Source organism: Nerophis ophidion, linkage group LG05 (genome assembly GCF_033978795.1).
Source record: "Nerophis ophidion isolate RoL-2023_Sa linkage group LG05, RoL_Noph_v1.0, whole genome shotgun sequence".
In the NCBI taxonomy this organism is placed as follows: Eukaryota; Metazoa; Chordata; class Actinopteri; order Syngnathiformes; family Syngnathidae; genus Nerophis; species Nerophis ophidion.
The window spans coordinates 16,761,360-16,822,307 of NC_084615.1; the positions used below are offsets into that span (position 1 = coordinate 16,761,360).

Here is a 60,948-nt window from a genome sequence, read left to right on the forward strand (position 1 = left end):
GACCCCTGTCCTAGAGGATGGGATATTGGGAAAGTTGTAAGTTCCCATCTTGGAAGTTCAAGCATAAAAGGTTTTGATCCAAAGGCAGCAAAAAACATGGCTGACGACATCACATGTTTAGTATTCATCTATATCACATGACCAATTATAACAAGACAATAATTTTTTCCACCTAAAATAAGGTAACCAGAGGGACAAGGGGTAGAAAATGGATTGCTGGATGATAAATGCTGACATATTGAGCAGGGTTCCCCAACCTTTTTAATGAAAGGCATGGTTTAATACAGGGGTCTCAAACTCAACTAACCTGGGGGCCACTGGATGCCGAGTCTGGGCCGCAAGGAAAGGTTACTTAAAAAATATATTTTTAAATGTCTTTAATATTATTTTCAACACAAAATAAAATCAAAATATAAATGAACAAAATGCGAATTAAGTAAATAAATCAGTCATAGGTAATAACAATAATAATTCGATTTCTCCAGTCAGTAACAATGCATACACATAATGACTGTGATGTTATGAGCTAGTGCAGTGGTTCTCAACATTTTACCAGTGATGTACCTCTTGTGAAAAATGTTTTAATTCCAGTACCCCCTAATCAGAGCAAAGCATTTTTGGTTGGAAAAAAAGAGATAAAGAAGTAAAATACAGCACTATGTCATCAGTTTCTGATTTATTAAATTGTATAACAGTGCAAAATATTGCTCATTTGTAGTGGTCTTTCTTGAACTATTTGGGAAAAAATATATATTAAAATAACTAAAAACTTATTGGAAAATAAACAAGTGGTTCAATTATAAATAAAGAGTTCCATACATAGAAGTAATCAACTTAAAGTGCCCTCTTTGGGGATTGTAATAGAAATCCATCTGGATTCATGGACTTCATTCTAAATATTTCTTCACAAAAAAAGAAATCTTTGCCATCAATATTTATGGAACATGTCCACAAAAAAATCTAGCTGTCAACACTGAATATTGCATTGTTGCATTTCTTTTCACAGTTTATGAACTTACATTCATATTTTGTTGAAATAATATTCAATAAATATATTTATAAAGGATTTTTGAATTGTTGCTATTTTTAGAATATTAAAAAAATATTTCACGTACCCCTTGGCATACCTTCAAGTACCCCCAGGGGTACGCGTACCCATTTGAGAACCACTGAGCTAGGGAATATAAGAACTCCACTACCCAGCATGCAACAGTAGTGACGACCATGTGCGGTAGCCCCAGTAAAGGTTGTAAGTCGCCATGTCGGCAGCTAGAATGTGGTTACAGTTGTGATCAAAATTATTCAATCTCCACACAATTTTGCTGTTTTAGAAAGTTGGACATTTATTCCGCATTTTGTTTATAGTCATATCAAATAAAGATGCATTAAAAATTGAATTACAACATTATATTTTGTAACATACCAGTGTCATTTCTCTTAATATCTCATTGACAAGATTTTTCAACCCCTTGAAGATCATAACTCTTAAGAACAGAATTTAAATAACGTATTTTCAATCAGGTGTTGAAAACACCTGTAGATGTGATTAGAACCATAACGAGCAACAATTAAACTGGTTGAAAAAGACTGTGAGGCTCAGCTTCTTGTAGATGGTCAATGGTGTATTTGCAACATGGTGAAGTCCAGGGAGTGGTCAAAGAAGTCAAGAAAGAAGGTAATTTCTCTTCATAAGAAAGGATATGGATATAAGAAAATAGCAAAGACATTACACATTCCAAGAGACACACTTGGGAGAATAATTTGCAAGTTTAAAGCTAAAGGCACAGTGGAAACACTACCTGGGTGTGGTAGAAAGAGGATGCTGTGTGTGTACAGTGGTGAAAACCCCCCGCGTAACAGCTGACGAACTACAACGGGACATTGCAGAGGGGGGAACGCAGGTTTCATCCTAGACAATAAGGTGCGCACTACGAGATGAAGGCCTCCATGCCAGAACTCCCAGGCACACCCCACTTCTGACTACCAGGCACAAGGAAAAATAGATTCCAGTATGCCAAAAATCATCTGGACAAACCCCAAAGGTTTTGGGAAACTGTTCTATGGAGTGATGAGACGGAACTGGAACTCTTTGGGCCTATGAATCAACATTATGTCTGGAGGAGAAAAAATGAAGCTTACAAAGAGAAGAACACCTTGCCTACTGTTAAGCATGGTGGGGGGTCAATCATGCTCTGGGGCTGTTTCTCTGCCTCAGGTACTGGGAATCTCCAGCGCGTTCAAGGCATTATGAATTCTATTTCCTAGTAGGATATATTAGCTGCAAATGTCATGAAGTCAGTGACGAAGCTGAGGCTTGGGAGACGTTGGAGCTTCCAACAGGACAACGATCCCTAGCATACCTCCAAATCAACATCAGAGTGCTTGCAGAAGAAGGGCTGGAAGACTCTGGAGTGGCCTTCACAGTCGCCAGACCTAAATCCTCTAGAAAAGCTGTGGTGGGACTTGAAGAAGGCAGTTGCAGCACGCAAGCCCAAGAATATGAATGAACTGGAGGCCTTTGCCCAAGAGGAATGGGCTAAAATACCTGTAGATGGTTGCAAGAAGCTTATGTATCACCTTTGAAGGATGTCATTACTGCCAAAGGGTGTTCTACTAAGTACTAAAGATGCATGGAACTAGGGGGTTGAATCATTTTGTCAATGAGATATTAAGAAAAATGTCAGTTTTTGGTATTTTGTAAAATACAGTGTTACAATTTAAGTTGCATTTGTCTATTTGACACATCTTTATTTGATATGACTACAAGCAAAATACGGGATAAATGTCCAACTTGCTAAAACACCAAAACTTGTGTGGGGGTTAGAGATGCGCGGTTTGCGGTCTCATCCGCGGAGTCCGGTTGACACGACAAAAAAATGGATTTTAATTAGATTCGGGCGGGTGGCGGTTGGACCATCCGGAAATATTTGATATACATGGTTCTGGGATCGGTATCCTTTGCCATTCAAAGAGCCATTTAAGACCCGTGTCATAAAGCGAAGAAGACAATAAGAAACGCCATTATTCTCTTGAATGACTGCCGGCAGTCACCCAGATAATAAGAGTTAGGGCGTGCTATGAAGCCATTGTTTTTGTCGCCTTCTACAACATGTACGATCTGCTTGTCAGTCCAGTAACATGTGTGTGGCTTATGCAGACACACGCACACGACTGCAAGGCATACTGGGTGACACAGAGTACACTAATGGTTGTGATATAAACAATTTTAACACTCTTAGTAATATGCGCCACGCTGTGAAGCCACACCGATTAAGAACGACGAACACATTTCGGGAGAACATCCTCACAGTAACACAACATAAACGCAACACGACAAATACCCAGAATCCTTTGTATTCATGACACTTCCTGACTATTTTATACACCCCGCCGTGCGTCGGTAAGGTGGGCGGGGTTGGGGGCGCGGGGGTGTAAAATATATTCAGGAGTTGTCACGGATACAAAGGATTCTGGGTATGTGTTGCGTTTAGGTTGTGTTACTGTGAGGATGTTCTCCCGAAATGTGTTTGTCAATCTTGTATTGTGTGGCTTCACAGCGTGGCGCATATTAGTAAGTGTTAAAGTTGTTTATATCACAACCATCAGTGTACTCTGTGTCACTCAGTATGCCTTTCAATCTCGTACGTGTGATTGCGGAAGCCGCACACAACATGTTGCCGGACCAACAATGGGTTCGTACTTGTTGTTGAAGGTGTCCAAGGCAATGGCTTCACTGCACGCCCATATTCTTGTCATCAGAATGAACGCTATTGGATAGTCGTGAGAACGTTAGCGGCTCCAATTGTCTTCATTACTCTTTGAAACAGGTTTAAATAGTTCTGTAAGTGGTAAAGGTGGCCGACCTCTGATGTATTTCAGCGGGCGGGTACGGTTCTGATAAAATGTTGGTTCGGGTGGCCGGTGGGTGGATGACGACTTTGGTGATGCGGTTGCGGATGATATAATTGCCTATCCGCGCATCTCTAGTGGGGGTTGAATAATTTTGATCACAACTGTATAAGCACGCTATGGCGTTTACAGTTACGGTAGCACAATTAGCCCCGAACGGGCTAACATCACGACTATTGTGTTACTCGTCCGATTTGCCCAGGGACTCTCTGTCGGAGTCTCAGCGATGAGGTCCAGTGCACCACAGTTGTGTATTGTCGCTCCGTCCTTCGGCGGCATGCTTCAGAAACTACCGGACCGCTCGTCTCCGCAACCCGGACTGTTAAAGCGGCGCCGTGGTAGAGAGCGAGAGATCACACATATGACAGCGAGAGTTCGAGAGCTCGAGAGAGAGAGCGAGCAGGCGTGCGAGCGAGGGTAGAAGAGTGTGTGCAGGTCTAGTGGAAAAGTGGCAAAACGTTCCTCTGCTTGCATCACGCAAGTGAAGTCAATGTTCCGCCCTCCAGAGCCACATACCACACCGTGATTGGTTGATTCCTTCAGCTCCGCACACAACGCCGTCAAGCGCCATTCAGAAAAAACTTGCGGGCCGCATCGACATTAAACTTTCATATTGAGGTGGGGGCCGCAGAATAACCTCTCGCGGGCCACAATTGGCTGCGTGTTTGAGACCCTTGCTATACAGCAGTGGTGTCAAACTCAAACGCAGAGCGGGCCAACATTTAAAACCGAACAAAGCGGCGGGCCAAGGTTGAACAAATTAACTTTTTAATAGGGACCCAAAAAAGTTTTGCATTGAATATTGAACAAGCAAGGCTTATATAACTTTATAATGACATGCAAACTCGAGTTTCAAATAATAATAATTAAAACAATTTCAATGGCGTATCAAATAAAAATCGAATGCCTCTTTTCTATTTGCCGCCTTCTCGGGTAAATATCAAAATAAACTTTTTTCACAGGCTGAAAAGAAATTTGAAAATAAAATAACAATAATGAATGAATCAAGCATTCAAGTCTTGAAGTAGCAAGAGAAAGTGCACAAATAAAACGTTAATTATTGCTCAGTTTGCTTAGCTGGTTTGCTTTAATACTAAATATGGAAAAAGCAACACTTATATAAGTTAACAGTGCACAATCTTAATAGTGGTGGTAGCGGAGGGTGTATATTGTAGCGTCCCGGAAGAGTTAATGCTGCAAGGGGTTCTGGGTATTTTGTTTATGTTGTGTTACGGTGTGGATGTTCTCCCGAATTTGTCATTCTTGTGTGGTGTGGGTCCACAGTGTGGCGCATATTTGTAACAGTGATAAAGGGGAACATTATCACAATTTCAAAAGGGTTAAAAACAATAAAAATCAGTTCCCAGTGGCTTGTATTTTTTGAAGTTTTTATCAAAATTTTACCGGTCCCGGAATATGCCTAAATAAAGCTTTAAAGTGCCTTATTTTCGCTATCTTCGAAACCATTATCCATTTCCCTGTGACGTCACACAGGGCTGCCAATACAAACAACATGGCGGTTACCACAGCAAGATATAGCGACATTAGCTCGGATTCAGACTCGGATTTCAGCGGCTTAAGCGATTCAACAGATTACGCATGTATTGAAACGGATGGTCGGAGTATGGAGGCAGATAGCGAAAACGAAATTGAATAAGAAATTGAAGCTATTGAGCGAATAGCTATTGACGCTACTCAGCCATAGCGTGGGTGTACCTAATGAAGTGGCCCATAGCATGGCTGCCTTATTAGCATCGCCGGTAAAATGTGCGGACCAAACGATCAGGACTTTCGCATCTTGTGACACTGGAGTAACTTAAATCCGTCCATTGGTAAGTGTTTGCTTCGCATTACATGTGGGTATCTAGTTTCAAATGTACATACAGCTAGCGTAAATAGCATGTTAGCATCGATTAGCGTAGCATGTTAGCATCGATTAGTTGGCAGTCATGCCGTGACCAAATATGTCTGATTAGCACATAAGTCAACAACATCAACAAAACTCACCATTGTGATTTTGTTGACTTAATCGTTGCAAATGCATCTGCAGGTTATCCATACATCTCTGTGCCATGTCTGTCTTAGCATCGCCGGTAAAATGTGCAGACACTCTGGCACATTCAATGGGGGTCTGGCGGAAGATTTCTTGCCAGTGGTGCTACTTGAATCCCTCCCTGTTAGTGTTGTTACACCCTCCAACAACACACCGACGAGGCATGATGTCTCTAAGTTTCCAAAAAATAGTCGAAAAAACGGAAAATAACAGGAGCTGAGACCCGGTGTTTGTAATGTGAAAATGAATATGGCGGGTGTGTTACCTCGGTGACGTCACGTTCTGACGTCATCGCTAAAAGACCGATAAACAGAAAGGCGTTTAATTCGCCAAAATTCACCCATTTAGAGTTCGGAAATCGGTTAAAAAAATACATGGTCTTTTTTCTGCAACATCAAGGTATATATTGACGCTTGCATAGGTTTGGTGATAATGTTCCCCTTTAAAGTTGTTTATACGGCCAACCTTAGTGTGACCTGTATGGTTGTTGACCAAGTATGCGTTTTATTCACTCATGTGAGTGTTTAAAACCCGCATATATTATGTGATTAGGCCAGCACGCTGTTTGTATGGGGTAAAAGCGGACGTGACGACAGGTTGTAGAGAACGCTTTAAGGCAGGGCCTTTAAGGCACGCCCCCAATATTGTACACCGGGTGGAAATCGGTTGAAATTCGGGAGAATGGTTTCCTCGGGAGATACTTCGGGAGTCTCCCGGGAAAATCGGGAGGGTTGGCAAGTATGAGTATTAGCGGTGAATGCGGCTGTACAATACCGGCGGGCCAGCATTAATGTTAATTTGATATTGCCTCAAGGGCCAAATTAATTTACATGGCGGGCCAGAGTTTGACACCCATGCTATACAGTATTGTACTTATGACACGACATCATGCATTGTCCTTCCAACATTTAGTCAAGCAGCTATTGCAAGGGATTTAAGGATTTCATCAGATTCTCTATTCTAGAGAATGTGGAGATATCACTGCAGGTAAGCCAGGATATTACGCACCTTGGGTCCCTCTTTCGAAAAACAAGGACGGGGCGAGGGTCACCACTGCTTTTCTACATGTTCCGAGTCCTTGACCTGTTTTAGACCATAAAAAACTACAGAAATCTCCCCCCTTTTTAATGATGTCCCTGTCGTCAGCCATGTTTTTGGTCTATGTTGGACTCTATGAGGCCAAGTGGGATATTTCCGAATACCCCTGAATGCAGCAATAACAGCCTTGAAAAAAATTGATAAATATACCTTCCTGGTATTTACTCACGTACCTCAACGTGTGCCTCAGTTGTGCGCTGTCATCTGCCGAAGTCAAAGAGTTGTACTGGAAAGGCGGCGCGGAGGCCAATGAGTCCACAGACATCGTCTTCCTCAGCACGGCGGTGAGACACAGCCGCCTAAATGTTTGTTGTTTCTGTTTACGTTTGGCAAATAAGCAGTGGGGGACATTCCAACAGGAGGTGTTGGGCCTGGACAGCAGCAGCCCGCTGTGGTCGGAGCTGTGTCCCTCCGCCAAAGGAGCCGTGCTGCTCTACCAGACCGTGACGCCCCACGCGTAAACGAAAGTGAAACCTCACTTAGATCACTTTTGATACCTCTGAGCTTTATTACTCCTCTTCAGGGTTTTTCCAGCTATGCAAAGTGCATTCATGATTCCAAATCTGTACAATTAAAATATATTTTTGGAATAAAAACTTCAAAAAAAAAACTGTAGTTTTGTTTGTTAACACTGATTGCATATTAGAGTCCTCCTGCATTGTATTTACCAGTATGCACTGTTGCCGTACGTGGCCTGGTCTTGATGAACTGTGTTCCACTGAAATGCAAGATAAGATCAAATTAATGAAGTAGATCAAATATTATAACAAACCCCGTTTCCATATGAGTTGGGAAATTGTGTTAGATGTAAATATAAACGGAATACAAGGATTTGCAAATCCTTTTCAACCCATATTCAGTTGAATGCACTACAAAGACAAGATATTTAATGTTCAAACTCATAAACTTTATTTTTTTTTTTGCAAATAATAATTAACTTAGAATTTAATGGTTGTAACACATGCCAAAGTAGTTGGGAAAGGGCATGTTCACCACTGTGTAACATCACCTTTTATTTTAACAACACTCAAAAAACATTTGGGAACTGAGGAAACTAATTGTTGAAACTTTGAAAGTGGAATTCTTTCCCATTCTTGTTTTATGTAGAGCTTCAGTCGTTCAACAGTCCGGGGTCTCCGCTGTCGTATTTTACGCTTCATAATGCGCCACACATTTTAGATGGGAGACAGGTCTGGACTGCAGGCGGGCCAGGAAAGTACCCGCACTCTTTTACTACGAAACCACGCTGTTGTAACACGTGCTGAATGTGGCTTGGCATTGTCTTGCTGAAATAAGCAGGGGCGTCCATGAAAAAGACGGCGTTTAGATGGCAGCATATGTTGCTCCAAAACCTGTATGTACCTTTTAGCATTAATGGTGCCTTCACAGATGTGTAAGTTACCCATGCCTTGGGCACTAATGCACCCCCATACCATCACAGATGCTGGCTTTTAAACTTTGCGTCAATAACAGTCTGGATGGTTCGCTTCCCCTTTGGTCCGGATAACACGATGTCAAATATTTTTAAAAACAATTTGAAATGTGGACTCGTCAGACCACAGAACACTTTTCCACTTTGCATCAGTCCATCTTAGATGATCTCGGGCCCAGAGAAGCTGGCAGCGTTTCTAAATGTTGTTAATAAATGGCTTTCGCTTTGCATAGCAGAGCTTTAACTTGCACTTACAAATGTAGCGACCAACTGTATTTAGTGACAGTGGTTTTCTGAAGTGTTCCTGAGCCCATGTGGTGATATCCTTTAGAGATTGATGTCGGTTTTTGATACAGGGATGGAAGGTCACGGTCATTCAATGTTGGTTTCCGGCCATGCCGCTCACGTGGAGTGATTTCTCCAGATTCTCTGAACCGTTTGATGATATTATGGACCGTAGATGTTGAAATCCCTACATTTCTTGCAATTGCACTTTGAGAAACTTTGTTCTTAAACTGTTTGACTATTTGCTCACGCAGTTGTGGACAAAGGGGTGTACCTCGTCCCATCCTTTCTTGTGAAAGACTGAGCATTTTTTGGGAAGCTGTTTTTATACCCAATCATGGCACCCACCTGTTCCCAATTTGCCTGCACACCTGTGGGATGTTCCAAATAAGTGTTTGATGAGCATTTCTCAACTTTATCAGTATTTATTGCCACCTTTCCCAACTTCTTTGTCACGTGTTGCTGGCATCAAATTCTAAAGTTAATGATTATTTGCACAAAAAACATGTTTATCAGTTTGAACATCAAATATGTTGTCTTTGTAGCATATTCAACTGAATATGGGTTGAAAATGATTTGCATTTCATTGTATTGTGTTTATATTTACATCAAACACAATTTCCCAACTCACATGGAAACGGGGTTTGTATGATGCTGAGTTGATATATACTCACACAAGTGGGCTGGTGGCTCCAAGGCTGCTGCATGTACGGCCTTGTGGCATTCCACCCTGACAAGACAAACATTATTTCACAACATCATGGACAGGAAGTGACACTAAAGCTGTGAATATTATCTCACACTAGGGTTGTCCAACTTGTCCCCATACCAATATTTTGGTACCGCTACCAGAATGTTTTTCCATACTTTTTTAAATAAAGGGGACCACAAAAATATGGCATTATTGTCTTTATTTGACATGAAACATATGTTTATTATTGTCATTTAGTCCTTAAATAAAATGTTGAACATACTAGACAACTTGTCTTTTAGTAGTAAGTAAACAAACAAAGACTCTTAATTAGTGAAGTGAAGTGAATTATATTTATATAGCGCTTTTCTCTAGTGACTCAAAGCGCTTTACATTGTGAAACCCAATATCTAAGTTACATTTAAACCAGTGTGGGTGGCACTGGGAGCAGGTGGGTAAAGTGTCTTGCCCAAGGACACAACGGCAGTGACTAGGACGGCGGAGCTGGAATTGAACCTGCAACCCTCAAGTTGCTGGCACGGCCGCTCTACCAACCGAGCTAAGTCATCCCTTTTTGCAAAATTCAACATATTTCATTCAAAATCATTTAAATCAAGGGAACATTTAATTTTGTTTTATATATTTATATTTAGTTTTGAGTTTTGTAATCCAACCACAACTTAGATTACTTGGAAGAAAAAAGGTACTATCTGGCAACAGATCCAGGCATATTTAAGAGGTAGAAGTCAAAAACTCTTACAAAATAAAAATAAAAAGTTGGTAAATATATCTCAGTCAAGGTGTGTTTTTTACCTCACTGTACACCTTCCCTTCCTCCTCTAAAAATTACTTTTTTTATGAAGCAAGCACCAGATATGATATCGAAAAAATAAACTTCAATTTCAACACATCAGTGACAATGACAGAGGTTTTGCTTTTTTCTGTGAAAAAAAACAACAAAATGACAGTGAGTGAATGTTTAGGGGCTGCAAACAGGATCTTGAATTCCACTGAAGTGAACGTTACTGTGAAATGATGTGCTTTGGAAGCAGTAATACCATCCATCCATTTTCTACCGCTTGTCCTGTTTGGGGTCGCGGGGGGTTGCTGAAGCCCATCTCAGCTGCATTCGGGCGGAAGGCGTTGCACACTCCGGACAAGTCGGCACCTCATGACAGGGCCAACACAGACAGACAGACAACATTCACACTCACATTAACACACTAGGGCCAATTTAGTGTTGCCAATCAACCCATCCCCAGGTGCATGTCCCTGGCGGTGGGAGGAATTCGAAGCACGCGGAGGGAACCCACACAGTCACGGGGAGAACATGCAAACTCCACACAAAAAGATCCCGAGCCCGGGATTGAACCAAGGAAAACTCAGGACCTTCGTATTGTGAGGCACATGCACTCACACCTGTTACACCGTGCTGGCCTGCAGTAATACCATCACCTATTAAAAATGATTGTATAGGAACATAGGCTGAATACTATATCAATGGTATCCAACATACTACAAGCAGTGCCTTTAACTGTCTAGCAAGGACCAAACAATTTGTTGCAAAGTGCCTTAAAAAAGAAGAAGAAAAAAAAAAAAGAGTATGACAAATAATTCACAAAAAATCAAACATGCGTGCACTGTGGCCAGTTCAAACATGAGGAACAAACCAACATTGTGTGGACCGTGTGGTCGAGGCATGTTTATCATATCACCAGGGGGAGAACCTCCCACCCAGACATCAAGCAGTTGTGACCAAGGAAGAGCAACTTGATGTATGCTCCTGAGTGGAAGGACTTGAGAGTTATTGGAGGGGGAGTTTTATGAGGAATGGGATCAGCCCGGGCTGAGCTACTCCAGTTTCCGCTGCAGCTTTTTCTGGAAGCAGACAGGCAAAATGGAAAGCACAGCGAGGACGCCAAGCACAGCCAGAGAGTTCCAGGACACGGCCTCCCCGGCTGTGATCAGTTTGTACAGTGTTGTACCTGCGTTGATAGCTACGAAAGATGGCGGCGCCACACCTAAAAAGGTCCCGATGAAGAAAACTCTTAAGGGCACATTGATGACTGGAGAGGTGATGTTGATAAACCAGTTGGGAAGGAACGGCGTTATCCTCAAGAAAATGATGTAATTGATTAAATGATCTCTGTGTTTGTCAACCTGGTGGGACCACTTTTGGGCTTTTTCTGTGAGATATTTGTAGACCATGGGTCGGCCTACCAAGTAGGACAGCATGTAGCAAAAGGAAGCCCCCAAACCAGAGCACAGGCAGACTAAGAAAAGAGCTAGGGGGAATGGGTAAAGATATCCAGACAGGATGCTGAGGAAAATGGATCCAGGTATTGCAAAGGTCTGTAGGAAAACATATGTTGCAAAGTAGGCCAGCAACACCTGGCTGTAGTAAGTGTCTTTGTATTTGGATAACACGGTTCCCAACGCTTTAGCATCATCCATGTCTTTCGGGATCTTGATTTTCTCCATTTCATCATCGGGAAGCTCCGGGAAGTTCCTATAGACCAGATACATAACTGAGGCTGAGCAGGTGAAAACAGCCAGTAGAATGAGGAGAGACATACGTGCTGAGCCTCCAGCAGCAGGGCAACTGTCGTTCAGTGCAGTGGAGTCCTTAGCATTAGCGACCAGTTCCTCCTTCGACACAGCCGAGCCGTCAATGTTCCGTTTATCCCCTCGTTTTGTAGCCATTTTCTTTTATAAAGCACTCGCCGCTTTTACGGCGAGTGCTTTATAATTAGTATGCAGTAACATTTTGTGTCATTTATACACCTTGTATTTTGTACACATTATGAAGGACAAACTGTAAAAATGCATTATTAATCCATGTGTTCATTTCCTGTTAATATCTGCTTATCTTCTGTTTGAACATGTTCTATCTACACTTCTGTTAAAATGTAATAATCACTTATTCTTCTCTTCTTTGATACTTGACATTAGTTTTGGATGATACCACACTATTAGGTATCGATGCGATACCAAGTGGTTACATGATCATACATTGGTCATATTTAAAGTCATCATGTGTCCATAAACATAATATACATTTAAAAAAAGGAAAAAAGATTTTGTGCCGATAAAAAATATAGTAGCATCGACTAGATACGCTCCTGTATGTTATGATCCGCCACCCGGATCATATATGGTTTTGGGTTTAGAGTCTTTTTGCGTTCCCTGATTATTTTTGGACTCTTCCGATCCCTGGTTTGTGCACTTCCTTGTTTTGTCTGGTTACCTTGGTTTCACAATTGTCCCACCTGCTATTGTATTTACGCACACCTGGCTTTCATTGATTGCTTGAGTATTTAAGCCTGCCTTCTACCTCAGTTCTGTCTGGATGGTTTGTTTGCTACACGCAACATTCTCGTTGGTATATCTTTGATGTATTTTCTAGTGCTAAGTCTCATCTTAGCTTCTCGTGCGCTCGGCACGTTACTTTGGACTCTGCTTAGTTTTAGCTTAGCTTACTGTGCGTTTGGCACGCCCTTTCTTTGCCTGTTTTGCACTAGTGTTCTTTTATTTTTGTATTAAATCAAGTCTTACCTGCAATTCCTGCCTGTCTTGGTCCTCGTGCATCCTTGGGGTGACTACGCGCATCCAAAATGCGTTACCAACGCGTCACTGTACTTGGTATCATTACAGTGGATTTTAGGTCTAGATCCACCCGTGGCGTTTGTTTACATTGTGACGCCACACATTTAGGTATGGCTCTGATACCAAGTAGTTACAGGGTCATACATTGGTCATATTCAAAGTCCTCATGTGTCCAGGGACATATTTACTGACTTTATATACATAATACATATTTTTATAAAACAAAAGATTTTGTGATGCCAAAAAATTATGGATGTAATCATAGTAATATTGACTAAATACGCCCCTGTACTTGGTATCATTACAGTGGATGTCAGGTGTAGATCCACCAATGGCATTTGTTTACATCAGTGAGCTATTGTATCCTCCTATGGTGTGTAGTGAAGCATGTTTAGCTATTTCTTGTCCTCCAGTGATAATACTACTTGTAAGAAACGTATTTTATTTGTCGCCATGGAGGCAAGGATTAGTAGTTTAGAAGTAGCTAAAGCAGCTCTTCCTGAGGGTGTTTCAGTGTTATAACTTCAAATTTATCTTGACTTTTTACACCAAAATGCATCCATTCTCCCTTTTCTGTCTACACACTGCGTTTGCTTGTAAGTAATGATAAATGATAAATGGGTTGTACTTGTATAGCGCTTTTCTACCTTCAAGGTACTCAAAGCGCTTTGACACTACTTCCACATTTACCCATTCACACACACATTCACACACTGATGGAGAGAGCTGCCATGCAAGGCGCCAACCAGCACCCATCAGGAGCAAGGGTGAAGTGTCTTGCTCAGGACACAACGGACGTGACGAGGTTGGTTCTAGGTGGGATTTGAACCAGTGACCCTCGGGTTGCGCACGGCCACTCTCCCACTGCGCCACGCCGTCCCTAAGTACTCTGTGTGTGTGCGCTACCGAACATGCTCCTCTGCTCGTAAAACCAGCAACGTCACGACGTAATGGTGGACTTTTTAGAGGCGGTATAGTACCGAATATGATTGATTAGTATGGCGGTACTACACTAGTAGCGGTGTAGCGTACAACCCTGTGTGATATGTACCGTTTGAGCCACTCCAGTAAGGTTGTAAAGGTCCATGCGGGTGGGGTCTTTTCTTCTGCAGGTATTTCTTCTTCTTCTCTGCTTTGGGGACAGGAGGCAGTAGCCGGCGGGCCTGGTCTTTGTACTCCTGCAGCAGCGCCCCCGCCGCTTCCTGAGGCAGCTCCACGTACTGTAGCTCGTCCAAAAGGTGGCTGTGCTGCTCCGGAAGACTGCAGCTCACTGGACATCAAAATCGAATGATGTTTTGTTTGTTTTTTTCCCCCATTTGTGTCAAACAGCCTTATTTTATATCATTCTTTCCCTCCTGGTAACAAGTCGCACCTTGGAGTTTGAGCAGAGCGATCTCAGGGATCCGACCCCAGACCTGCTGGTGTTCCCACAGCCGTCTTTTCCATTCGGCTGCTGAAGGAAATACCACCACCACCAAGCGGTGGCTGAAGTCGGTGAACAGCTGCAGCTTGTAACGTTGTGCGGAAAAGAGGATGTTGCACTAGGACAAAAGTGGGAATTAGAATATTATCAGAGGCACTAAGAAGTTTTATCAAATCAAACGTTACTTTTTTATAGTACTAGCGCACAAAGGCTGACTTTTTTGTCCTTTCAGTAAATGCTCGCTATATTTTAGCCATCATTTTTGTTGTTACTCCAGAGGTGTCCAAAGTGTGGCCCGGGGGCCATTTGGGACCCGCAGCTAACTTTTTAACAGCCCGCAGCCAATTCTAAAAATACTATTAAAAATAAACATTAAAAAGTGTTATAGAAGAGCAAACAAGTGAAATGTAAAAAGAAAAAGTTTATTTCTCTTTAAAACTGTCATTGCTCTAAAAACTAATAATGTATAAAAATCAATGTTGTTATGAATTATTGACCAATTCAAGGCTAAACTTACTTCACATCAAATATTTCACTTTTAAATATTTTTGGAGGAAAATATATTGCATATTTTTTGTTGTTTGACACAAGAAAACAAAGTGGGGTTTTTTTGACAAAAATGGCATAAATTAAATAAACAAAAATAATAATAATAACATTTAAATAAAATTGTATAATTGATCTATAGGGCTGAAGTTGATCAAGAGATTTAAGCAGTGAAAGTAAAAAAAAAAAAAAAGATATATCACTTACTTTTAAAATTTATGAGTGGATCCCCAAGAATTTTAGGAGGATTTTTTTTTTTTAACTGTCATTGCTCAAAAAATAATAACGTATCAAAATCAATGTTGTTATGAATTATTGACCAATTCAAGGCTAACCTTACTTCACATCAAATATTCCACTTTGAAATATTATTGGAGGAAAACATTGCATATTTTGTGTGTTTGACATAAGAAAACAAAGGGCTTTTTTGACAAAAATTGTATAAATTAAAAAACAAAAATATTATTAATAAAATTTTAATAAAATGGTATAATTGATGGACAGATCTGAAGTTTATCTAATGATTTAAGTATTGAAAGTAAAAAAGATAAAAATAATATATGACTTTATTTTTAGTATATATATTTTTTAAACCGTCATTGCTCAAAAAATAATAATGTATCAAAATCAATGTTGTTATGAATTATTGACAAATTCAAGGCTCACCTTACTTCACATCAAATATTCCACTTTGAAATATTTTTAGAGGAAAACATTGCATATTTTGTGTGTTTGACATAAGAAAACCAAAGGTTTTTTTGACAAAAATGGCATAAATTAAATAAACAAAAAATATAATAATACAATTGTATTATTGATGTATAGAGGTGAAGTTGATCAAGAGATTTAAGTAGTGAAAGTAAAAAAAATAAAAGATAATATATGACTTACTTTTAAAATTTATGAGTGGATGCCCGAGAATTTTAGTAGGATTTTTTTTTTTAAACTGTCATTGCTCAAAAAATAATAATGTAACAAAATCCATGTTGTTATGAATTATTGACCAATAATTCAAGGTTAACCTTACTTCACATCAAATAATCCACTTTGAAATATTTTTTGAGGAAAACATTGCATAGTTTGTGTGTTAGACAAAAGAAAACCAAGGTTTTTTTTGGACAAAAATGGCATAAATTAAATAAACTAAAATAATATTAATACGATTTAAATAAAATTGTATAATGGATGTAAAAAGCTGAGGTTGATCAAGAGATTTAAGCAGTGAAAGTAAAAAAAATAAAATAATATATGACTTACTTTTAACATTTATGAGTGGATCCCCCAGAATTTTAGTAAGATTTTCTTTTTTAAACTGTCATTGCTCAAAAAATAATAACGTATCAAAATCAATGTTGTTATGAAATATTGATCAATTCAAGGCTAACCTTACTTCACATCAAATAATCCACTTTGAAATATTTTTGGAGGAAAACATTGCATATTTTGTGTGTTTGACATAAGAAAACAAAGGGTGTTTTTCAGACAAAAAAGGCATGAAAATACAAGATAAAAATAAAAACTATAATTGATGGATAAAGTTGAAGTTGAAGTTGATCTAGAGATTTAAGCATTGAAAGTAACTAGTGTGTTAAAAAAGTTATTTTTAACACTTAGGAGTGGATCCCCGAGAATTTTAGTAGGATTTTTTTTTTTTAAACCTGTCATTGCTAAAAAAAAAAAAAAATAGTACGAATCAAAATCAATGTTGTTATGTATTGTTGACCTTGTTAAGGCTCCAATTATTTTCTAGAAAAGCATCCCACTTTGAAATATTTTTGGAAGAAAAAATTAACAACAAAATATTGCATATATTGAGTGTGTGCCATAAAAAACAATGTTTTAGTCAATTTTTTTATGAAAAAAAGGGAATAAAACTTTAGTTTTATAGAACTTTAACCACCAGCAGACAAAGGCTGACTTTTTTGTCCTTTCAGTAAATGCTTGCTATATTTTAGCCATCATTTTTGTTGTTACTCCAGAGGTGTCCAAAGTGTCAACATGTGAAATGTAACGAGAAAAAGTTGCCATGTAGGCTGTTTTTTTTCTCTTTAAAACTGCCATTGCTCCGAAAATAATAATGTATCAAAATCAATGTTGTTATGAATTATTGACCAATTCAAGGCTAACCTTACTTCACATCAAATATTCCACTTTGAAATATTTTTTGAGGAAAATATATTGCATATTTTTTGGTGTTTGACACAAGAAAACAAAGTGGGTTTTTTTTTTGGACAAAAATGGCATAAAATAAAAAAACAAAAATAACAATAATAAAATAAAAATAAAAACGTATTATTATTGCATAGCGCTGAAGTTGATCAAGGGATTTAAGCATTGAAAGTAAAAAAAAAATATATATATATATATATATATATATATATATATGTATATATATATATACATATATATACATACACACACTGTAAATATATACTGTATATATATAAACATAGTATAGACAGCTATATATACATATACACACTGTATATATACTGTACATATATACATATACACATACATATATATACATACATACATATATATATATATATATATATATATATATATATATATATATATATATATATATATATATATATATATATATCTGCACAAGTCCTGAAAAATTGTGCGAGTCCGCCTTTGTAGTCCGTGTCGACACCGCAGTCGATAAGTTTATTATTTTTCTCTATCTTCTTGTTATGTGACTTTCATCCTCCACTGTTGCCATTTCTAATATAAAGTAGTGTAAAGTTCTTACTTATATCTGTCAGTAAACTCACCATGAAAGTACTAAAACATACCGGTGTAGTGAGTTCACTTTATTCACCCAAGGAACTTTAGTTCTTAGAGAGTTCCGTTCGGACGCTTTTTCCCTTGACAAATAGTTTGCATGTTGGTTTGGTGGCCCCCCCCAACCTATTTTCTTCCCTATGAGCACATTTCAATGCATCAGTGTTTACCAGTGAGAAGGTTACCTGGTCCAGGATGTAGTTGCCTGGCGTGTTGGCGGCTCTTTGGATTAATTCGGTCAGACACTGAGCGGCCTGCTGCAGCTGCCGCTCCCTCGCTCCCTGTCCCTGAAAAACCACCGGGAGGGTTTGCCTGACGTGGACGAGGCGAGTAGTGACCGTGATGTGTTTACTGACCATCATGCATGCCAGCAACTCCTCGGTGCTCAGCAGCCTGTAGCGCTTTTCCGGATGCTGTCGCACGTGAGCTTTGGCCCAGTGGCTCTTTCCCGCGGCGGGGAGACCCACCATCAACACCACCTAAGACGTGACGAGAGACTTTGCCTTCAAAAACAATCATCCATATATTGTGGCTTTACCTCACTCTGCGCTCTGGAGTTGGGCCCCAATGTGCTGCGGAGCCTCAGCCCAGCAGGGAGCGCCACCAGCGGGGTGAAGCCAGGGGGGCTGCAGTACCACGCCGGGGCTGCGGGGTCCAGCAAGAAGCGGACCGCACAGTTCTTACACAGGACGTGAGGGAACAGAGCGCGGCCTAAAAGCTCAGAGGCCTCGAGGGAAAAGGCCACACCCAGGAAACGCCCGTTTTTATGGAAGGAGAGCTGGACACTTCCGTTGGTGGAGAAAGACTGTGGGCAGAGTTCACGGCGGATTAGTGGACTCTCGCTTCTGGCGAATAAATGATTGTAAAAAGTCAGTCACAGCGTAACAGCCGATGATGTCTCCCTCGGAGAACGTCTCCCCGTAGTCTTCTTCTTGCCCGCTGGTCACTTTTCTGGCCCCTGCATCGTATGCAAAGGAGAAGGCCTCTTCACCTGGTGGGGGTACACAAAGGTATTTACTGTATAGCGGTAATTTTTTAATTGTCGCCAACTATGGGACAACAAAGTCGAAAATTGAGCAACTTGAGCAGAAGCTGTGTTTTTAATACATTTGGCAACATGAAAAAAACGTCTTCATGTTATTATGGAGAGCTGTGTTAAGAATTTCAAGGGGGGAAAAATAGTGTTTTGCAGTAAAAAAAATAATATGTCAATACTTTCCAGAAGCACTGTATAATATCAAATCTGTGTTGTGATAATTTCCCATTTTTTTATAATTTAAGCAATTATTTTTTCCCACTATAACTCATATACAAACCCCGTTTCCATAAGAGTTGGGAAATTGTGTTAGATGTAAATATAAACGGAATACAATGATTTGCAAATCCTTTTCAAGCCATATTCAGTTGAATGCACTACAAAGACAAGATATTTGATGTTCAAACTCATAAACTTTATTTTTTTTTTTGCAAATAATAATTTACTTAGAATTTCATGGCTGCAACACACGCCAAAGTAGTTGGGAAAGGGCATGTTCATAACTGTGTTACATCACCTTTTCTTTTAACAACACTCAATAAAGGTTTGGGAACTGAGGGGACACATTTTTTAAGCTTTTCAGGAGGAATTCTTTTCCATTCTTGTTTTATGTACAGCTTAAATTGTTCAACAGTCTGGGGTCTCCAATGTGGTATTTTAGGCTTCATAAAGTGCCACACATTTTTAATGGGAGACAGGTCTGGACTACAGGTAGGTCAGTCTTTTACTATGAAGCCACGCTGTTGTAACACATGGCTTGGTATTGTCCTGCTGAAATAAGAAAGGGCTTCCATGATAACGTTGCTTAGATGGCAACATATATTGCTCCAAAAGCTGTATGTACCTTTCAGCATTAATGCTGCCTTCACAGATGTGTAAGTTACCCATGCCCTGGGCACTAATACACCCCCATACCATCACACATGATGCCTTTTCAACTTTGCGCCTAGAACAACCCGGATGGTTCTTTTCCTCTTTGGTCAGGAGGACACGACGTCCATAGTTTTCAAAAACAATTTGAAATGTGGACTCGTCAGGCCACAGAATACTTTTCCACTTTGGGTCAGTCCGTCTTCGGTGAGCTCGGGCCACCTCGGGCCAGCTCGAGTTTCTGGGTGTTGTTGATAAATGGCTGTGGCTTTGCATAGTAGAGTTTTAACTTGCACTTACAGATGTAGCGACCAACTGTAGTTACTGACAGTGGTTTTCTTCAGTGTTCCTGAGCCCATGTGGTGATATCCTTTACACACCGACATGGCTTTTTGATGCAGTACCGCCTGAGGGATCCAAGGTGCGTAATATCATGGCTTACGTGCAGTGATCGCTCCACATTCTCTGAACATTTTGATGATAATACGGAGCGTATATGGTGAAACCCCTTAATTCCTTGCAATAGCTCGTTGAGAAATGTTGTTCTTAAACAATTTGCTCAGGCATTTGCTGACAAATGTGGTGACCCTCGCCCCGTCCTTGTCATGGAAGCTGCTTTTATACCCAATCATGATACCCACCTGTTCCCAATTAGTCTGTTCACTTATGGTCTTTGATGAGCATTCCTCAACTTTCTCGTTTTTTTTGCCACGTGTGCCAGCTTTTTCGAAACATGCTGCAGGCATCAAAATTCAAATGAGCTAATATTTGCAAAAACAAGAAAGTTTCTCAGTGTTAACGTTAAATATGTTGTCTTTGCAGTCTATTCAACTGAATATAAGTCGAAAAGGATTTGCAAGTCATTGTATTCTCTCTTTATTTGCCAATTACACAACGTGACAACTTCACTGCTTTTGGGGTTTGGGTTTTGTATTAGAATCCTAAACGTGCAAAGAAGACATCTCACCGAGCAGCAGTGATGTCTGGCTCAAGGACCAGCCTACTCGCATGCCGTAAGACTCGCTGCCTTCAAGGCCGCCCTCCACGGTGTTGCTCGACAAGGTCCTCTCCAGCCTGGCCTCGAAGCCCACCCTGCCCTGGGACACCCCGTGGGTGAGCCTGCAGCCGGACCACAGCAGGGGGAATCTGTCCCAGAACCGCGGCTGACCACAGACTCCATCTTGGCTGATGTGGAAGTGCAGGTGGCTGTCATCTAAGGTGGAAATAAACAGCTATTAAAGGCCTACGGAAATGAGATTTTCTTATTTAAACGGGGATAGCAGGTCCATTCTATGTGTCATACTTGATCATTTTGCGATATTGCCATATATTTGCTGAAAGGATTTAGTAGAGAACATCGACGATAAAGTAAGCAACTTTTGGTCGCTAATAAAAAAGCCTTGCCTGTACCGGAAGTAGCAGACGATGTGCGTGTGACGTCACGGGTTGTGGAGCTCCTCACATCCTCAAATTGTTTACAATCATGGCCACCAGCAGCGAGAGCGATTCGGACCGAGAAAGCGACAATTTCCCCATTAATTTGAGCGAGGATGAAAGATTCGTGGATGAGGAAAGTGAGAGTGAAAGACTAGGAAAAAAAAATTAAAATAAAAAAATAACTAGACGGCAGAGCGATTCAGTTGTTATTAGACAAATTTACTAGGATAAGTCTGGAAAATCCCTTATCTGCTTATTGTGTTACTAGTGTTTTAGTGAGATTATGTGGTCATACCTGTACAACCGGAAGGTCGGAGGGGTGTGGCCACGGGAGTGGTGACCGCAAATGTCTCTGAGGGAAGCCATGTTTCTCAACGAGCCTTGATTGATTGATACTTTTATTAGTAGATTGCATAGTTCAGTACATATTCCGTACAATTGACCACTAAATGGTAACACCCGAATAAGTTTTTCAACTTGTTTAAGTCGGGGTCCACGTTAATCAAATCATTGTAAAGGCGAAGGCAGCCGATGCTTACTCCACATTGGAAGCATCCGACGGTCGGGGGCGGCCGGTGGGAGGAGGCAGGAGAGCCTGCAGCTGCCTCTTTGACAGGTGCACGAGGAACAACGCAAGCTCTCCGCTCATATCTACGGTACAGCCGACTTATTACCACCATTTTCTCACTGAAACCTGCCGGTTGACATGTGGTAGAGAACCATGTTCGCTTGACCGCTCTGTTCCATAGTAAAGCTTCACCGTCATCTTTCGGGAATGTAAACAAGGAAACACCGGCTGTGTTTGTGTTGCTAAAGGCGGCCGCAATACACCGCTTCCCACCTACATCTTTCTTCTTTGACGTCTCCATTATTATTTGAACAAATTGCAAAATATTCAGCAACACAGATGTCCATTATACTGTGGAATTATGTGATGAAAAGAGACGACTTATAGCTGTAAACGGGGCTGGACCAAAATGTCCTCTACAATGCGTGATGTCACACGCACGCGTCATCATACCGCGACATTTTAGCATGGTACTTCCGCGCGAAAATTTAAATTGCAATTTAGTAAACTATAAAGGCCGTATTGGCATGTGTCACAATGTTAATATTTCCTCATTGATAGATAAACTATCAGACCAGTAGTGGGTTTCAGTAGGCCTTTAAACGGGCACAAAAACAAGGTTAGAGTCTTGAAATACTCACAGGAATCTAACTTGACTGCATCTTCAACTTCCTGCTGCGTCATGTCTCTCTCCAGGGGAGCTTGTGGTGCTTTGGCTCTGGTTAATGGAGAGACTACGTCACTGACATATTGTGTGATGCTTGAAATCAGGGTTTGGTAACCATTGTTATTGGTGGGCCGCTAAAAAATGTGTTTGTCCGCTGTGGTTCGTTTGGGCTGTAGTTGTACTTTTCCACCACTTTTCTATCATTTCCACCACTTTTCTATCATTTCCAAGCTTTCACAGGCCATGTAAAATGACATGAGCCCTCTAACATAATAGTGTGAGAGTCCAGTCCATAGTGGATCTAACATAATAGTGTGAGAGTCCAGTCCATAGTGGATCTAACATAATAGTGTGAGAGTCCAGTCCATAGTGGATCTAACATAATAGTGTGAGAGTCCAGTCCATAGTGGATCTAACATAATAGTGTGAGAGTCCAGTCCATAGTGGATCTAACATAATAGTGAGAGTCCAGTCCATAGTGGATCTAACATAGTGTGAGAGTCCAGTCCATTGTAGATCTAACATAATAGTGTGAGAGTCCAGTCCATAGTGGATCTAACATAATAGTGAGAGTCCAGTCCATAGTGGATCTAACATAGTGTGAGAGTCCAGTCCATTGTAGATCTAACATAATAGTGGGAGTCCAGTCCATAATGAATCTAACATAATAGTGAGAGAGTCCAGTCCATACTGGATCTAACATAATAGTGTGAGAGTCGAGTCAATAGTGGATCTAACATAATAGTGTGAGAGTCCAGTCCATAGTGGATCTAACATAATAGTGGGAGTCCAGTCCATAGTGGATCTAACATAATAGTGTGAGAGTCGAGTCAATAATGGATCTAACATAAGAGTAACAGTCCAGTCCATAGTGAATCTAACATAACAGTGTGAAGGTCCAGTCCATAGTGGATCTAACATAATAGTGTGAGAGTCCAGTCCATAGTGGATCAAACATAATAGTGTGAAGGTCCAGTCCACAGTGGATCTAACATAATAGTGGGAGTCCAGTCCATAGTGGATCTAACATAATAGTGTGAGAGTCGAGTCAATAGTGGATCTAACATAAGAGTGTGACAGTCCAGTCCATAGTGGATCTAACATAACAGTGTGAAGGTCCAGTCCATAGTGGATCTAACATAATAGTGTGAGAGTCCAGTCCATAGTGGATCTAACATAATAGTGGGAGTCCAGTCCATAGTGGATCTAACATAATAGTGTGAGAGTCCAGTCCATAGTGGATCTAACATAACAGTGTGAAGGTCCAGTCCATAGTGGATCTAACATAATAGTGTGAGAGTCCAGTCCATAGTGGATCTAACATAATAGTGTGAGAGTCCAGTCCATAGTGGATCTAACATAATAGTGTGAGAGTCCAGTCCATAGTGGATCTAACATAATAGTGTGAGAGTCCAGTCCATAGTGGATCTAACATAATAGTGAGAGTCCAGTCCATAGTGGATCTAACATAGTGTGAGAGTCCAGTCCATTGTAGATCTAACATAATAGTGTGAGAGTCCAGTCCATAGTGGATCTAACATAATAGTGAGAGTCCAGTCCATAGTGGATCTAACATAGTGTGAGAGTCCAGTCCATTGTAGATCTAACATAATAGTGGGAGTCCAGTCCATAATGAATCTAACATAATAGTGAGAGAGTCCAGTCCATACTGGATCTAACATAATAGTGTGAGAGTCGAGTCAATAGTGGATCTAATTTAAGAGTTTGAGAGTCCAGTCCACAGTGGATCTAACATAATAGTGTGAGACTCCAGTCCATAGTGGATCTAACATAATAGTGTGAGAGTCCAGTCCATAGTGGATCTAACATAATAGTGGGAGTCCAGTCCATAGTGGATCTAACATAATAGTGTGAGAGTCGAGTCAATAATGGATCTAACATAAGAGTAACAGTCCAGTCCATAGTGAATCTAACATAACAGTGTGAAGGTCCAGTCCATAGTGGATCTAACATAATAGTGTGAGAGTCCAGTCCATAGTGGATCAAACATAATAGTGTGAAGGTCCAGTCCACAGTGGATCTAACATAATAGTGGGAGTCCAGTCCATAGTGGATCTAACATAATAGTGTGAGAGTCGAGTCAATAGTGGATCTAACATAAGAGTGTGACAGTCCAGTCCATAGTGGATCTAACATAACAGTGTGAAGGTCCAGTCCATAGTGGATCTAACATAATAGTGTGAGAGTCCAGTCCATAGTGGATCTAACATAATAGTGGGAGTCCAGTCCATAGTGGATCTAACATAATAGTGTGAGAGTCCAGTCCATAGTGGATCTAACATAACAGTGTGAAGGTCCAGTCCATAGTGGATCTAACATAATAGTGTGAGAGTCCAGTCCATAGTGGATCTAACATAACAGTGTGAAGGTCCAGTCCATAGTGGATCTAACATAATAGTGTGAGTGTCCAGTCCATAGTGGATATAACATAATAGTGTGAGTGTCCAGTCCATAGTGCAGGGGTGTCAAACTCAAATACAGAGCGGGGCCAAAATTCAAAACTGAACAAAGCCGCGGGCCGAGGTTGAACAAATTAACCCTTTAATAGGGACCCAAACAAGTTTTGCATTGAATATTGACCAAGCAAGGCCTATATAACTTTATAATGACATGCACAATCCAGTTTCAAATAATAATAATAAAAAAATATCAAATTAAATAAAAACACAAATGTAATGCCTTTTTTCGGCGGCAGGTTTGAGTTGGGGCGGGGTTTGGTGGTAGCGGGGGTGTATATTGTAGCATCCCGGAAGAGTTAGTGATGCAAGGGGTTCTGGGTATTTGTCCGGTTGTGTTTAAGTTGTGTTACGGTGCGGATGTTCTCCCGAAATGTGTTTGTCATTCTTGTTTGCTGTGGGTTCACAGTGTGGCGCACATTTGTAACAGTGTTAACCTTGTTTATACGGCCACCCTCAGTGTGACCATAATGTATGGCTGTTGACCAAGTATGCCTTGCATACACTTGTGTGTGTGTATGAGCCGCATATATTATGTGAGTGGGCCGGCACGCTGTTTTTATGGAAGAAAAGCGGACGTGGCGACATGTAGAGAACTCCAAAAGCAGTGCTTTTACGGCCCGCCCCCAATATTATTGTCCGGGTGGATATCGGGAGGGGCACTGAACTTCGGGAGTCTCGCGGGAAAATTGGGAGGGTTGACGAGTATGAGTATTAGCGGTGAATGTGGTGTTAAAGCGGCGGGCCAGCTCTAATGTTAATTTGATATCGCCTCAAGGGCCAAATGAAATTACACGGCGGGCCAAATTTGGCCCGCGGGCCAGAGTTTGACAGCCATGCCATAGTGGATCTGAGATAATAGTGTTTTTATGTTACTCTTCTTCTGTTATATTTTTGGGAAAGTAAATAAAAACATAATTGTATCTTTAATTAGGATGATGATATATGGTGATGTCCATTACCTTTTATATCGTATCTCCTCTTTAAACTCGTAGAAAGCCCGGCCTCTGTCCTCCAGCTCGCTCCTCTCGGCTCCGGCCTCTCCCTTGCCGCCCGGCAGCTGCTCACAATCGGCTAGTGGACTCTGTGAGCCGCCCTCGGCGTCCGGCTGTGTCGTGGAGTCGGAACACTCTCTGGAGGTTTGTTGTGGAAGTAAAGAGGACAGGGACGCCACCGCTTGTATATTATTTGATACAACCGTCGTTTCGTCGACTTGTCCCGGTGCGTCTAGTCCCGGTGTGTCTGGTCTCGGTGCGTCTAGTCTCGGTGCGTCTAGTCCCGGTGTGTCTAGTCCCGGTGTGGGTGGCGGCTGGTACTGGTCCAGGGACGACCAGAGTCTGCCTACCAGCTCTGCCTTCAGCCCTTTACACTCCAGACCCGCTTCTTTGAGCTTCGATCGCAGTTCCGCGACTTTCAGCTTCTTAATGTCCGCGAGCTTCATGGTTACGTTTTTTTTTACGAAGTTGTGCTTTTTAATGCTCGCCTTCGTGACAAAAAGACGGGAAAAAGTGAGGAAAAAGTGCGGTTTAACACAGCAAAACAAACAGTTCAATATGGAGCCCTGCTCTCTGATTGGTTGACGCAACTTGACACGCCTTCGCTTTTCTTCTTCGTTGGTGTTATTGGCGGGTGGCAACTATGACTTCAAATGCACACGCCGCCCCTGCTGTATCGGAAGAGCCAACGTCGTCGATTAGTTTTTGATGTTCCACGACGTCCACAGTTTCTAAAATACAATTTGAAATGTGGACTCGTCAGACCATGGAACACTTTGCATCAGTCCATCTTAGATCAATCAATGTTTATTTATATAGCCCTAAAGGCGTACTGAAACCCACTACCACTGACCACACAGTCTGATAGTTTATATATCAATGATGAAATCTTAAAGGCCTAATGAAATGAGATGTTCTTATTTAAACGGGGATAGCAGGTCCATTCTATGTGTCATACTTGATCATTTCGCAATATTGCCATATTTTTCCTGAAAGAATTTAGTAGAGAACATCGACGATAAAGTTCACAACTTTTGGTCGCTAATAAAAAAGCCTTGCCTGTACCGGAAGTAGCAGACGATGTGCGCGTGACATCACGGGTTGTGGAGCTCCTCACATCTGAACATTGTTTACAATCGTGGCCACCAACAGCTAGAGCGATTCGGACCGAGAAAGCGACAATTTCCCCATTCATTTGAGCGAGGATGAAAGATTCGTGGATGAGGAAAGTGAGAGTGAAGAACTAGAAGAAGAAGAAAAGACGAGGGTAGTGGGACAATTCAGATGTTATTAGATGCATTTACTAGGATAATTCTGGAAAATCCCTTATCTGCTTATTGTGTTACTAGTGTTTTAGTGAGATTATAAAGTCATACCTGAAAGTCGGAGGAGTGTGGTGACCGCCAGTGTCTCTAAAGGAAACCACGGAGGAGCCAAGAAAGTCACAGCTGCCTATTGACAGCTGCAGGAGGAACAACACAATCTCCTCTCATGTTTACGGTAAGAGCCGACAACTTATTACCAAAATTTTCTCACCGAAACCTGCCGGTTGACATGTGGTAGAGAAACATGTTCGCTTGACTGCTCTCTTCCATATTAAAGTTTCACAACAAACAAAGAAACACCGGCTGTGTTTGTGTTGCGACAGCTAGCTACAACTGACAGAGAGAGGTCAGCACAGTGCAAAGACTTTCTGCACGGTCAGTTGCTACAGAGCTCCAAACTTTACATGACCTTCCAATTAGCCCACGTACAGTACGCAGAGAGCTTCACGGAATGGGTTTCCATGGCCGAGCAGCTGTATATAACCCGTACATCATCAAGTCCAATGCGAAGCGTGGGATGCAGTGGTGTAAAGGACATCACCACTGGACTCTAGAGCGGTGGAGACGACTTCTATGGAGTGATGAATCACACTTTTCCATCCCGCAATCTGATGGACCAGTCTGGGTTTGGAGGTTGCCAGGAGAACGCTAGATTTCGGACTGCATTGTGCCGAGTGTGAAATTTAGTGGAGGAATTATGGTGTGGGGTTGTTTTTCAGGAGTTGGGCTTGGCCCCTTAGTTGCAGTGAAAGTAACTTTGAATGCTCCAGGATGCCAACACATTTTGGACAATTCCATGCTCTCAATTTTGTGGGAACAGTTTGGAGGGGGCCCCTTCCTCTTCCAACATGATTGTGCACCAGTGTACAAAGCAAGGTCCATAAAGACATGGATGACAGAGTCTGGTGTGGATGAACTTGACTGGCCTGCACAGAGACCTGACCTGAACCCGATAGAACACCTTTGGGATGAATTAGAACGGAGACTGAGAGCCAGGCCTTCTCCACCAACATCAGTGTGGGACCTGGAAGAATGGTGGAAAATTCCTATAAACCCACTCTGCAACCTTGTGGACAGCCTTCCCAGGAAGCTGTAATAGCTGCAAAAGGTCACATTGAATCCTATAGGTTAGGAATGGGATGGCACTTCAAAGTCATATGTGAGTCAAGGCAGGTATAGTGTGTGTATGTCAAGCTGTCCTGCACATATTTAACATTCATTTATTATTTTTGACATTTGCATACATATATGTGTTTATTTATTTCATATATTTGAAAAAGAAAGACCCTATATGTACAGAAATAAAGACACAGTATTTTATTTGACAAAAACAGTGCATTACCAGGACATACAAGAGGTAGAAAGTAAAGACGTGGTTATAAAAAACATTCTGGAAATGACTATTTACACAACGTGAAACTCTTTCCTTCAGATTTGTCGCTCCGCTGTGAGTGTGTCGTTACGACTGCCAGGCGACAACTTTGTGTCATTTGCCCGTTAAAAAACTCTGCAAAGTTGATGCCGTGATCCACAAAGACCTCAAATATCCATCTCTGATCAGGATCCTGGCGATTAGTGAGCTCTTGGCGTCATTCGCACTCACAGCATCATGTCAACATGTACATCTTCACCGGGCAGAGACAAGCTCGTGTTGACCTCACACCACACAACTTGAGGAGTGAGTGGGAGGTGACGTCATGAGGGGTTAGTGGGAGGAGTGAGTGGGAGGTGACGTCATGAGGGGTTAGTGCAGGGGTCGGGAACCTTTTTGGCTAAGAGAGCCATGAAAGCCAAATATTTCAAAATGTATTTCCGTGAGAGCCATATCATATTTTTTTAACACTGAATACAACTAAATGTGTGCATTTTTAAGTGAGACCAACATTTTTAGAGTATAATAAGTCTCTTATTCTTTTTAACAACATTGTTATTCTGAAGCTAACCAATAATAAATCAAATGTCATGTCTGTTGATCATGTTTTTGTTTGGCCATGTGCTGTTTGTCCTTTGGACTCTTTAAGTTCCTGTGTTTTCCACTCCCTTGTCTTGTTTCCTTGGTTACTCATTTTGTCCACCTGTCTCTGGTGGACAAAATGCCCGCTCACCTGCTTCCCGAGCACTAATCAGAGGCAGTATTTAAGCTCGTCTTTGCCAGTCAGTCGCCCTGGCATCAATGTGATCTTTTCTTGCTCTGTGCTGACTTGTTTCATGCCTTGCCATAGTTTCGTGCTTCATGCCATGCCAAGTAAGTTTTGTTTGATTTATGTTCATAGTCTGTTTACGCGTTAGCTTTGTTCCTTAGCCCAAGTTGTGCCTCCACTGTGAGCGATTTTTGTTTGTATCTTTTTTTAGTTTAAGTTAAATCATGTTTTTACCTAAATGCCATGTCCCGAGTAGTCCGTCTGCCTTCCTGGGAGAACGACCCTGCAGCAAGCTGCGACCCCCCCATTGTGACATAAAATACTTCTTACCATTAATACGACTTCTTGAACAGGTGCGGTAGAAAACAGATGGATGGATTTAAATGCATGAGAATGTTTTATATTATGCACGTTATTTTTAACACTGTGATTACCAGCGAAATTATTCATAATTATCGCGTTAAGCAATGTCAGCTAAGATTTACCTGAGAGCCAGATGCATTCATCAAAAGAGCCACATCTGGCTCTAGAGCCATAGGTTTCCTGCCCCTGGGTTAGTGGGAGGAGTTAGTGGGAGGTGACGTCATGAGGAGTGAGTGGGAGATGATGTCATGCTCACATAGTGAGCCTGTTTAAAGTCCCTCTCAACACATGCTTCACAACACATGCTTGACAACAAAAGCATCTTCAGTGCTATGTAATAATAATAATAATAATAATAATAATAGCATCTTTCTCCCGGTCTGGGACACAAACATGGTGTGCAAAGTCATACCGGACACAGTCAGTGAGTTTAGTGGTGCAGGATTAAATACATCTGGAATCATTTTCAATTATTACCATTTTTCCACCTTCATATGTAAATCCTCACTATTTGTCTGGAGGGCAGTACCTCATTTCATCCAGCAGATGGTGCTGTTTCTCATTCTGTCCTAATATTACTTCTTTTGATATGAATCAGGGGTGTCCAAACCAGACTATATATATATATATATATATATATATATATATATATATATATATATATATATATATATATACATATATATATATATATATATATATATATATATATATATATATATATGACTACTTCATCTCTACAGAACTGTTTCATGACGGGTTCCCTCAATCATCAGGAGATTTTAATGGAAGCATTCACATACAATGGTTTGTATAGGGCACAGAGTGGGTGGGTACAGGCAGGCGTAGGGGCGTGGTGTTTGGCTCATGTGTTACCAAGGAGGTGTTTCCGTCTGTGGCGGCATGTTGAAATGATTTCACTGCGCTTGTTGAGGGATGACCGGTCTGGATGATATATAATAAACAGTTGCTCTTTTAAGCATAGGTTGCATCTTTTATTACCACTGTGTGTGCTGGATGCAATAATTTGTCATGTTATTGAATATTCAACATTCCCTCAATCATCAGGAGATGATTGAGGGAACTCCTCATGAAACAGTTCCGTAGAGATGAAGTAGTCTTGTGATTTTTCCCACACATACATATTGCGCTCTACCACGGTATTGAGCACGATATATATATATATATATATATATATATATATATATATATATTTTTTTTTTTTTTTTTTTTTTTTTTCTACCACTTATTCCTTTTGGGGTCGCGGGGGGTGCTGGAGCTTATCTCAGCTACAATCGGGCGGAAGGCAGCGTACACACTGGACAAGTCGCTACCTCATCGCAGGGCCAACATGTATAGACAGACAACATTCACACTCAAATTCACACAATAGGGACCATTTAGTGTTGCCAATCAACCTATCCCCAGGTGCATGTTTTTTGGAGGTGGGAGGAGCCTATGCCCAGGTGCATGCCTTTGGAGGTGGGAGGAAGCCGGAGTACCCGGAAGGAACCCACACAGTCACGGGGAAGACATGCAAACTTCACACAGAAAGCTCTTGAGCCAGGGATTGAACTCGGGACCTTCGTATTGTGAGGCACATGCACTAACCCATGTCCCACCGTGCTGCCCCCATGTTCCACCGTGCTGCCCTATAATGGATATATAATAAATTATTAACATAATTGGTTATTAAGAGTGTGAAATTTCAACTTCCACCTTGTTTACTTTGCAACCTCCTTAAGGTTTTCAAATCATTCAGAAATATCCTGCAGCTAAAATGCGCCACACGCGGAAAAGTGCGGGAAGTGTTTAGAATTGTTCCCATCATGCATTGTAGTGGCTTTAAATGGGCCTAATTTTGAATTATGTATCATGACTTGGACTATCGTTATCACATCAACAAAGTTCAGTGATCAGGTCGCGCTATGTGTGACCACGTGTGGATTTTTTGCTGCACTATGACTAGGGAAGGTTGTTTGGATTGGGTCGTATAGGTGAACGCTGTGCTGTGTACACTTAAAAGTAGCATTTATCACGTTGTTTGGACACCCCTCATCTAAATATTTAAATTCCCCTTTAAATCCTCAAATTGCTGTTTATGAAAACTTCCTCAATAATATTGTGACTTTCTGCACTAAAACTAGATGGTTATGTTGCTGCATGCCACTGGAATGTGAACTAATCATGCCAGCAGTGCAAAGTCAGTGTGTGGGTGTCTCTATTCACATCAAACATGTATATATTTATATATAAATATATACATATATATAAGACAAATATTTAGGCGTCAGACCATGATGGTGGGTGTTTCCGGGGGGTACGGTGTGCCCTCAGATCCAGCGTCCCTGAGCAGCAGCTCCTTATCCCGCAGGAGACACGGCCCACTATGCGAGTGGTAAAGACGCAAGAAGGCCAGGACGGACTGGACCGACCACAGCAGGGTCACACACCACAGGGACACCTGAATGCGGACATGGGGAAACACAAAATAAATAAAAATCAGCCTCATTACAGAGATGTCTAATCCTTTGGGATTCAGTTCTGGATTAACTTTGGGATAGGGGAAAGACTTTAGGGGAATTTGGGACACAGCTTAGGACTCGAACTGGGTCAACATTGAAGTTGGTGCCTTTCTATTTCATTGAGATGCCGTTTAAGTGGTAAACACCACCTTGTGCACCACGCATAAACCAAATAATACAAAACCCCAAAAGCAGTGAAGTTGTCACTTTGTGTAAATTGTAAATAATAAGAGAATACAACAAATCCTTTTCAACTTATATTCAATTGAATAGACTGCAAAGACAAGATATGTCATGTTCACGCTGGTAAACTTTGTTATTTTTCGCAAATATGAGCTCATTTGGAACTTGATGCCTGCAACATGTCTCAAAAAAGCTGGCACAAGTGGCAAAAAAGAGTGAGAAAGTTAAGGAAAGCTCGTCAAAGACTTATTTGGAACATCCCACAGGTGAATAGGCTAATTGGGAACAGGTGGGTGCCATGATTGGGTATAAAAGCAGCTTCCGTGACAAGGACGGAGGGTCACCACTTTTGTCAACACATTCCTGAGCAAATTGTCAAAGAACAACATTTCTCACCCAGCTTTTGCAAGGAATTTAGGGATTTCACCATCTACGGTCCGTAATATCATCATAAAGTTCAAGGAAGCTTGAGAAATCACTGCATGTAAGCCGTGATATTACGCACCTCGGATCCCTCAGGATGTACTGCATCTAAAAGCCACATCGGTGTGTATAGGATATCACCACATGGGCTCAGGAAGACCTCGGAAAACCACTGTCAGTAACCACGGTTGGTCGCTACATCTTTAAGTGCGAGTTAAAACTCTCCTATGCAAAGCCACAGCCATTTATCAACAACACCCAGAAACGCCGCCGGCTTTGCTGGGCCCAAGCTCGTCTAAGATGGACTGATTCAACATTTTGAGCAAAGAACCACCATTAAATGTTATGTAGACCAGTAGGAAGTGCATTTAGAAAAAATATATATTAATATGACTCCTTTTTTGCGCCCCATAATCTGGTGCAACTTTTGTATGAAAAAAGACCTGACTAGACCCGCTCATCGGCAGTGTCATCAAAAAGCCACATCAGTGTGTAAAGGATATCACCACATGGGCTCGGGAACACTTCGGAAAACCACTGTCAGTAACTACAGTTGGTCGCTACATCTGTAAGTGCGAGTTAAAACTCTCCTATGCAAAGCCACAGCCATTTTTCAACAACACCCAGAAATGCCGCTGGCTTCGCTGGGCCCGAGGTCATCTAAGATGGACTGATGCAACATTTTGAGCAAAGAACCACCACTACATGTTATATAGACCAGTAGAAAGTGCATCTAGAAAAAATATATATTAATATGACTGCTTTTTTGCGTCCTATAATCTGGTGCACCTTTTGTATGAAAAAATACCTGACTAAACCCCTTCATCCGCGATGTCATCAAAAAGCCACATCGGCGTGTAAAGGATATCACTAAATGAACTCGGGAAGACCTCGGAAAACTACTGTCAGTAACTACAGTTTGTCGCAACATCTGTTGGTGCGAGTTAAATCTCTACTATGCAAAGCCACAGCCATTTATCAACAACACCCAGAAACGCCGCCGGCTTCGCTGGGCCCGAGGTCATCTAAGATGGACTGATGCAACATTATGAGCAAAGAACCACCATTACATGTTATGTAGACCACAAGGAAGTGCATATAGAACAAATATAGGTGCCATGATTGGGTATAAAAGCAGCTTCCGTGACAAGGCAGGGCGAGGGTCACCACTTTTGTCAACAAATGCCTAAGCAAAATTGTCAAAGAACAACATTTCTCAACCAGCTTTTGCAAATAATTTCCGGAATTCACCATCTACGCTCCGCCATGTCATCAAAAAGTTCAGACGATCTGGAGAAATCACTTCACTTAAGTTGTGATATTACGCACCTTGGATCCCTCAGGCGGTACTGCATCAAAAAGCCACATCGGTGTGTAAAGGATATCACCACATGAACTCGGGAAGACCTTGAAAAACCACTGTCAGTAACTACAGTTGGTCGCTACATCTTTAAGTGCGAGTTAAAACTCTACTATGCAAAGCCACAGCCATTTATCAACAACACCCAGAAACGCCGCCGGCTTCGCTGGGCCCGAGGTCATTTAAGATGGACTGATGCAACATTTTGAGCAAAGAACCACCAGTTATGCAGACCACAACGAAGTGCATTTAGAAAAAATATGGGTGCCATGATTGGGTATAAAAGCAGCTTTTGTGACAAGGCAGGGCGAGGGTCACCACTTTTGTCAACAAATGCCTGAGCAAATTGTCAAAGAACAACATTTCTAAAGCAGCTATTGCAAGGAACTTAGGGATTTCACCATCTACTCTTCATCATATCATCAAAAAGTTCAGAGAATCTGGAGAAATCACTGCACGTAAGCCGTGATATTACGCACCTTGGATCCCTTAGGCGGTGCTGCATCAAAAAGCCACATCGGTGTGTAGAGGATATCACCACATGGGCTGAGGAACACTTTGGAAAACCACTGTCAGTAACTGCAGTTGGTCGCTACATCTCTAAGTGCGAGTTAAAACTCTACTATGCAAAGCCACAGCCATTTATCAACAACACCCAGAAACGCCGCCGGCTTCGCTGGGCCCAAGCTCGTCTAAGATGGACTGATTCAACATTTTGAGCAAAGAACCACCATTAAATGTTATGTAGACCAGTAGGAAGTGCATTTAGAAAAATATATATTAATATGACTCCTTTTTTGCGCCCTATAATCTGGTGCACCTTTTGTATGAAAAAAGACCTGACTAGACCCGCTCATCGAAAGTGTCATCAAAAAGCCACATCGGTGTGTAAAGGATATCACCACATGGGCTCGGGAACACTTCGGAAAACCACTGTCAGTAACTACAGTTGGTTGCTACATCTGTAAGTGCGAGTTAAAACTCTCCTATGCAAAGCCACAGCCATTTATCAACAACACCCAGAAACGCCGCCGACTTCGCTGGGCCCGAGGTCATCTAAGGACTGATGCAACATTTTGAGCAAAGAACCACCGTAAAGAACATGACCCCTTCAACATGAACCCAGATTTAATCTTTTTAGTGTGTGTGTGTGTGTGTGTGTGTGTGTTACCTGTGCCAAGCTGAGGTGTGTGTAGAAGGACGAGGTGTCCACATCCAGGTGAAGCGGCACAGACTGGGAAGCTGCACAGCTAAATATCAACACAAGCAGACGACTGATTTAGTTGGCTAAGAAGTTGACAACAATAACAACAAATCCAAAAAAAAGACACACTGGCTGACCTGAAGGGTCGTGTGTTGTTGTCGGTCAGTGTGTCGCACCAGGAGGCCAGCCCTAGGGACAAGATGACGCTGGCACCGGCCGACAGGAAGAACAAGCACACGCTCAGCAGCACCGTCAGGAAGGATGAAAACAAAGTACTGCGTGGAGGAAACACATAAACATGACACTTTTTTCCATCAAGTAACAACTACAAACCCCGTTTCCATATGAGTTGGGAAATTGTGTTAGATGTAAATATAAACGGAATACAATGATTTGCGAATCCTTTTCAACCCATATTCAGTTGAATATGCTACAAAGACAACATATTTGATGTTCAAACTGATAAACAAATAATATTTACTTTAGAATTTGATGCCAGCAACACGTGACAAAGAAGTTTGGAAAGGTGGCAATAAATACTGATAAAGTTGAGGAATGCTCATCAAACTCTTATTTGGAACATCCCACAGGTGTGCAGGCTAATTGGGAACAGGTGGGTGCCATGATTGGGTATAAAAGCAGCTTCCATGAAATGTTAAGTAATTCACAAACAAGGATGGGGCGAGGGTCACCACTTTGTCAGCAAATTGTCGAACAGTTTTAGAACAACATTTCTCAACGAGCCATTGCAAGGAATTTAGGGATTTTACCATCTACGGTCCGTAAAATCATCAAAAAGTTCAGAGAATCTGGAGAAATCACTGCACGTAAGCGATGATGTTACGGACTTTTGATCCCTCAGGCGGTACTGCATGAAAAACCGACATCAGTGTGTAAAGGATATCACCACACGGGCTCAGGAACACTTCAGAAAACCACTGTCAGTAACTACAGTTGGCCGCTACATCTGTAAGTGCAAGTTAAAACTCTACTATGCAAAGCCAAACCCATTTATTAACAATATCCTGAAACGCCGCCGGCTTGGCTAGGCCCGAGCTCACTTAAGAAGGACTGATGCAAAGTGGAAAGGTGTTCTGTGGTCTGACGAGTCCACATTTCAAATTATATTTGGAAACAGAGGACGTGGTGTCCTCCAGAACAAAGAGGAAAATAACCATCAGGATTGTTATAGGCGCACAGTTCAAAAGCCAGCATGTGTGATGGTATGGGGGTGTATTAGTGCCCAAGGCATGGGTAACTTACACATCTGTGAAGGCACCATTAATGCTAAAAGGTCAATACAGGTTTTGGAGCAACATATGTTGTCATCCAAGCATGGACGCCCCTGCTTATTTCAGCAAGACAACCCCAAGCCACGTGTTCCAACCGCGTGGTTTCATAGTAAAAGCGTGCAGGTACTTTCCCAGCCCGCCTGCACTCCAGACCTTGTCGTGGAAATTTCTTAAAGACGATCCTTTAGTGACAAACAGCTTTAAAATTATTTATTAAAGTAACAAACAAATAATAACAAGCTTTGCAAAGCGAGACCAAACCAGAACAACACATCTGTTCGTTCCAGTTTGTTCTAACTCTTTTAGAATATGTCATGACAATTATATATTCTCAGAAGTCCCAGCCTCCATGCTCATTAACATACAGTATCCCAGTAAAAGAATGCCCAAGGTCCTGTGAAGAGTAGGGGGTGTCGTTTGCCCAGAAAGGTGGGGGGTCACTCAGGAAATGGGACCAATTTAGCCCGGAGGGGGTCAGGATTAGATAACACATATGCCCGGTCAACTAAAGTCCACATGTCACATCCAAGACAGAGAGGACAGAGAGCTTGATCAAGATTAGATGTTTCTTGCAAATTGTCACACTCCTGAGCCTAATAAACAACTTTTGGTACCCAGTTCAAAGAACATCATCTATTTAAACGAGTATAAGTAATTTTGCTCTCACAACCTGTCTCCCATGGAGAATGTATGACGCATTATGAAGCGTAAAATACGACAGCGGAGACCCCGGACTGTTGAACGACTGAATCTCTACATAAAACAAGAATGGGAAAGAATTCCACTTTCAAAGCTTTAACAATTAGTTTCCTCAGTTCCCAAACGTTTATTGAGTGTTGTTTTACAGTACAAGTGATTCAACTCTCTATCCACTCAAAGAATCACTATAGTGCGTTTGTGGGAAGGAAATGCTACGTTCTGGGTACTTATTTTATTTTTATTTTTGTTTTTCCCCCCAACATTGTAACATATCGAAGTGTAAAGTGGAGACTCGTGTTTATCCAGCTGACTTGTGCTGTTTTGCCTGTAGAGCAGGGGTCGGGAACATTTTTGGCTGAGAGAGCCATACAAGCCAAATATTTTTTAAAGTATTTCCGTGAGAGCCATATAATATATATTTTTTTAACAGTGAATACAACTATATGCGTGCATTTTTAAGAAAAAACAACATTTTTTGAGTATAAGTCTGATGTTCTTTTTAATAACATTGTTATTCTGTGCCATCTCCGGGGAGGAGACCCTGCCCCAAGTGGAGGAGTTCAAGTACCTAGGAGTCCTGTTCACGAGTGAGGGAAGAGTGGATCGTGAGATCGACAGGCGGATCGGTGCGGCGTCTTCAGTAATGCGGACGTTGTACCGATCCGTTGTGGTGAAGAAGGAGCTGAGCCGGAAGGCAAAGCTCTCAATTTACCGGTCGATCTACGTTCCCATCCTCACCTATGGTCATGAGCTTTGGGTCATGACCGAAAGGACAAGATCACGGGTACAAGCGGCCGAAATGAGTTTCCTCCGCTGGGTGGCGGGGCTCTCCCTTAGAGATAGGGTGAGAAGCTCTGCCATCCGGGAGGAGCTCAAAGTAAAGCCCCTGCTGCTCCACATCGAGAGGAGCCAGATGAGGTGGTTCGGGCATCTGGTCAGGATGCCACCCGAATGCCTCCCTAGGGAGGTGTTTAGGGCACGTCCAACCGGTAGGAGGCCACGGGGAAGACCCAGGACACGTTGTCTCTCGGCTGGCCTGGGAACGCCTCAGGATCCCCCGGGAAGAGCTAGACGAAGTGGCTGGGGAAAGGGAAGTCTGGGTTTCCCTGCTTAGGCTGTTGCCCCCGCGACCCGACCTCGGATAAGCGGAAGAAGATGGATGGATGGATGGATGTTATTCTGAGGCTAACAGAAAATTTAAAAAATTACTTCTTACCATTAATGCGACTTCTTAAACAGGTGCGGTAGAAACCGGACGGATGGATAAAAATGCATGAGAATGTTTTATATTTTGAACGTTATTTTTGACACTGTGATTACCAACGGAATTATTCATTACTTATCGTGTTAAGCAACGTCAGCTAAGATTTATCTGAGAGCCAGATGCAGTCATCAAAAGAGCCACATCTGGCTCTAGAGCCATAGGTTCCCTACCCCTGCTGTAGAGCAGTGGTCCCTAACCTTTTTGTATCCGCGGACCGTTCAACGCTTAATAATTTGTCCCGCGGCCCGGGGGGGAATCCATTTTTTTTTTTTTTCTTTGTCATGAAAAAGGGACGTTTTTGTCGTGAAAAAGGGAGGTTTAAGTCTATATTGTGTTTTTTATGTAAATTTAATATTTTTTTTATTTTTTTTTTAAATAAAAATTAATTTTAAAAAATTCTGCGGCCCGGTACCAATCGGGCCGCGGCCGGTGGTTGGGGACCACTGCTGTAGAGCAGTGGTCCCCATAAATACATTTTTTTAAAATGTATTTATTTATTTTTCTTGTCATGAAAAAGGGACGTTTTTGTCATGAAAAAGGAATTTTTTTGTGGTTGGTGCACTAATTGCAAGCGTGTATTGTGTTGTTTTATGTTGATATAATAAATTTAAAAAAAATTAATTAAATTTTTTTATTTTTATTTTTTTTTAATAAAAATGAATAAAAAATTCTTCTGCAGCCCGGTACCAACCGGGCCACGGCCCGGTGGTTGGGGACCACTGCTGTAGAGCAGTGGTCCCCATAAATACATTTTTTTTAAATGTATTTATTTATTTTTCTTGTCATGAAAAAGGGACGTTTTTGTCATGAAAAAGGAATTTTTTGTGGTTGGTGCACTACTTGCAAGCGTGTATTGTGTTTTTTTATGTTGATATAATAAATAAATAAATAATTAATTATTATTATTATTTTATTTTTTTATAAAAATGAATAAAAAATTATTCTGCAGCCCGGTACCAACCGGGCCACGGCCCGGTGGTTGGGGACCACTGCTGCAGAGGATGGTTTCTGTTAATCACTGCTTTGGTGCTTGGTGAGGATTGACCTATCAACTACCACTCAAAAGAAAAGGTGATGTAACACAGTGGTGAACATGCCCTTTCCCAACTACTTTGGCACATGTTGCAGCCATGAAATTCTAAGTTAATTATTATTTGCAAAAAAAAAATAAAGGGTATGAGTTTCAACATCAAATATGTTGTCTTTGTAGTGCATTCAACTGAATATGGGTTGAAAATGATTTGCTAATCACTGTATTCCGTTTATATTTACATCTAACACAATTTCCCAACTCATATGGAAACGGGGTTTGTAAATTCCTAAAAGAAGCAAACTTCATGAAAGTTTTTTGTGAGCAACAAGTATGTGCTGCAATCACAAACAAATAAGAGTTGTAGAAATGATTGGAAAGTCAAGACAGCCATGACATCATGTACACTTCTGTAGATACTTTCTAAATTTTCAAAGAGAAAGTGAAAGTAAGATTGTGTCATCAACACATTCTTACTCGTCATGACGTCCGTGCAGGTAGAAGAGGCTCCTCCAGCCCTGCGCCGCCCCGTACAGGACCGTGAAAATGCCCACGAAAGTAACGAACTGGCAGGCGGCGGGCGGGCCCCACTGCTGCACCCGCAGGTGGTGGACCACATCCCCCGTCTCCGCCGCCTCCGGGCCGGCCTCGGTGCTCCAGTAGCCACCGGAGAAGAGCGCGCAGCGGCCCTTGAAGGCGGAGCCGTTGAGCGCCATGGGCACCACCAGCAGCAGCCCCGCCGCCATGGAGAGGGCGTGGGCGGCGCAGTGAGCCAGCAACAGCCGCCGGTGAAGCTCCATGTCCCGGCGGGGGTCCAAGCAGTGACGTCGTCAAGTGAAAAGAAAATTTAAAGAAAAAGTCAGCACATGTCTGAGAAATGTAAACAGTAAACACCTTCTTTTTCTTATCTTGCTCTTTAAAGCGCGGAGGCAAGACGGGCGGAAGTGTTACACAACGTGCCCAGTCAAAGATAGGAAATGAGTGCGAGAGGTCTCACTCTGCTGCAGCACGAATAATAACAGCGGTCTTTTTTTTTTGTTCTTTTTTTTTTATTTTTATAATTAAACTGTAATATTATTAGGTAATACGATCTCCGAGTGGTCCCTGAAGTATACACGAAAACATAAACGTAAACATGCAACATTGACATGCAAGCAAAGAAATATTAATGTAACCGAGGGTTCGATCCTCTGTGTTTGTTACTTTGTCGTTTCAAACAGAATAGCTCCATCAATCCATCCATTTCATACCGCTTGTCCTTTTTTGGGGTCGTACATAAACCCTTGGTTACATTATTTTGTATTTGCTTAATTAAATGTTGCATTATATTAATACAAGTTCATAAAATTCAAATAATTAAACAAAAAAACAGCCAAAACAACAACAAAAACAAAGGAAATAAAGTGGTCCTCGTGTAAAACTGGAGCCTCCGTGTTTGTTATTTTGTCGTTTTATACAGTATAGCTCCATCCATCCATCCATCCATTTTCTACCGCTTGTCCCTTTTTGGGGTCGTATATAAACCCTCGGTTACATTATTATTTCTTTGCTTGCATGTAAATGTTGCATTATAGGAATAAAGGTTCATAAAATTCAAATAAATAAACAAACAAAACAGCCAAAACAACAAAACAAAGGAAATAAATAAAATTAAAAAAAAAAATATATATATATATATATATATACGACCCCAAAAAAAGACAAGCGGTAGAAAATGGATGAATGGATGGATGGCGCTATACTGTATAAAACGACAAAATAACAAACATGGAGGCTCCAGTTTTACACGAGGACCACTTTATTTCCTTTGTTTTTGTTGTTGTTTTGGCTGTTTTGTTTGTTTATTTATTTATTTATTTGAATTTTATGAACCTTTATTTATATAATGCAACATTTAAATGCAAGCAAAATAAATAATAATGTAACCGAGGGTTTGTATACAACCCCAAAAAGGGACAAGCGGTAGTAAATGGATGGATGGATGGAGCTATACTATATAAAACGACAAAATAACAAACACGGAGGCTCCAGTTTTACACAAAGACCACTTTATTTCCTTTGTTTTTGCTGTTTTTTTTGCTCTTTATTTATTTATTTGAATTTTATGAACCTTTGTTTATATAATGCAACATTTACATACAAGCAAATACAAAATAATGTAACCGAGAGTTTATATACGACCCCAAAAAGGGACAAGCGGTAGAAAATGGATGGATGGATGGATGGATGGAGCTATACTGTATAAAACGACAAAATAACAAACACGAAGGCTCCAGTTTTATACGAGGACCACTTTATTTCCTTTGTTTTTGTTGTTGTTTTGGCTGTTGTTTTGGCTGTTTTTTTTTTTATTTTACATACAAGCAAATACAAAATAATGTAACCGAGGGTTTATATACGACCCCAAAAAGGGACAAGCGGTAGAAAAATGGATGGATGGATGGAGCTGGAATGTATAAAACGACAAAATAACAAAGACGGAGGCTCCAGTTTTACACGAGGACCACTTTATTTCCTTTGTTTTTGTTGTTGTTGTTTTTGCTGTTTTTTGTTTATTTCTTTCTTTTAATTTTATGAACCTTTATTTATGAATTTCAACATTTACAAACAGTTGAGAAATAATATTTGCATTATATTTTAAATACTTTGAATCGACAACCCCCCGGCGCTGATTTTGTACTGTTTTTGTACTTACTTTATTTCGTAAATTTTCCAAACTCCGCTGCACCTTCAACGTGTCACCACTTCCGCTCTTCGTGCCTTCAAAATAACAGCTCAAGGCGTATACTGTATAACAGCTTATAACAGGAACGTAACCCCACAAAAAGGAACGTCCATAAACATAGTGTAGCTGATTGTCCTGAGTTTGCATATTCTGTGTACCCTGAACTGTTGATTACAATAGGTTACGTTAAGTTCCTGTTATAAGTTGTTATGCAATATATGCCTTGAGCTCGTATTTTGAAGACGCTAAGAGCGGAAGTGGTGACACGTTGTGGTGGAGCGGAGTTTCGAAAACAAAGGAAAAAAATTGGTCCTCGTGTAAAACTGTAGCCTCCATGCTCGTTATTTTGTAGTTTTATACAGTATAGGCGACATATATCAACCCTCAGCTGCATTTTAAACGTAATTTGTACACGTTTGTATTCAGAACACTGCTCCATCACAACTGTCACCACTTCCGCTCCACCCGCCTTCAAAGTAAGAGCTCAAGGCATATACTGCATAACAGCTTTTATGGACTTGCCTCTTTGTGGTGTTACGTTCCTCTTCCTGTTCATTTGACCATGAATTGATTAACGTGGACACTGACTTTAACAAGTTGAAAAACTTATTCGGGTGTTACCATTTAGTGGTCAATTGTACGGAATATGTACTGACCTGTGCAATCTACTAATACAAGTTTCAATTAATCCATCACAACTGTCACCACTTCCGCTCTTAGCGCTTTCAAAACAAGAGCTCAAGGCATATACTGTATTACAATTTATGACAGGAACTTAGAGAAGAGGCAATTCTATAAAAATTTAGTTACAATAATAATCAAAGATAGTACAGAAACAGTACAAAACAGCGCCAGGGCATTATTAGTCGTCGCCTGTTAGATTTTAGACTTGACTTTTGTACATTCTGGGTAATTGTTGCTTGTTTAAACCTTACTAATGTGTGTCTAGTCCACTATTACACGGAGCCGCTCCAAATGTTTCCTCTCATCCAAACCAGAACGGCGGAATTATTCCACATTCTTTCTTTTTGGAGCTGAGTGAGATATCATCTGTGTACACACGATCTTTGGTACAGTTCACTCTGGCTGTGTGCCAGTCTTATCCCTTTACTAGGTCAGGAGAATGTGCATTTATTATTATTTTAATATAAATTTACTAGGTCAGGAGAATGTGCATTTATTATTATTTTAATCTAAATTCTATGTCGACGGACTGGTCCTGTCCACAATACGATGCAACACATTATTAGTTTTACTCAATACTCTATGTGTCAAACAATGCGATACACATTTATTAAAAATACTCTCAGTATAATTACATCAACTGTTGCGTTATGACGAACATTGTTATTGTGACATGTAAAATAATTCGGCAAAGTGATCAAAATGCCGAAACCCGGGATCGAACCAGGGACCTTTAGATCTTCAGTCTAACGCTCTCCCAACTGAGCTATTTCGGCGGGTGAGAAAGTCCCGGTACATTTGCCATATTTAAAAAAGCTGTGATCTGCCTGATCTACATTTCTACTGTGGTAATTTCATAACAGAATAATAATAACTTATATAAGATGTTTTACTTTATTTTATGTATGTAACTTATTTATTGGTACACAGGCTTATCAGAATGCCGAAACCTGGGATCATATCAAGTGTCTTTATGCAATCGTCTCTGGCCCATCCATCCATCGATCTCCTTCCGCTTATCCGAGGTGGGGTCGCGGGGGCAGCAGTCTAAGCAGAGAAGCTCTGACTTCCCTATCCCCAGCCTCTTTATCCAGCTCTTCCCGGTGGACAGAGGTGGGTAGAGTATCCAGAAATTGTACTCAAGTAAGAGTACTGTTACTTTAGAGATTTATTACTCAAGTAAAAGTAAGGAGTAGTCACCGAAATATTTACTTGAGTAAAAGTAAAAAGTATGTTGTGAAAAAAATACTCAAGTATTGAGTAATTGATGAGTAACCTGATTGTTTAATGATTACGGCAACAAATAATGCACAAAAACATAAAAATAGCAATGAGCAAATTCCTCCAAACACGAGGAGTTGAGTTTATACCAAAATGGATACATAGATGATACAGCAGAGGATTGGGAGAATGTCATGTGGTCAGATGAAACCAAAATAGAAATTTTTGGTATAAACTCAACTTGTCTGATTGGAGGAAAACTCAACTCGTCGTGTTTGGAGGAAGAAGAATACTGAGTTGCATCCCAAGAACACCGTACGTACTGTGAAGCATGGGGGTGGAAACATCATGCTTTGGGGCTCTTTTTCTGCTAAGGGGACATGACGATTGATCCGTGTTAAGGAAAGAATGAATGGGGTCATGTATCGTGAGATTTTGAGCCAAAACCTCCTTCCATCAGTGAGAGCTTTGAATGGTTGACCAAATACTTATTTTCCACCATAATTTACAAATAAATTCTTTAAAATTCCTACAATGTGAATTCCTGGGGGTTTTTTTTCACATTCTGTCTCTCACAGTTGAAGTGTACCTATGATGAAAATTACAGACCTCTGTCATCATTTTAAGTGGGAGAACTTGCACAATCGCTGGCTGACTAAATACGTGTTTGCCCCACTGTATATATATACATATACATACATACATTTATATATACAGTATATAATTTATATTTATCTATTTTGCCGTTTTTGTTGACATGTTAAAGGTGTTTTAATGAATATAAATGCATGTTCAACATATCAATTCCTATCTTTCATGAAGACAAGAATATAAGTTGGTGTATTACCTGATTCTGATGACTTGCATTGATTGGAATCAGACAGTATTGCTGATAACGTCCACGTTTTCAAATGGAGGAGAAAAAAAGTTCCTCTTTTCTGTCTAATACCACATGAAAATCGTTGTTTTTTGGCATCTTATTTGTCCAGCTTCCATATTCGTTTTTATATATTTTACAAGAAATACATTGGCTGCAAACTCAGTAGTTTGCTGGTTTGTTTGCGCTGGCTTTCGGAGACTCTTATTTTGTTAGCGCAGGCGCGATGGAGCTGCACTTTTAATGTGAAGACAGGAACTGTGCGATCAGTCTTTAGGCTTATGACGGGAAGTACGGTTGAAATAAAAAGTGTCTTTTTTCCTTTACACTTTTGATTGATTGATTGAAACTTTTATTATTAGATTGCACAGTACAGTACATATTCCGTACAGTTGACCACTAAATGGTAACACCCCAATAAGTTTTTCAATTTGTTTAAGTCGGGTCATGTGACCGCTTGGCTCTGTTTGATTGGTCCAACGTCACCAGTGACTGCATGTGATTGGTGAAACGCAGGCATGCGTAGATTCTACTTTGAAGCTCTGTCATTAACCAAAACAAACAGTAACAGATCGATAAAAAAAAGTAGCGAGTAGCGAGCTGAATGTAAATAAATGGAGCGGAGTAAAAGTAGCTTTTCTTCTCTATAAATATACTCAAGTAAAAGTAAAAGTATGTTGCATAAAAACTACTCTTGGAAGTACAATTTATCCCAAAAGTTACTCAAGTAGATGTAACGGAGTAAATGTAGCGCGTTACTACCCACCTCTGACGGTGGATCCCGAGGCGTTCCCAGACCAGCCGGGAGACATAGTCTTCCCCAACGTGGACGTGCCCTAAAGACCTCCCTAGGTTTATTGAAGGCCTATTACATGGTTTTCATCCACTTTCACAAAAAATCATAACATAAACAAAAAGGTACACATACAGCCTACTACAATATATGTATTAAAAAAGACATTCAAAGTAATTCAACAAGTTTTATATACAGTATAAGTAGTGTGTAATGTAACATTTTCTTTGTAAATATGTATATTTTTATTTAGTTTTTGTGCATTTCTTTTATTTACTGTAGATATCCTACTGGATGTTGTGAATATATATATATATATATAGGTTGTATTTTGTTTTATTTGTTGTATGTGTGATAAAAAAGGCAACTTTACTATTTTTCTTTTCTCTTTGCAGGCAGTACTGTACATGGTTTTAGGGTGGAAACCATCCATTTTTCTACCGGCTGTTCCATTCGGGATCGCGGGGGTGGCCACCCATCCAAATTATCAGAATCAGGTGTCCTAATCACTTGGCCCAGCCACAGGTGTATCAAATAAAGCAGTTAGGCATGGAGACTGTTTCTACAAACATCGCTTTCAGTGATTTCCAGCGTGGAACTGTCACAGGATGCCACCTGTGCAACAAATCCAGTCGTGAAATTTCCTCGCTCCTAAATATTCCAAAGTCAACTGTCGGCTTTATGGTAAGAAATTGGAAGAGTTTGGGAACAACAGCAACTCAGCCACAAAGTGGTTCCACGTAAACTGACGGAGAGGGGTCAGCAGAGGAATTATGATGTGGGTGGGGTTGTTTTTCAGGAGTTGGGCTTGGCTCCTTAGTTCCTGTGAAAGGAACTTTGATTGCTCCAGGATACCAAAACATTATTGACAATTCCGTGCTCCCAAACTTGTGGGAACAGTTTGGAGCGGGCCCCTTCCTTTTCCAACATGACTGTGCACCAGTGCATAATGCAAGGTCCATAAAGACGTGGATGACAGAGTCTGGGGTGGATTAACTTGACTGGCCTGCTCAGAGTCTTGACCTGAACCCGATAGAACACCTTTGGGATGAATTAAAACGGACACTGAGAGCCAGGCCTTCTCCACCAACATCAGTGTGTGACCTGGAAGAATGGTGAAACATTCCTATGAATACACTCTGCAACCTTGTGGACAGCCTTCCCAGAAGAGTTGAAGCTGTAATAGCTGCAAAAGGTGGACCCACATGATATTGAACCCTATGGGTTAGGAATGGGAAGGCACTTCTAGTTCATATGTGAGTCAAGATGGCAAATTACTTTTGGCAATATAGTGTATATATATTTAAGACAGACACAGGTGGTGCCTCCACGGCTACATACAAAGTGTGTATAGCGTGTGTGTGCTTGTTGCCGCGGGGAACAGGTGTAGCCCATGAGGCAGCAAGCACCTCTGCCTCACAGTAGGGGGCGATATATTGTCTACTTGCCTCAGCAGTACTCTGACTTGCCAAGTGGGGGTGCTCAAGTTAGCAGACACTTGTCTCTCCAGCGGAAGCCAGTCTTTTTTTTTTTAACTGTATTTGTAGCAAACAGGCACTACCTGTGTCCGCCTCAGGAGGCACCACCTGCATCCGCCCTAGGAGGTGCCACCTGTGTCTTCCTCAGGAGGCGCTAACTGCGTCTGCCTCAAGAGGTGCCACCTGTGTCTGCTTAAAGAGGCACCACCTGTGTCTGCCTCAGGAGGCACTACCTGTATCTGCCTCAAAAGGCACCACCTGCATCCGCCTCAGGAGGCGCCACCTGCGTCCGCCTCAGGAGGCACCACCTGTGTCTGCTTCACGTCTCGTCTGCGGTATTAATTTGATCAGGAAACACAGAATTTCTGCGATTTTGACCATGAAAGTGATGAAAATATACAAAAACCACACCAAAATTCCATTAAAAGTATATAAATAGTCAAACTTGTTTTATTTTATTACTTCGTTTCTGAAAATATCATGATTAAGCCTTTTAACTCCAACACATTTGTGACCGAATCCGTCTTCGCAGCTTTATTTGAAGGCGCTCTGAGGAGGAGGGGGGGTGACATTGCGACGACAACGTCATTTTTAACGCCACAATGGCTTCTGGGTAGAAAGCGGTCAACAGTCGGTCGGCGGTGACGTCATGTTCCTGAAATTGATTCGTTCAAAAGATTCGTTCACCGAATCACTCCTGCAGCAGCAGTTCTGTGGGCCAGAGGGCGACAGACGTGAATCGCTCTCTGCAAAAACAAATATTAAATTAAGAAACCCTTAAAAAATGCCAACATAAAAACTAAATGTTCTGTAGCAAAGAAAATGTAAACTTATATATGCAAACAAAAAGAAAATAAATACCTTCAAAAATAAAACTAATGAATTAATGTCGTTGTGGCTTGTGCCCTTTGAGACACTTGTGATTTAGGGCAATATAAATTAACTTTGATTGATTGATTGATTGAAGAGCCAGAAATGCCAACATAAAAACTAAATATTCTGTCGGCTATGTTTAAAAATATATCAAAGAAAATATCAACTTAAATGTGCAAACAAAAAGAAAATAAATCGATAGGCTACCTTAAATAAAACAAAACAAATATTAAACCAAGTGCCAGAAATGCCAACATAAAATCAAAAATTTCTGTAGCTTACATTTAAAAATATAAAAATGGAAATATTAACTTAAATATGCAATAAATATGTTAAGTGTTGAGATAATGGGGACGGGGCGCGTGTGTGTGTTTGTTTTCATGTGGCTTGAGTCAACATTAGCCGTTAGCTTGGAGAATGAATGGAGAACGGATGCCAATGGCATGAAACATATATATATATATATATATATATATATATATATATATATATATATATATATATATATATATATATATATATATCCCCGCAACGGGATAAATAAAAGTGGGAAATTAAAAAAAATGCTTGCAATCAACAGTTAAATAAATAGGCCTGGTTTGTTTAGTGCAAAAACAAATATAAAAATTAAGAAACCTTTAACAAAGGCCAAAATAAAAACTCAATGTTCTGTAGCAAAGAAAATGTAAACTTAAAACAAATACCTTCAAAATAAAACAAATAAATTAAGAGCCAGAAATGCCAACATAAAAACTAAATGTTCTGTAGCCTACGTTTAAAAATATAACAAAGAAAATATCAAAAACGTGGAAACAAGTTGAAAAACTTATTCGGGTGTTACCATTTAGTGGTCAATTGTACGGAATATGTACTGAACTTTGCAATCTACTAAAAAAGTATCAATAAAAAAAATAAAAATATCAGGAGGGCGCTGTCGTTCACTGAGTGATTCATGTCCTTAATCCGCGGTGAACGAATCGTTCGCTCAGTCCCTCCCCCTGCCCCCATGATGACGCCGACGTCGAGGGTTCAGTGAGTCACAGAATGCGCCAGTTCCACTCACGCCGGCATGGTCGTGGCGGAGCTCAACTGAACTGAGAAAGGAACGAATCAGTTCATGAAGTGATTCGGTTCAGTGCGTTCCCTCAAAAGATTCTTTCGTTCGAACGAATCGTTCGCTAACGACACAACACTACACGCAAAGGCTTCCGGGTAGAGAGGTCAGGAGTCGGTCGGCGGTGGCTGCGAAAGAACGCTTGGACTCGTCAACAAAGACTGTTGCATAACCTAAGCAAAACAAGCTAATACTTATAACATTTGCGGCGATTTAGGGACTCCATATATCTTATTTTAGCACAACACGGCGAGAAATTACACCAGCATGGGTTTTGTTCATCAAGACTTGCCGTTAGCATGCTAACTAGCACGCTAACTAGCATGCTAATTAGCATGCTAAGTAGTTAGCATGGTTGTTATTGTTGTGCAGTAGCGGACGTCCCTCCCGTGATGTTCTCTTGCTTCTACCGGGAAAATGGATGACAAGTCCGGCAGCCACCACCGGCTCCTGGCGGTCGTGCTCATGGCGCTGATCTTCGGCGTCATCATGATCCAGTACGTGTGTCCGAGTCGCTCCGAGTGCCAGGTGCTCCACCGGCTGGGCTCCTGGCTCAACAGGGCCGGCAGCGGCTCCCCGGGTGTCCGGGAGCCAAGAGATCCGTACACGGCGGAAGACGGCGCCCTGGTCCGCTTCGTCCCCCGCTTCAACTTCAGCAGGGCGGACTTGAGCCGCGCCGTGGACTTTAACATGAAGGGCGATGACGTCATCGTGTTCCTGCACATCCAGAAGACTGGCGGCACCACGTTCGGCCGACACCTGGTGAAGAACATCCAGCTGGAGAGGCCCTGCGAGTGCCACGCCGGCCAGAAGAAGTGCACCTGCTACCGGCCGGGGAAGAAGGAGACGTGGCTCTTCTCGCGGTTCTCCACCGGCTGGAGCTGCGGCCTGCATGCCGACTGGACCGAGTTGACCCGCTGCGTCCCGTCACGCATGGACTCCAGGGAGGCTCCGAAGACCATGTTCAGGTGGGTCCACCATGGAACTATTTGGTCAAGTACAGGGGTCGGCAACCTTTACCACTCAGAGAGCCATTTTGCCCCGTTTCAAAACATAAAGAAAACAATGGGAGCCACAAAACTCTTTTGAAATTTAAAGTGAAATAAACCCTGCATACAGAGTTTTTTTTACTTTGTATAAACCAGGGGTCTCAGACACGCGGCACGCACCTTAATATGGAAATTTAATGATAGTGGGGCCCACACATTTTTTATGAATGCTGCTTGAAAACATCACACTTGCCAACCATCCCAAATATTCCAAGAGATCAACCATTCTCACGAAATATTTGCAGAATTTCCCTCGATTACCAATAATAAGGGCAACCTATGAAGGTGCTGCCTTTGACGCCCTCTACACAATGTCCAATCAGCTTGTCAGCTCAATCACATGTCGTACGAGGCTTCTGCTTACACACGCTAACGATTGCAAGGCATACTTGTTCAACAGCCATACAGGTTACACTGAGGGTTGTGATATAAACAACTTTAATACTCTTACTAATATGCGCCACACTGTGAACCCACACCAAACAAGAATGACAAACACATTTTGGGGAAACATCCGCACTGTAACACAACATAAACACAACATAACAAATACCCAGAATCCAAATACCCAGAATCCCATGCAACCATGACTATTCCAGGCTACATTATACACCCCCCCCCACCACCTCAACCTACGCAAGAGGGGGCGGATTGGTGGTAGCGGGGTGTATAATGTAGCCTGGAAGAGTCAGGGTTGCATGGGATTCTGGGTATTTATGTTGTGTTACAGTGCGAATATTTCCCCAAAATGTGTTTGTCATTCTTGTTTGGTGTGGGTTCACAGTGTGGCGCATATTTGTAACAGTGTTAAAGTTGTTTAAACTGGCACCCTCAGTGTGACCTGTGTGGCTGTTGAACAAGAATGCCTTGCAGTCGCATGTGTGCGTCTGCAGAAGCCACATACAACACGTGACCTGACTGGTGAGCTGTTTGAACAAGTTGTGGAGGGCACTAAAGTAGTCATCCTTCACACTCATGTTCTCACTTTCGCTGGTTGGAGGACAGGATTGTGTGGATCTCTACTGGTCAATGACTTACTTGGAACTCTTAATGTATGCTTGCAGAAAGCCCAGAGAGACATCTTGTGTCCTACTTCTATTGCCGCTGCTGCCATCATGTGGTGTTAACAAAAACAGTCACAGTTGCCAATGTTTTTGACACGCCATTGTTAGTCAATCTGGAGCTTGCGTGTGATGCATTGTGGTCCACAGCTGGGCATTTCTAGTTAGATTAGAATTGTTTTAATACATTACATCTTATTACCTAGCCAGAGGGTTTAAATATAGGCCTGACATAGGGTTGTGCAGTATATAAAGGTTTACTGAAATTAGATTTTCTTATTTAAACGGGGATAGCAGGTCCATTCTATGTGTCATACTTGATCATTTAGTGATATTGCCATATTTTTGCTGAAAGGATTTAGTAGAGAACATCGAGGATAAAGTTTACAACTTTTGGTGCTGATAAAAAAGCCTTGCCTGTACCGGAAGTAGCAGACGATGTGCGCGTGACGTCAGAGGTTGTAGGGCTCCTCACATCTGAATATTGTTTACAATCATGGCCACCAGCAGCGACAGCGATTCGGACCGAGAAAGCGACGATTTGCTCATTAATTTGAGCGAGGATGAACGATTCGTGGGTGAGGAAAGTGAGAGTGAAAGACTAGAAAAAAAAACACTATACAGTGGGAGCGATTCAGATGTTATTAGACAAATTTACTAGGATAATTCTGGAAAATCCCTTATCTGCTTATTGTGTTACTAGTGTTTTAGTGAGATTATATGGTCATACCTGTACAACCTGAAGGTCGCCCCCCGCACCTTTCTTCAGCACCGGTCGACGGGTGGAGGTGATGCCCATCTCTGCCCTTCGCAAGGGACCCTCTTCGAAACAAGATCTTTCGAAATGATCGATGCATAATACACTGTAGTATTATGTGTGGTTCAATCCAACCGTGTTCGCTTGACATCTCTGTTCCATAGTAAAGCTTCACCGTCATCTTTCGGGAATGTAAACACTGGCTGTGTTTGTGTTGCTAAAGGCGGCCGCAATACACCACTTCCCACCTACAGCTTTCTTCTTTGACGTCTCCATTATTCATCTAACAAATTGCAAAAGATTCAGCAACACAGATGTCCAGAATACTGTGGAATTATGCGATGAAAAGAGACAACTTATAGCTGTGAATGATGCTGGAACAAAATGTCCTCTACAATGCGTGACGTCACGCGCACGTGTCATCATATCGCAACGTTTTAGCATGATATTTCCGCGCGAAGTTTAAAATTGCAATTTAATCAACTAAACCGACCGTATTGGCATGTGTGCAATGTTAATATTTCATCATTGATACATAAACTATCAGACTGCGTGGTCGGTAGTAGTGACTTTCAGTAGGCCTTTAATTTTGTGAATTTGAAAAAAAAAAACTGTTTTATTTTTCACTAAAGAAGGGTTTGGTGAATGCGCATATTAAAGTGGTGGGGTTCGGTACCTCCAACAAGGTCAAGAACCACTGATCTATACCCCTAACATCCACTGTAATGATACCAAGTACAGGAACATATCTAGTCAATACTATTGTGATTATATTGATATTGTATAGCACCACAAAATATTTTTTCCTTTTTTTAAAATTCATATTATGTTTATGAAGTCTCTGGACAACACAAGGACTTTGAATATGACCAATGTATGATACTGTAACTAGTTGATATCGGATCGATACTTAAATGTGTGGTATCATCCAAAACTAATGTAAAGTATCAACGAAGAGAAGAAAAAGTGATTATTACATTTTAACAGAAGTGTAGATAGAACATGTTAAATCAGAAAATAAGCAGATATTAACAGTAAATGAACAAGTAGAATAACAATTCATTTTTACAGTTTGTCCCTCATAATGTGTACAAAATAATAGGTGTATAAATGTCACAATATGTTACTGCATACTTCAGCAGACTAATTAGGAGTCTTTGTTTGTTTACTTACTACTAAAAGACAAGTTGTCTAGTATGTTCAACATTTTATTTAAGGACTAAATGACAAAAATACAGTTGTGATCAAAATTATTCAACCCCTACACAATTTTGGTGTTCAGCAAGTTGGACATTTATTCCGTATTTTGTTTATAGTCATATCAAATAAAGATGTGTCAAGTAGACAAATGCAACTTAAATTGTAACACCGTATTTCACAAAATACCCAAAAAGGACATTTTTCTTAATATCTCATTGACAAAATGATTCAACCCCCTAGTTCCATGCATCTTTAGTACTTAGTAGAACACCCTTTGGCAGTAATGACATCCTTCAAAGGTGATACATAAGCGGACACAAGCTTCTTGCAACCGTCTACAGGTATTTTAGCCCATTCCTCTTGGGCAAAGGCCTCCAGTTCATTCATATTCTTGGGCTTGCGTGCTGCAACTGCCTTCTTCAAGTCCCACCACAGCTTTTCAATAGGATTTAGGTCTGGCGACTGTGAAGGCCACTCCAGAGTCTTCCAGCCCTTCTTCTGCAAGCACTCTGATGTTGATTTGGAGGTATGCTAGGGATCGTTGTCCTGTTGGAAGGTCCAACGTCTCCCAAGCCTCAGCTTCGTCACTGACTTCATGACATTTGCAGCTAATATATCCTGCTAGGAAATAGAATTCATAATGCCTTGAACGCGCTGGAGATTCCCAGTACCTGAGGCAGAGAAACAGCCCCAGAGCATGATTGACCCCCCCACCATGCTTAACAGTAGGGAAGGTGTTCTTCTTTTTGTAAGCTTCATTTTTTCTCCTCCAGACATAACGTTGATTCATAGGCCCAAAGAGTTCCAGTTTTTTCTCATCACTCCATAGAACAGTTTCCCAAAACCTTTGGGGTTTGTCCAGATGATTTTTGGCATACTGGAGTCTATTTTCCTTGTGCCTGGTAGTCAGAAGTGGGGTGCGCCTGGGAGTTCTGGCATGGAGGCCTTCATCTCGTAGTGCGCGCCTTATTGTCTGGGATGAAACCTGCGTTCCCCCCTCTGCAATGTCCTGTTGTAGTTCCTCAGCTGTTACCCGGGGGTTTTTCACCACTGTACGCTTCAAATACCGGACAGCATCCTCTTTCTACCACGCCCAGGTAGTGTTTCCACTGTGCCTTTAGCTTTAAACTTGCGAATTATTCTTCCAACTGTGTCTCTTGGAATGTGTAACGTCTTTGCTATTTTCTTATATCCATATCCTCTCTTATGAAGAGAAATTACCTCCTTTTTTGACTTCTTTGACCACTCCCTGCACTTCACCATGTTGCAAATACTGTACACCATTGACCATCTACAAGAAGCTGAGCGTCACAGTCTCTTTCAATCCGTTTAATTGTTGCTCGTTATGGTTCTAATCACATCTACAGGTGTTTTCAACACCTGATTGAAAAGACCTTATTCAAATTCTGTTCTTAAGAGTTATGATCTTCAAGAGGTTGAATCATTTTGTCAATGAGATATTAAGAGAAATTGTCAGGCTCTCCCCTGACAGTTTGTCTATGTTTTAGTTTTTTCCTCTGCAGCTGTCTGTTTCCTCTGTGTTTAGTATTTTCTGTCCTTGGTTCCTGTCTAGTGCTCTTATTTTGGTTCAGCTTCCTGTTTGTCTCCCTGTGTCCTGTTTTCACTCAGCTGCGGCTGATTGGCATCTGGTCACACCTGATGTCAATCGGCCAGCTCCTATTTTACCTGCTTTGTTCCTCCAGTTAGGTCTGGATCATTGTTATGTCATTCAGACTTGTCGTTGCCATATGTTGCTCTTGTCGTGTCTGTGATTCTTTTCAGCTATTAGTGAAGTGAATTATATTTGTATAGCGCTTTTCTCTAGTGACTCAAAGCGCTTTACATAGTGAAACCCAATATCTAAGTTACATTTAAACCAGTGTGGGTGGCACTGGGAGCAGGTGGGTAAAGTGTCTTGCCCAAGGACACAACGGCATTGACTAGGATGGCGGAGGCGGGAATCGAACCTGCAACCCTCAAGTTGCTGGCACGGCCGCTCTACCAACCAAGCTAAACGGCTATTGCCTGTCATGCTACATTTTGTCCTGGTCGTCGTAGCGCTTCCAGTGCTAGCTCCCTTGGTTTGGTATTCCTCCCACGTGCGTGCCTTTTGTTTGTTTTTGTTCTATTATTTATTTTAGATAATGTCCTCATATTCTATGCCTGCCTCCGTCTCTGCATCTTGGGGTTCGACACCAAACATCCCTGACAGAAATGACACTTTTTGCTATTTTACAAAATATAATGTTGTAATTCAAGTTGCATTTGTCTATTTAATGCATCTTTATTTGATATGACTATAAACAAAATACGGAATAAATGTCCAACTTGCTAAAACACCAAAATTGTGTGGGGGTTGAATAATTTTCCTCACAACTGTAAACATATGTTTCATGTACATAAAGATTTTTTGTTCAAATAAAGTCAATAATGACATGTTTTGTGGTCCCCTTTGTTTAGAAAAGTATCAAAATACATGTTGGTATGAGGACAACACTAGCCTGACATGATGTATTCGTCCTGTCCGGCAGGAACTACTACTACATCACCATCCTGAGGGATCCGGTGTCACGCTACCTGAGTGAGTGGCGTCACGTCCAACGCGGCGCCACCTGGAAGGCCTCGCTACACGTGTGCGACGGGCGCTCCCCGACGCTGTCGGAGCTCCCCAGCTGCTACCCCGGAGACGACTGGTCAGGCTGCACGCTGCAGGAGTTCATGGACTGCCCTTACAACCTGGCCGACAACCGGCAGACGCGCATGCTGGCCGACCTGAGCCTGGTGGGCTGCTACAACGTGTCGGCCATGAGCGAGGAGGAGCGCTGGGCGGTGCTCCTGGAGAGCGCCAAGCGGAACCTGCGCGGCATGGCCTTCTACGGGCTGACCGAGTACCAACGTAAGACGCAGTACCTGTTTGAGCGCACCTTCAATCTGGAGTTCATCGCGCCCTTCACCCAGCTCAACGGCACGCGGGCCTCCAGCGTGGACGCCCCGGCCGACACGCAGCGCATCATCCGCCGGCTGAACCGATGGGACGTGGAGCTCTACGAGTACGCCCGCGACCTTTTCCTGCAGCGCTTCCAGTTCGCCAGGCAGCAGGAGCGAAGGCAGGCCAGGGAGCGGCGGCAGCAGGAGAGGAGGCGGCTGCGTGGAAGGCAGGGACGCCAGCAGAGGCCCACGCCGGCGCCCCCCGTGGTCGACAGCCACCTGCTGGTCACTGAGTCACTAGAAAAGTCTGAAGAAGACGGCGTGGAGTCTGACGGGCTCCTGCCGGACTGGTGGGATGTGGATGAGAAGGACTACATGGACAATGTGGAGCAGTGGAAATGACCAATTCCAATAATACTTCTTTTAAAGACGAGGCCTTACTTTTGGTTACTGTGAAGAAGAAAACAATACTTTGTATCAAACATCTTCACCGGTCAATTTATTTCTCTTATTTATAATTGTAAAAAAAAAAGTAAAACACACTATAGTTGTTAACGCTAATCTTACTGTGATTTTATTATACTGTGATTTATTCCACTTTTCTTTTAATGTTGTGTTAATTTATCAGAACCACATTATGCAAGGGATGCTATGTCTAGATCAGTGTTTTTCAACCTTTTCTGAGCCAAGGCACGTTTTTTGCGTTGAAAAAATGCAGAGGCAGTCCACCAGCGGAAATCATAAAAAAACGAAACTCAGTTGACAGTAAAAAGTCGTCGTCGCAATTGTTGGGTATGACTTTAAAGCATAAGCCAGCATGCATGACTATAGCTCTTGTCTCAAAGTAGGTGTACTGTCACCACCTGTCACATCACACCCGGACTTATTTGGACCTTTTTGCTGTTTTCCTGTGTGTAGTCTTTTACTTCTTGTCTCGCGCTCCTATTTTTGTGGCTATGTCTCTTTTTTTGGTGTTTTCCTGTAGGAGTTTCATGTCTTCCTTTGAGCGATATTCGCCGCATCTACTTTGTTTTAGCAATCAAGGATATTTCAGTTGTTTTTATCCTTCTTTGCGGGGACATTGTTGATTGCCATGTTCAGATGTAGTTTGTCTTTGCTCCCAAGTCTTTGCTGTCGTCCAGCATTCTGTTTTTGTTTCCTTTGTAGCAGTTCAGTTTTAGTTTGGTTCTGCATAGCCGTCCTAAGCGTCAATGCCTTTTCTTAGGGGCACTCACCTTGTTTATTTTTGGTGTAAGCTTTAGACACCTTTTTACCTGCACACTGCCTCCCGCTGTTTCGATTATTACAAGGGTACTCTGCCGAGCTCTATAATTACTGGTTTGCAAAAAGTATTTTGAACCCAAATAGGTGAAATGAGAGTCTGGTGTGCCGCGGCACAGTGGTTGAAAAACACTGGTCTAGACTAGACTGAACAATTTAGACAGATTCCATCCAATAATAATAATAATAGTGGGGTTAAATGGATGTGACATTGAACGTATTGCAGTGCATCTGAATCAACTCAGGCAGAAATCATAGGAACAAAAAAATGTTTTGTTTTCAATCATCTTAAAGTAACCCCAGATAGTAATAATCTTCATATGTTTGCCTCTCAGTTGTTAATAATGCCTTCAAGTGATTTGCCAATACATTTCTGCGTAATATTTACTTATGTTTTTATTTGTACGACACACAACTTATTACCTTTTTTTTCATGTTTGAAAACAACGTTTTTCAAATAGTCTGAAATGCATATGTTTACAAATGTAGCTATTTTAACACAGAAAAAGAATACCTCAGTGGGTAGCATAACTGATGTTGTGGTAAAGTAACTGAATGTTTCCATGCTTTTTTTTTTTTATATATTAAAAAAAAATACTTTACCCTCAACGGAGTGTGGACAGTTCTTCTGAGGATTTTTGTTCAGAATAATGTACGATACAGGCCAAAAGTTGGACACCTTCTCATTCAATGCAATGTTTTCTTTGTTTTCATGACTATTTACATTGTAGAATGTCACATCAAAACTATGAATGAAGTATGAAAAAGGGTGAAATGACTGAAAACATGTTTTGTATTCTAGTTTCTTCAAAATAGCCACCCTTTGCTCTGATTACATTTTCGTGCACTCTTGGTATTCTCTCCCTGACATACTTGCCCACCTTGAGATCTCCGATTTTGGGAGGTGGGGGGCGTGGTTAGGGGCGTGGTTAAGAGGGGAGGAGTATATTTACAGCTATCCATCCATCCATTTCCCACCGCTTATTCCCTTTGGGGTCGCGGGGGGCGCTGGTGCTTATCTCAGCTACAATCGGGTGGAAGGCGGTGTACACCATGGACAAGTCGCTACCTCATCGCAGTATGTGTAGAAATCCTCATTTATAATTGAATCACTTGTTTATTTTTCAGCAAGTTTTTAGTTATTTTTATATCTTATTTTCCAAACGGTTCAAGAAAGACCACTACAAATGAGCAATATTTTGCACTGTTATACAATTTAATAAATCAGAAACTGATGACATAGTGCTGTATTTGACTTCTTTATCTATTTTTTTTTCAAACAAAAATGTTTTTCTCTGATTAGGGTGTACTGGAATTAAAAAGGTTGAGAACCACTGCTCTAAAAGCCGTAGATGTTATTGTCACATATGCATGTACAGTAGATGGCAGTATTGTCCTGTTTAAGAGTGTCACAACATTGCTGTTTACAGCAGACAAACTGCTTTACAGTAGACGAAAACGTGACTGCTGTTGTTGTGTGTTGTTGCCGCGCTGGGAGGACGTTAATGAAACTGCCTAACAATAAACCCACATAAGAAACCAAGAACTCGCCCTCGATCATTCTACAGCAGGGGTGTCAATCTCAAATACAGAGTGGGCCAAAATTTTAAACGCAACAAAGCCGCGGGCCAAGGTTGAACAAATTTACCTTTTAATAGGGACCCAAACTAGTTTTGCATTGAATATTGAACAAGCAAGACTTATATAACTTTATAGTGACATGCAAAATCGAGTTTCAAATAATACTAATAATTTAAAAATAGCAATGGCATATCAAATCAAATTCAAATAGAAATTCAATGCCTCTTTTCTATTTGCAGCCTTCACAGGTAAATATCAAAATAAACTTTTCCCACAGGCTATTAATACATTTTTATATTGTAGCGTCCAGGGAGAGGTAGTGCTGCAAGGGGTTCTGTGTATTTATTCTGTTGGGTTCATGTTGTGTTACAGTGTGGATGTTCTCCAGAAATTTGCTTGTCATTCTCGTTTAGTGTTGGTTCACAGTGTGGAGCACATTTGTAACAGTGTTAAAGTGTTTTATACGGCCACCCTCATTGTGACCTGTATGGCTGTTGACCAAGCTTGCATTGCATTGGCGTGTGTGTGTAAAAGCCACATATATCATGTGACTAGGCCGGCACGCTGTTTCTACATAGGAAAAGCGGGCGCGACGTAAGGTTTTAGAGGACGCTTGAGGTAGTGCCTTTAAGGCACGCCCCCAATATTGTCGTCCAGGTGGGAATCGGGAGAAATTTGGGAGAATGGTTGCCCCCTGTGATTTTCGTGAGGGACACTGAAATTTGGGAGTCTCCTTAGAAAATTGGGGGGGGGGGGTTAGCAAGTATGAGTATTAGCGGTGAATTCGGTGTTTCAGCGACACCGCCGGGCCAGCTCTAATGTTAATTTGATATTGCCTCAGATTTGGCCCGCGGGCCAGAGTTTGACACCCATGTTCTACAGTTATAACGTCATTGGGCAGACACGCTGTTTATATTGTGGGAAAGCAGACGTGAAAACAGGCTGTCAACACGTCACACGGGTCCGCATGGAGCTGGAGGGGGCGTGGCCTCCAGCTTCGCCTGGATTTCAGGAAAAAATTTGTCCCAGGAGGTTTTCGGGAGAGGCGCTGAATTTCGGGAGTGTCCCGGAAAATCCGGGAGGGTTGGCAAGTATGCTCCATGAGCTTCAAGAGGTAGTCATCTGAAGTGGTTTTCCCTTCACAGGTGTGCTTGGAGCTCATGGAGAGAATTCCCAGAGTGTGCAAAGGGTGGCTATTTTGATTACACTAGAATATAAAACATGTTTTTAGTTTTTTCACTTTTCTTTGGGTCAAGTACATAACTCCATATGTGTTCATTCATAGTTTTTATGTGACAGTCTACAATGTTAAAAGCCTACTGAAATGAGATTTTCTTATTTAAACGGGGATAGCAGGTCCATTCTATGTGTCATACTTGACCATTTCGCCATATTGCCATATTTTTGCTGAAAGGATTTCATAGAGAACATCGACGATAAAGTTTGCAACTTTTGGTCGCTAATAAAAAGCCTTGCCTGTACCGGAAGTATCAGACGATGTGCGCGTGACGTCACGAGTTGTGGAGCTTCTCACATCTGAACATTGTTTATAATGGGAGCCATTAAGAGCAATTTGAACCAAGAAAGCGACAATTTCCCCATTAATTTGAGCGAGGCTGAAAGATTTGTGA

General features: G+C 41.4%; 6 protein-coding genes and 1 non-coding gene across 8 annotated transcripts in view; 2 read left to right on the plus strand and 5 right to left on the minus strand.

Annotated features, from left to right (window-relative positions):
• Positions 1 to 7,406, minus strand: part of dnajc4 (DnaJ (Hsp40) homolog, subfamily C, member 4) — a 42,529-nt gene extending 35,123 nt beyond the window's left edge. Inside the window, exon 1 of the mRNA XM_061900217.1 lies at positions 7,234 to 7,406. The gene's annotated coding sequence lies outside the window, so the exon portion shown is untranslated. The remainder of the gene's footprint in view (positions 1 to 7,233) is intronic.
• Positions 1 to 7,521, plus strand: part of nudt22 (nudix (nucleoside diphosphate linked moiety X)-type motif 22) — an 11,526-nt gene extending 4,005 nt beyond the window's left edge. The window contains exons 4-5 of the mRNA XM_061899657.1: positions 7,251 to 7,344; positions 7,420 to 7,521. Of these exons, the coding sequence (XP_061755641.1) occupies positions 7,251 to 7,344; positions 7,420 to 7,521 (196 nt within the window). The remainder of the gene's footprint in view (positions 1 to 7,250; positions 7,345 to 7,419) is intronic.
• Positions 7,522 to 7,544: 23 nt separating this feature from the next.
• Positions 7,545 to 26,485, minus strand: si:ch211-107m4.1 (heterogeneous nuclear ribonucleoprotein U-like protein 2). Of its 2 annotated transcripts, XM_061900213.1 has the most exons (12): positions 25,854 to 26,485; positions 22,389 to 22,465; positions 20,710 to 20,955; positions 18,715 to 18,827; positions 18,375 to 18,641; positions 18,193 to 18,315; positions 18,022 to 18,123; positions 14,447 to 14,615; positions 14,126 to 14,344; positions 9,452 to 9,507; positions 7,729 to 7,778; positions 7,545 to 7,623 (listed from the first exon to the last, which is right to left on the minus strand). In XM_061900213.1, coding segments are annotated over exons 1-12 (1,902 nt in total). In that variant the 5' UTR covers positions 26,333 to 26,485; the 3' UTR covers positions 7,545 to 7,622. The 2 variants fall into 2 exon arrangements, with proteins under 2 accessions (XP_061756197.1, XP_061756196.1); XM_061900212.1 differs by having other exon boundaries at positions 7,545 to 7,778; positions 25,854 to 26,484.
• Positions 10,345 to 12,227, minus strand: LOC133552763 (transmembrane protein 41B-like). Its single transcript, XM_061900219.1, has one exon. The coding sequence runs from the start codon at positions 12,169 to 12,171 to the stop codon at positions 11,320 to 11,322; it is 852 nt and encodes a 283-aa protein (XP_061756203.1). The 5' UTR covers positions 12,172 to 12,227; the 3' UTR covers positions 10,345 to 11,319.
• Positions 26,486 to 28,513: 2,028 nt separating the features above from the next.
• Positions 28,514 to 40,674, minus strand: zgc:153018 (Transmembrane protein 179-like). The gene is made up of 4 exons (XM_061900221.1): positions 40,173 to 40,674; positions 35,548 to 35,685; positions 35,378 to 35,456; positions 28,514 to 32,179 (listed from the first exon to the last, which is right to left on the minus strand). Exons 1-4 carry the CDS (start codon positions 40,493 to 40,495, stop codon positions 32,006 to 32,008), a joined length of 714 nt encoding a protein of 237 aa, XP_061756205.1. The 5' UTR covers positions 40,496 to 40,674; the 3' UTR covers positions 28,514 to 32,005.
• Positions 40,675 to 43,807: 3,133 nt separating this feature from the next.
• On the minus strand, positions 43,808 to 43,880 carry trnaf-gaa (transfer RNA phenylalanine (anticodon GAA)). The gene has a single exon. It is a non-coding gene; the product is annotated as a tRNA-Phe (tRNA).
• Positions 43,881 to 49,387: 5,507 nt separating this feature from the next.
• hs6st2 (heparan sulfate 6-O-sulfotransferase 2) lies at positions 49,388 to 58,345 on the plus strand. Its single transcript, XM_061900222.1, has 2 exons — positions 49,388 to 50,428; positions 56,059 to 58,345. Exons 1-2 carry the CDS (start codon positions 49,878 to 49,880, stop codon positions 56,855 to 56,857), a joined length of 1,350 nt encoding a protein of 449 aa, XP_061756206.1. The 5' UTR covers positions 49,388 to 49,877; the 3' UTR covers positions 56,858 to 58,345.
• The last annotated feature ends 2,603 nt before the right edge of the window (positions 58,346 to 60,948 follow it).

Coding starts and splice junctions, on each gene's coding strand:
- LOC133552763 (XM_061900219.1), bottom strand. CDS start 12,171: ATGGCTACAAAACGAGGGGATAAACGGAACATTGACGGCTCGGCTGTG.
- si:ch211-107m4.1 (XM_061900212.1), bottom strand. CDS start 26,332: ATGAAGCTCGCGGACATTAAGAAGCTGAAAGTCGCGGAACTGCGATCG. Junction 22,466..25,853: donor GAGGAGATACGATATAAAAG/GTAATGGACATC, acceptor TCCATTAACCAG/AGCCAAAGCACCACAAGCTC. Junction 18,124..18,192: donor AGTTGCTGGCATGCATGATG/GTCAGTAAACAC, acceptor GTGGTTTTTCAG/GGACAGGGAGCGAGGGAGCG.
- zgc:153018 (XM_061900221.1), bottom strand. CDS start 40,495: ATGGAGCTTCACCGGCGGCTGTTGCTGGCTCACTGCGCCGCCCACGCC. Junction 35,457..35,547: donor AACAACACACGACCCTTCAG/GTCAGCCAGTGT, acceptor GTTGATATTTAG/CTGTGCAGCTTCCCAGTCTG. Junction 32,180..35,377: donor CACACCTCAGCTTGGCACAG/GTAACACACACA, acceptor GTCCGCATTCAG/GTGTCCCTGTGGTGTGTGAC.
- hs6st2 (XM_061900222.1), top strand. CDS start 49,878: ATGGATGACAAGTCCGGCAGCCACCACCGGCTCCTGGCGGTCGTGCTC. Junction 50,429..56,058: donor GCTCCGAAGACCATGTTCAG/GTGGGTCCACCA, acceptor CCTGTCCGGCAG/GAACTACTACTACATCACCA.